General features: G+C 47.2%; 2 protein-coding genes across 7 annotated transcripts; one reads left to right on the forward strand and one right to left on the reverse strand.

Annotated features, from left to right (window-relative positions):
- The first annotated feature begins 9,285 nt into the window (after positions 1-9,285).
- LOC149281958 (myosin-10-like) lies at positions 9,286-45,953 on the forward strand. 5 transcript variants are annotated; one of them, XM_089498868.1, is made up of 42 exons: positions 9,286-9,630; positions 14,392-14,548; positions 24,829-24,856; positions 25,803-25,905; positions 27,089-27,118; positions 29,035-29,127; positions 29,931-29,994; positions 30,875-30,973; positions 32,817-32,960; positions 33,279-33,374; positions 34,757-34,875; positions 35,071-35,223; positions 35,364-35,537; positions 35,975-36,148; positions 36,256-36,370; positions 36,471-36,515; positions 37,018-37,229; positions 37,313-37,434; positions 37,897-37,966; positions 38,054-38,214; positions 38,318-38,426; positions 38,541-38,672; positions 39,036-39,242; positions 39,335-39,472; positions 39,597-39,720; positions 39,950-40,121; positions 40,299-40,511; positions 40,744-40,888; positions 40,976-41,182; positions 41,592-41,696; positions 41,864-42,016; positions 42,105-42,353; positions 42,523-42,735; positions 42,838-43,050; positions 43,208-43,369; positions 43,575-43,703; positions 43,906-43,994; positions 44,153-44,276; positions 44,398-44,606; positions 45,344-45,452; positions 45,540-45,712; positions 45,797-45,953. In XM_089498868.1, exons 1-42 carry the CDS (start codon positions 9,286-9,288, stop codon positions 45,951-45,953), a joined length of 6,036 nt encoding a protein of 2,011 aa, XP_089354994.1. The 5 variants fall into 5 exon arrangements, with proteins under 5 accessions (XP_089354994.1, XP_089354996.1, XP_089354997.1 ...); XM_089498870.1 differs by lacking the exon at positions 36,471-36,515 and having other exon boundaries at positions 37,036-37,229; XM_089498871.1 differs by lacking the exons at positions 27,089-27,118; positions 36,471-36,515 and adding an exon at positions 27,465-27,482 and having other exon boundaries at positions 37,036-37,229.
- A 4,505-nt stretch (positions 45,954-50,458) lies between these two features.
- LOC149281959 (nuclear distribution protein nudE-like 1-A) lies at positions 50,459-55,850 on the reverse strand. 2 transcript variants are annotated; one of them, XM_089498859.1, is made up of 8 exons: positions 55,765-55,850; positions 55,115-55,268; positions 54,876-55,024; positions 53,991-54,127; positions 53,547-53,720; positions 53,062-53,153; positions 52,601-52,755; positions 50,459-50,540 (listed from the first exon to the last, which is right to left on the reverse strand). In XM_089498859.1, exons 1-8 carry the CDS (start codon positions 55,848-55,850, stop codon positions 50,459-50,461), a joined length of 1,029 nt encoding a protein of 342 aa, XP_089354985.1. The 2 variants fall into 2 exon arrangements, with proteins under 2 accessions (XP_089354985.1, XP_089354986.1); XM_089498860.1 differs by lacking the exon at positions 52,601-52,755 and having other exon boundaries at positions 50,523-50,540.
- Between the last annotated feature and the right edge of the window lie 4,711 nt (positions 55,851-60,561).

Raw genomic sequence — 60,561 nt, forward strand, 5'->3', positions numbered from 1 at the left:
TGTCCATGGGGAAAATGATCTTCGTGATGGGATTGAATGGATGACTTTGTTCTAGACGTTCTAGAATGGATCCCATAAAAGAATGTGATGAGCATCAAGTTCACATATAGGGAACCCACTAAGGCAAACGAGCTCTTATGAACATTATTTTGGAGGAAGTCCAATGAAAATATCTGCGGTCCAAAAAAATGTATTGTAGAGGGGCCAGGAAAACGACAATCAACCTGTAGCCCACCCCCAGGTTCTGGAATTCATGTCAACTGGACCAGCGATAAATTAACCAAATAACGAGGGCCCTCGACCGATCCAAATTGATACCCTGAGAGCTGAGGATGGGGCAAACAAAAAAAAAATTAAAAAAAAATCAGTAATAAATTAGCTTCTATGGTTTATATTAGCTACACATGGAGATCCAAGTTTTAGGGTACAAACTAATTATGATGGACCATACCATTGTACGGAATGTTATTGTATAGATATTGTATCTGCAAGCGCACCATATGAGTCTGTATTTCAGTCATGTGTCATGCGATGGGACATCCAGACACATCTCAGGAAGCTATGCGACAAACGCGCCACAATTTCCTCCAGTTGGCCTCAGTGGGAGGCAAAGTCTAAGCTGTCGGTGTAGGTTCCATGGATCCTGTATCCAGGAACAGACAGGGATGGTTTACGGCATTGCTGAAAACAGGGCAGGACATTTAATATCATCCCTCTTTATCGCTGGAATTACTAATCTTAATATCACTACGACGTTAGAAGCCACTTTGTTGGTGGATCCTTAGGATAGAATCGCTTGCCCATGGACCATACCATTAAGAAGAAGACCTATTGTTACAGTACGTGCCATATATAATCTATGATATTTAATAACAAAGAGGATTAGTCCATTGCCTCTCGTCATACGTGTGATTTAGATAAATCGCCGCGGACGGCAGGAGTCATTATTTGGGTGGAAACGCTGCTCTTATCTTTAGCTCGTGTCACACATAGACTTATTGCTTTTGGCAAGATACCAACGAGTGGCGTCTTCCAGAAGCCTAAAACCGCCCTGGATCTGCACTGCTTTATCTAGGAAAGAAGATCGTCTGGAATGACAATGATTCGTGGGGATGAAATCCTCGCCTGGATTCCTATGGGTCTGCCTCCACGTAGGACTAATCCGGAAACGCACGGTTATGGCTGGTTCTAGAACTTTTCTGAAATTATAATGCTTTATTTAGATCTAGAACTGTTTGGGAAACACAAAATCAGGAACTAATCTGGAGTCTTGGTGACCTTTTTATCTAACCCAAAGCCCAATAATCCCGGTATCGATTAGAACGGTTGGGTTTGTAATCATCTGATGTCCATTGTTCCTGGGTGTTCTAAAATCAGTATAGAATACTATTTGTATTGCAGTCGCATCATCTGTTTTGGACATGGCTGGCTATGGGTGATAGGAGTCGTAGTAACCCGGCTAATCCCCCATCCCGTTGAGTTTCCTGTCTGAATACAGGTGGGATCATTCTTTTTGTAGATACGTGGAGGATGCCACCTGTGTGCAGGCATGGCTTACTGAAAAAGTGGGCTTTTTCATGGTGGGTAAATATGACATCAGGGTACTATGTGTAATAAATCACTGTCCCCCTCCCTCTCTAACAAGTACTCTGGACTACTTCAACTCCCATGATGCCGAGCCATAATCTCTGGGAAGCGTCAGCCTTTTGGTCTCCAGCCAAGGTCAATTGTTCTTTGCCTCGCACATAAGCACTTTCTTGGATAATTTGACGGCTGTGAGTTAAATCCCCCTGTCCCCCTATGTACTGCCCCAGCCATGACGGGGTTAACACCCCCCCCCCCCCCAGACGCGGTGTCACAGGCGGACCGGTACCAGCAGCCAGCTTTCTGTAGTGAGTGCGCTTGGCTGGCGGCCAGACTCCTTCTTAAACGTTAGCAGAAGGTCTGGCCACGCTCCAGTGCTAACTCATAGCAGGCCTCGGGCTCCCCCCCACGCGGGGTAAAAGTATACGGAGACCTCCACGTGCCCGGGGGTATAGCGCGCCTCCCGTATATACGCATGCGCCTACGGGAGTAAAAATAATACACACAGCGGAGCCAGAAAATAGACATTTTTCATCATTATTTTTGTCCATTTAGCTTTATTCTCCTCCTGGCCCCAGAGAGCTGGACTCTTCCATGCCTCGCTGGTCCTGGTCTTCACTCTCGTCTATCACACCCTGCTCCAGTTCTTCTCCGTCCCACACCGTCTTCTAGATCCTCCAAGACCTTAACCCACATCGGTCTCTTTTCATCTCTCGATCCTAACTTTGTCTCTTCTCTCTTCTCAATCCTGATTGAAGTCCTTCTCGTATGTTCTTCTCCATCCCACACGGTCCTCTTCTTGATCCCAACACACTGTCTCTTCTCGATCCTTGCTTGTCACTCTCATACATTCTGTTCTTTGTAGTTTGTCTCCTCTCACCTCCACCCCACACCTGGTCTTCTGCAGCTCCTTCATCCTGGTCCTTGAGGTCAACCTGGCGCAGCGTAGAACCTCACGACCTAATGGTCCCCATGTCAGTCTCCGGTGACTACGATGAGGTCTCAGTTCCACATCTTAACGTAGGGGACGGTCGCGAACCCCACTCGCGTGCTAAATATACTCTGCTGAGCAACTACTTGACGTTCGAAAGCACTCCCCCCCCCTCCTCTTCATATCCAACCCCTTCGTAGACTTCTCCGGTATTTGCCACCGTCTCATTATTTATGCCCTAAATCTCCTCGGCTATGACCTCAGATGGCAAAAATATAATGAATTTTAATTCTTATTAAAAAAAAAAAAAAAAAAGAAAGCCGCCTGGGAAAGAAATCAGTGACGGCGTATAAATCAGATCACTTCATCCCAGCGGTGAACGTCCTGAAGGATTAACTTTTATCCCTGTGACGCGAGGACATATTTCAGCTGTTTGGCTAATCACGTCATAAACAAGAGGCCGACTCTGCCAACTGCTGGCCGCTCGTCGGGCGCACCTAACCCCCCCCCATGCACGAATTCAGGCCACAGAAGATCAGGATAGGGGAAGACATAGAACCCGGCCCCCTCCGGCCCCAGTCTAGTCGCCTGTTTCTCCTGCTGTAAAGATTCAAACCTTAATCAGTTGTTGGTCTCGTCTTAGATTCAGGAGCCGTATGTCTATCCCATGCGTGTTTAATACCCTCACTGTATTACCCTCTACCACTTCTGCTGGGAGGCTGTTCCACTTATCTACTACCCTCGCTGTAAAGTAAACCCCCCCCCCATCAATTCTTGAAGCCAAATCGACAAATCAAATTCACTTACAGTTTCTAAGTCTCTGTTTTGTAACCCATTTCCCCCCGGAAATAAATAAAATGTGTCAGCTTAGCAGAATTCCACGAATAACCATAACCAGGCTCTTCCGTAAGCGGGCAAACCGTAGAAAAGGAACGGGGGGGGGGGGCAAATAAAAATGGCTTTAAAAACGTATAGACGGTCAATAAATGTATTTCCTTAAATATTTCCGTTCACCAGTCTATGCGAGACGTTCTACACGTTTGGCCCTCGCAGGCATCCTGAGTGTCCGTGCCGGGGATATTTCACAGTCATCCGCTCCACTCACTCTCCGGTAATCACGCATGCATGCGCGGTGAGGGCAGAACCCCTAATATTGCGTTCGTATCTCCGGTTGACCTTCAGTGACTACAGCGTTATATATATTGGGCTGGCGAGAGCGCCAGCTGCCAGCGAGAGCTTCCCACCGGGCGGTTATATATAACCCCCGGCTCACGGCCCCGAGATACGTAAACACGGTGATCTAACGTTACGGAACGGGACGGGTGACAGCGACGGCCGACTTACTCCGTTCCCCGTACTCACTGAAATAGCGGGCGGCTGACGCACACGCGACGCACACGCCCCGAGGATGTCCGTGTTGAGACGTTCCCGAGAGCCCCGTTCCTGATCGTGGACAGCTAGGACCCGGGTCTGCTGGAGAGAGCGTAGAGAGGGAGTCATCATCATTATCAGGAATACAGGTTACAGGTCGGTCCGAACGCATTCAAAAACAGCCGCTCCAATCTGAACCATGTGTTAGCGTGAGTGTGTATATTAGCGTGAGTGTGTATGTTAGCGTGAATTAGCGTGAGCGTGTATGTAGGTGTTAGCGTGAGTGTGTATGTTAATCTGAGCGTGTGTTAGCGTGTGTTAGTGTCAGTATGTATGTTAGCATGTGTGTGTTAGTGTGAATGTGTGTTACTTTGTGTTAGTGTGTATGTATAAGCGTGTGTTAGTGTGAGCATGTGTATGTTAGTGTGTTATGTGTTAGTGTGCGCATGTAAGTGCTAGTGTGTCTCCGTTAGTGTGAGCAGGTGTGTTAGCGTGAGTGTGTATGATAGTTTGTGTTAGTGTGAGCATGTATGTAAGTGCTAGTGTGGGTGTCTCTGTTAGTGTGAGCATATGTGTGTTAGCGTGTGTAATATGTGCCAGTGCATATGTTAGTTACCAGGGGCAGGAGCAAGGGGCCAATGGGGGCCACTCGGCTTTGCCTGCCCTCTGCACCATAAGGTGCAGCCCTGTAGACTGTAAGCTCTATGGATTCACTTCTATCTGTCTGTATATATATATACTTCCTATTTATACGACTCCATGTGTGCAGAGTATACAGCGAAAGATCGCGTGACCCACCTGAATGCGTAACAACGTACATCAATGTATATCAACGTATCTCAACGTATATATACGTATACCAATGTATATCAACGTATACCAATGTATATCAACGTATATATCAACATAAACCAACGTATACCAATGTATACCAACGTATATATTAACGTATACCAATGTATATCAACGTATATATTAACGTATACCAATGTATATCAACGTATACCAATGTATATCAACGTATATCTCAACGTATATATACGTATACCAATGTATACCAACGTATATATTAACGTATACCAATGTATATCAAAGTATATATTAACGTATACCAATGTATATCAACGTATACCAATGTATATCAACGTATACCAATGTATACCAACGTATATATTAACGTATACCAATGTATATCAACGTATATCTTAACGTATACCAATGTATATCAACGTATACCAATGTATATCAACGTATACCAATGTATATCAACGTATATATTAACGTATACCAACGTATCTATCAACGTATACCAATGTATATCAACGTATATATTAACGTATACCAACGTATCTATCAATGTATACCAATGTATATCAACGTATACCAATGTATAGAAATGTACAGAACTGTGTATACATGCATATAAACAAATATATAAATGTATATAAACATATATAGGCTTATATATATAAATGTATCTAAAAGTGTCTAAATGTATCTAAATATATATATATAAATAAATACACATATGTAGATAACTATATAAATTAAATTATATATATATATTAAGACGTATATATAAATGTAAGTGACTAAATGTGCCTATATATATATATATATTAAGATACATGTATAAAAATGTATAAAATGTTTATCAATATGTATAAATGTATATAAATATATAAATGTTTATAACTGTATTTAAATGTTTATAAATATATATAAATGTATCGGCTACTGACCGGCCTGCAGCAACCAGGACACCCACGTGGGGTACAGCCAGCCATCAATCAATCAACCTTGCGCAGTTCAGTCTGGGAGAACACACCTCCCAGGATGGAATCCATGGAAACCCCTTTCACCAATAGTAGAGCGAAAAGAGTAATTGACAATCCCCTCCAGCCAATTCCCTCCAGGGGCGGGCGGGTGACAGGGGAAAAGAATGATGTAGTCAGAGAAGTAACGGTTTCGTGTGTGATTGACGCACCGAGTGCCTAATCAGATTGTGGGAGGTGGAGGAACCAGAGGAATCCCTACCAATGGACGCAGCGCTGCTGCGCAGGGACCCCCTCCATTTGGCGGGAAGGCGGAGTCAGTGAAGGGACAGGGCCGGTGGTTACCGGGAGCTGCGGACACGGAGACAGGGAACCCAGGAGCCGCCGGTAAGAGGGGCAGGGTGGGCTGGGGGCGGGTAATATCCTAGGGGGAGGGGTAAATACCCCGAGAGGAGATCGGTAAATGGCACCTGCCTCACATAGAATACCTGTGGGGTAACTGTATTGGAGAAAATACCCCCCTGTCTGAAATAAATACTCCCTCATTGATATGGGTAACAGAGAACCACAAGCTGTGTAGGGGAAATACCCCCTGTCTGAGCTAAATACCCCTGGAATGGAGTTTGCATCTGGAAAATACCCCACTTCTGTCGGGGCATTATGTATGTCATCAAATGCCCCTGGGAGGTCATGTATGTCTGGGAAATTCCCCCCAGGGGTATTTGAGATGCCAGCTTCCTCTCCTGTGGTTGACAGAAGGGGCGGATTTTGGGTGTAAATGGGGGGTATTTTTGCCTGCTGTCTGCCTTTTAATGTTTGAAAAGGGTATTAATCCCCCATATACCCCCAGGAATGCCATGTTGCTCTGTGGGTGGGTGTTGCAGATGACCCCAGAAGCCCCTGTCGACTGCCCATACCCCCCCCCCCCCCGCTGGTGCTGAGGGGCAGGGATGGGGCCTCCATGATCTTTTTTGTCTTTGCCAAGAAAAATACCCCCATTTAACACTTTACACTCCAGAATACATGGCTGCATAGGGTAACTATGGCACAGCAAAGGTTAAATACCCCTGGTAATATGGCATCTACCCCTTATTCATTCCAACCCCTACAAATAGCTAACCCCCACCCTCCATACTGCCCTGCCCACGCATGCCTCCACTGACTGCACAAATATTTCACGTGCCCCGCACCTACTACCCCCGCCGTTCCCTTCGAGCTATTAATGCATTCAGTTGCCCCCTAACATTTTCCCGGTGGGGTTACATTGGGGTCCCTCAGTCGAAATGCCCTGTGGGAGGTGATGAATGCCTGGGAAATGCCCCAGGGGTATGTGAAATCCACGACTGTGGTTGAGGGACGGGGCAAAATGAGGGTACTTTTACCAGTATGGTAGGGGTTAATGCCCCTCATACTGCCTGAAACATTAATTTTTTGCATGGAGTAAAGGTGACCTTTTGCTTATCCATGATTCCTTAACCTACACCCCCCGACTCCCACTCCCATCATCCGCAGCTAGTTAAGCCCACAGTAACCCTTCTCTAGCCTCTCTTTTTTTTTTCTTCTAGCCTATATTATTATTGCTGGGGGGGGGGGATAGGGGGATTAACCCTTCATAGTTCTGGAAGCTCTCACTAAGGACCCTCTGGCGCCCAAGGGGTTAATAGACATATTTCCTGCCTGAAAAATCTTGGGGACCGGCTGCGTTCCGGGGAGATTACTTGCCTCGTCCCGTTCCTGCGGTTTGGAAAGGGTTAATATATATCACGATTATACAATGTATTCATTCTTTTTTTTTTTTTGCTACCCTACATATTGTGCAGCGCTGCGGTATATGATGGCGTTATATAGATCAATAAATAATAATGTGGGTATCCAAGGAGCGGAAAGGTTAACTTTTAACCCTTTTCTGGGGGGGGGTGCCCAAGGGCAGCATGTCTCGCCTGTCTGCGGGGGGGGGGGTCTCACGAGCCCCCCCCTTTTGTGCCCAACATATTCTTTTGTGCCCAACATATTCTTTTGTGCCAAACACCGTGCAGCGGATTCCGGCATTCCCTGCCTGCGTTTTAAGGCACAGAATTAATCGGGGGCTCCTCCCTGATCCATGATGGAGAGCAGCACCCAGACTGGCTTCAAGGCCAGACGGCAAGGTCTGTGGCGAGCGTCAGGAAAGGGTTAAGCGGGAGCTGCAAGTGTGGGAGCCGAGAAATGCGGCGGCCGGGCCTGCAGCTCGGATCTCTCGCAGCCCTGCGGCTTAGCGCTGTCCTCTCGGGGAACAAAGAGCTTGTCTGCATCATGGCCAGCACAGCCTCCATGCGCTCATTGAGTGCTCTCGGCTGTCTCTCTCCCCCTCCCCTCCTCCTCCCCTCACACCTCCTCCAGAAACCTTAAATGTGAGCGCAGCCCCGAGCTGCGACCAGGCGGCTCACCAGAATACCCGACGACTCTGCCGTACTGAACTAGCTGGGGTCCCCGCTCCGATCCCCCTTTACCCTCCCCTGTCTCCGCGCGTTCGGTTACCCCCCGGATACAGAAGGCGCTGGGGTTTTGTTTGATGCCCTTCTCACCTGTGTGGCATACGTCGGGGTAAGCAGAATGTTTACAGCCCCCTCCTCCTCGCCAACCTTTGATATAAATATTTGAAGGATGTTGTTGTTCTCTAACTCGTGACTGCGGGAAAACCTCTGATTGCTGCTTCAGTCCCACTCTTGCTGCGGTACGCGGCCAGGATCCGTCTAATCTCTTATTAGTAGAATCCTCCGCTTGTAGACATCACGATTGTTTCTTCTCGCTGAGTGTTGGATTTGGATTGTGTTGGCTGGATCGCGGGTTCCGTACGAGGGTTGCTTACTATGTTTCCGTGATACAGTTCCTGCTACTGTCACCATTGTCTGTATCAGGTTCTAGGCTCCCACATAACGGTTCTAGGCTCCCACATAACGGTTCTAGATCTCACACGCATGTTAAAATAATGTTTAGCGGTCACCGCTTGTGTCATCATAAAAAATGAGTGCAGTTGGCTGGAAACCTGCGAGATGAGGTTATGGATCTGTAGACGTCTGCGTGACGCACGCGCTCGCCGGTGGCTCTGCGGATCCTCCATGTGCCAGGAAAGCTGGTGGCAGCTGACGGCGAGACCCCCCGGCGATCAGTCGCCTCGTGACGCTAGATTAGACTTTCCTGATAATATTTGAGAGAGATCTGAATCCCAACAATCTTGGCGCTCGTGTCCAAAGCAGAGACTACGAGCTGTTACATTGTTACATAGCAGAGAGAAGACTCTCTGTTGAGAATAATGATTGTTTCGTTGCTCTAGAACTCATCATGAAGTTCCTCCTAACCCCTGCCTGCTTCTCCCTATCACTCCATATAACCCCGTTGTGTGTGAGGTGACCTATGATACGTATAACCCTCATTCTAGAACCTGCTCTAGAAGTCCTTATTACCTCTCCCTACAGCTCCATATTCCGTCCGTTCTCTTCAGCTTCTAGTAGGATTCAGTATTGCACTCGTGATGGCCGTTGCAGAGGGTTTGGGGATGTCATGTCTCTAAGTATATGTTCTCACCGATGACTGACTTTGTTCTTCATTCATTTAGGTGATTCCTTGTGACACCTCCACGTCATAATGTCTCAGCGATTGGGGCAAGAAGACCCCGAGCGATACCTTTTTGTGGATCGTGATGTGGTTTACAATCCAGCCACGCAGGCCGACTGGACGGCCAAGAAGCTGGTGTGGGTCCCGTCGGAGAGGCACGGGTTTGAAGCGGCCAGCATAAAGGAGGAGCGAGGGGACGAGGTCGTGGTGGAACTAGCTGAGAACGGCAAGAAAGCCATGGTGAACAAAGATGACATCCAGAAGATGAACCCACCCAAGTTCTCCAAAGTCGAGGACATGGCAGAGCTGACCTGCCTGAACGAGGCCTCTGTGCTCCACAACCTAAAGGACCGATACTACTCGGGGCTCATCTACGTGAGTACTTTGCTTCGTGTTAACAGGGTTCTAGGAAGTGGCCGCCGTTTATTCTTTATGATATTTTTAAACCTTTGGCTGGGGTACCGTGTTACAGAGCTTCATACCGATTTGCCTGACCTTATGTTGGGTACGAGCTTGCAAAGCACGGGCGTTAAGGGTTACGCTTGTGTGTCCTCGGTCACCCGGCTCGGAATGAAACGTCCTTTGGGTACCTTTCAGAAGCCACTCGCTGAGTCACAGAGTAAGTCCCCTCACTAAGCAGAGTCACCATGTTATAAAAGGCTCCGTCGTAGTTCTTTGGTTAGTGCATGCAAACTGCATGTCCTGGTGGGGACTGAATAGATACCATGTATAGATGGTCCATTGACCCCCGCCCAAACCCCCCCCCCCAAACCACTCTCATCTTGGCTACCCAGCCTCGACGCACATGATTGGAGCCAAGTGGCATTGCCCTCTGGCATGGATCTGGATTGTTAAGTTCTGGAATGGCTTCTAGATGCGGGGTTTGTCATGTCCTGTATTAATGGCATTTGTCTGTATTCAAAGCAGTTGGATGAAACTTCAGTTCCTGGGTATTTGGGATATTTTTGCACTTGTCTAGGTTGAGACCCCCACCCCCCCTCTCAGCTGTGCCCCCCCTCTGTATCTATTGTGCGAGGGGCATTGATGTCTCAGGAGTAACTTCCTTCTCCTGGGTCTCCTCGTCTTCTCATTGTGATCCCCGCTTCCTGGCCACCTTTTCTTCTTCTGTCCGGCTTCCTTGTGTGTCTTTCAGGTATTTACAAGAAACATTAGCGGGGAGAACAGAGTTTCCTGTTTTTCGATTCTCCTCCGATCGGCCCCGTCCCTCCAGTTTACATTTCGGATAATCTATCGTTTCTCAGGCTTTGCTGGCGTCCGCCCCAGAACACGCAACTTCCATCGGGTCCTTTATCCTCTTCCCCATCGCAGACTGCTAACCGTGTGCGTAGTCATAAACGCTTCTATTGTCCCCGTGGAATCGTTAACAAAAATGTCGGCCAACGGGAGCGTTCTGCTCCAGAATCCCCGCGAACCTCGGCCAGCCATTATTGGGCTTGCGGGACCATCCAGATCCTTGGGTTTTTTCTTGCGCAAGTAGAATGACAGCAGTTAACCTGCGAGCGAACCGTTTAGGTCGTGGTGGCCTTGGGCATTGGGGTGCACTTGGGCATCTGTGCCTTCTCAGGGCAAAAGGGCAACGACCAAAATAGAAGGTGGTAATTAGAAGCACATTGTTGTTGTTTTAGTGCCGGCTTCTTTATTCGCTTTTTTCCATCCTCGCGTTCAGGGGGCAGAGCCAGGTTATAATTGCAGGGGTCGAAATGCCAGCGCGACCGGCAGCCCAACACTATAGCGATTGCTGGCCTCTATAATCGTCACCGGTAATCTGGGTTTAACCATTTGAGTGCTGGGGGGATTGGGCCTGCTACGCAGGGTTGCCCTACACTAAAGAAGGGATAAATCGGCATAAAAGTGGCAGACGGGGGCATCGTGCGGTCGCTTAGACTTCGTGTTCTGTTCAGCACCGAGAACACTTTTTGTGCTTTCGTCGCTGCATCCGACTTCTCCTTTCTAGGTGTTGCCCTCCGTGGAACAGCCGCACGTCTGGCCTCGTAGTCACTAGCCGTTCCCGGACCGAAACCACTACCCTTTCCTCAGCCGCAGGATTGTCCGGTGAGGTTTGGTCACTTCCTTCCTGCAGAGATTTGTCGAGCGGCGTGTTTTGTGTTAGACACGTTGTCCCCGCTGCATGTATGTTCTGAGCTTTGACACCAAAACGTTGAACCCCAACATGGACGAGGGGTCTTCAGATTGGGGTCCCCTGGACTGGGGGTGCCGGCCATGGGGGGCGTCTGTAGACTGTATGAGCTGTAGAGAGCAGCTAATTGATGCTTTATGGCGTATGAAGAAGCCTTTGGGTTTTCGTGATAGTCATCTCTCTCTGACCCTCTTAAATGCTCTCGTGGGACCCATCATGGGACCGGCAGGCCGGGTGGTGCGTGGCCCCTCTGTTACCGCGACGGTACCTTGAGAGCCGGATGCCCTGGGTTGGGTGTTAACACGTGATAATGTTTCTGAGGACCCCTGAGAATGTGACGGGAAGCCCTCGGTGGAAGGACGGCTCTCCTTGGAGAATGTCCAGAGTTCATCGCATTCCAGCCCCCCCATTCTAATAAACATTCCAGCCCCCCCATTCTAATAAACATGCGCATTCCAGCCAGATTCTCTTACTGTTTTTCTTGTCATTGTTTATGTTATCCTTTTTGGGGCTTTCTGGATCATTTTGAACAGAACGTTCACAAGCCGGGGAAAAAAAATGTGCATAAAACTCAAATCTCAGACCTCTGTAATTTAGGAGAAAAAGGAGGAACCCCCCCATTTGTTGTTAATACCGCATGCGAGGGGTGAGGGGGTCTCATACACATCCACCAGCTTTATCTTAATTCTAAAACAGGTGAATTGGGTGACGGCTTGTGTGCAAGACCACTGGGGGGGGGGGGGCATGTAACCAGCAAGATACCCCGGGGGGCTACAAAGAGCCAAAAATTATCATGTACATTAGTGTCATGCTTCTATACTTTGTAATACGTCCACGGATGAAGAACGTGGCACCCGCACGGTCTCCCTTCTAGTTATTTGGACCTCTGCGCTCGTTCGGTTTGGGGGTCCCGGCGTACGGGCTGCAGGTGGACGCCGTGGGGGTGCCCCGGGTCACTTTCCTCTTCCTCCCGAACAAGTCGTTCCTTTGTAGGTTTCGCTGTAATTGTTCTCAGCTTTCCAAACCCCCCGAGGAGGGAGACGGACGGGCTTTCTGCGCTGGGGTTTATTTTTAAAGGGGATGTTTGTGTTAAACCTGTTTGGATTCCGCATCTGAATTAATTTCCCCTTTATAGTCAAACCTGTCCTGTGACATCATCGCCTCCTGAAATTCCTGTAATGACAAAACAGAACTTTTTCCCTAAAGCGGGATCGCGGTGCGGGAGAGGGAGGCGTCGGTAACCTAAATACGGCTTCAGAAATGATGGAATTTATCGCGCTTTTTATTCTCTGTTTTTAAGAAGAAGAAAAAATGTTTTGGCCATGATTAAAAAAAAAAACAAAAAACAAAACTTTCAAATTGTTTAACGATAAGCAACAAAGTAACAACAATTGCCTGTCGGTGTCCAGCAATAAAGAAGGCACTGTAAAGCCTGCGGCACCGTTTATTTTCCCTGGTGTTCCTACCCTAGTCTGTGTTGAGCCACACCACAAGACCACGTCGCATTTGCGGGCTGCCTGTGATGCAGATTTACACGGATCACAATCCAAATGGAGCACCCGGATCCGGTGTTCCGGTGAAATGGTACCGGGTACCGGGTGACAGGGTTGCTGCCGCCGGTATCCAGCGGGATCTGTCCTGTTCTGCAGCAGAGCCGGCATTTATCATCCGACGTGACGTCGCCGCGGGGGGTGAAGGACACGCTTCAGACCCTGTTACACTTCAACCACCGCATCTGCCCCCAGCATTGTTTGTCTCCTTGGTCACAGGTTTCCAGGCACCGGTCAGACCCCGTCGGCAGATGCCTCGTCCGTGCTGACGGGGGCCGAGCGGCAGAGTTGATATAATACTTTAAGGGGGTCTCGTTCCTGCCCTCCTGAGGCTTTATATTGTTAACCAAGTGAAACCCCACACGAGACGCCACCGGTTAGAGACCGTTACCACACGCCTGTCACAGAACACGGGGTGTCCGTGATATACCGCCTGATGTACCGTATAACAAGCACTGTTTAAACAGCCTAAGCCTCCCGTGAGAAACGAGACAGCTGCACGGTGTCCGTCTCCGGCACTCCCGTCACAGCAGTAGAAATACTCGAGCCGATGAGTAAGCTGCGCACGCACGGCGACAACGCTCGACCCCAGCCTGGGACCGGGCCGGACTTTTCCCACACATCTCCTAGGAATCTTCTAGTATAAACACGAGCCGATTCCCATCTTCATGACTTATCTCCGCCGAGCCGGTTCCTGCTATAAATCATTAGTTACTGCACGTTAACCCACGTCTATCACGAAGACCCCTCGCACCAGAAGACCCCTCGCACCAGAAGACCCCTCGCACCAGAAGGCCGCGTTCCTTCCTTATGCCGTTTTATTCTCATCCCTTTTTCCTCCCCTTACAGTGTATTTCCCTCACGCTGGCCCATGTCGCCTAAGTGCAGATGTACAAAATCATTCCTCCCTATAACCCTACCAGCTATACCCCGTATTAGACGTTTTACCGCCGTGTGTGGCGTCGGCGAAGCGTTGTTTGTACAGCTGGGTTTGAATCTTTTTGATTTAACCAAACGTTTTTTAGAACCGAGACGCAAACCAGACATCCGCATCCAGGCGCGCGCCGTTTAGTATATAAATCTTTCCGCTCCCAGCCTGGCCCCGTCCTTCAGGTACACTAGCATCATTTCTTTAAAAACAAACATTTGGCCCCCGTCTGACGGATGCAAGAAAGCTGAGCTTTACTTTACCCATTAAGCCCGTCGGGGTCCCTGATTGTGTGCTGTGTGGTTCCACCAAATACCCCAATGCCTGGACCGACATATTGAAGCAATTGCTTCTTATCAAGCTGTTCCTTATCTAAGTGCTTTAACGTCTTTTTTTATTGGGGTTGTCGGGAGTAAGGCAGCGGGTAATAGCGGTGGTTGGGCGTGCGGGGAGGTCTATACACTCCTGTAATTACAATTATTTTCCTCCTTGTTGTCTAGACGTACTCTGGGCTGTTCTGCGTTGTCATCAACCCCTACAAGAACCTCCCCATCTATTCGGAGAACATCATCGAGATGTACCGCGGAAAGAAGCGCCACGAAATGCCGCCGCACATCTACGCCATATCGGAATCCGCGTACCGCTGCATGCTGCAAGGTGAGAATATCTAACCCCCCCCCCACACCCCCAATCAAGCGGCGCTTTCCGTTTGTGAATCGCGCCTCTGCTCCGGCTCAAAGGCCGCTGACGAAATCCCATGCGGTAAATGAACGACCGCCTGTGGGCTCATCCACTCCTGGCTGTTGACCTCGTGAAAAAAATGTTTGCCGAGCCGGCAGCAGCTGCTTGAAAAGAATTGTTTCGTAGTCTGAGATCGAGAAACGGTTACATAGTTACCTGGGGAAGCGCTCCCGGGTAGCTTAGCGCTATGAATTTTTAATGATGATGTCATCGTCGCGGTCAGACAGATGGCATTCCTGACCTCGCTGCCTCCCCTGCCCCGTATCCTGTATTGTAAGTCATTGCGGTGTCGGACCTCTATCTACCCCACGCCGGCAGCACCGGCAACCCCCCCCCCTTTCCACTTCCTCCCAGACTCCCCCCATCTTGGGGTTTGTAATGTCTAGCGGCGCTTCGCTAGCAAGGAAGCCATTGTCTAAACTAAACGCCTGAAGCAATGTTTTACCGCCTGCAACTTGGCCTACAGAGCTCCGAAATCACCGTCACAATACTGTATCCCCCATCGCTGTCTGTCTTAAAGCTCATGAGGTTTTAGGATTCACATGAAAAGGACTTTTGTTTTATAATCCGAACGAAATTCCTTCCAGACCTCTTGCTTATCGTTCTTGTGTTCGGTTGAAATTAACGGTTTATGATGTAAATCTATATGCATACAGAACGTGTAATTTGTGCTGCTCTGGTTTTCATAGCTGTATTTAAAAAAACAAAAAAACCCAGTAGTTTAGGTCGGTGTAAAACTACATATTTTTGCTTCGCTGCGGTGTCTTCTCTCTCTTATCTGAGGCTTAATCCGGCCGATAACGCGCATCGTTTGTTTAGGTTCTGTTTGGAGATGTCATCATCCCGTCCGCCCGCCATTTTTGTTCGGTGGGTAACTCCGTGGCGGTGCTTCCGCCGGTAACGATGCTGACTCTGGTGCGCTGTTTGCGCTGCAGCTTCCCGTGAGCCATTGGGTAGGCGCCGTAGCCACATAATCTGGCTGTAACTATTGCACCGCCGTCTGATGTGGCACCACACTAACTTCTTCAACCACCAGTCCTTGCCCCGTCTACGGCTTGAACCCTTCCGGACTTAGGCCGTTCTCTAGATCCCCTCTCTCTCTCCTCGTATCCCCTCTCTCTCTCTCTCTCTCTCTCTCTCTCTCTCTCTCTCTCTCCTCTCGTATCCCCTCTCTCACTCCTCGTATCCTCTCTCTCTCTCATTCTCTCTCATTCTCTCTCATTCTCTCTCATTCTCTCTCATTCTCTCTCATTCTCTCTCTCTCTCATTCTCTCTCTCTCATTCTCTCTCTCTCATTCTCTCTCTCTCATTCTCTCTCTCTCATTCTCTCTCTCTCTCTCCTCCTACATGTACATGTCAAACGTTATCATGAAATACTCCAGTTAATAGCCTCCCCTCCTCCTATCTCGTCTCCTCTTCTGACACCCTTATACCAAATGGCTTCTGCATGGCTCTCTGTCTCTGGAATGTTTTTTCGCCCCAGAAGACTTTCTCATTTCCTTCAGACTGCGGCTGCATTCCTGAATCCCGGAGAGCGCCCTCCGGCCGGCCAAAATCTAAACCTACGACACGTTCATTACTATAGAATTCCGTACTGATAGATATCATGGGAATAAAACGGGGGGGGAAAGGGGCACCGCGGCAGCTTTTTAGGGAAGGGGTTGTGTTTTATAGGTAGGATTTTTATTTTTTTAATCTTTTTAGCGTATTGATTGAGATATTTAAATCAAATTTTCTATTTTTATATTTTCATATACGGTATATAATATTTTATATTTTATCTTGGTATAAAATTTCTTAAAGCTCTAGGTAAAAGTGATTGCGCTGAAGAATAACGAGGTCTGTGGAATGAAAACCAAATGTTACCGTATTATTTGATAGCCGTCCAATAACCTGCGCGAAGCAGCTCTCCAAACACAGGCTTTCGCAACTGCTTTTGAAGTTAATCTCTCCGAAAAAGCGATACCTTTCCAGCGACATACTGGAGCGTTTCTGACTTTTGTCTGATTCCCCTCCCCCACCCCTCCCCATGGAGGCAATTCCATAAGAATTAAAATATAATATATATAATATGTAATCTCTGCGAGCAAGCCGCCCCAGGGGTAAAGTGTGTGGGTGGGGGGCACAATCCGCGCTGTAGAGTTTTATGGCGTTTCGAACGCGCCCTGATGCCCTCTGGGAGAAAGGACATTAATCCCACGGGTCAGCCTCCGGTCCCGGTGCTCGCCCTTTAATTAACCTGGGAGGATATTAAACTCCAGAAACTGCCCCCCCCCCCCGCCTCTTTCACTTCATTGCCCTTTACAGCTTTCTGGGCTGCTTTATCGCTCGCTGCCTCCTTAACCGCCGTGGGAATCGCCGTTTCCGGTGTGACCCACGTACCGAATACACATCCGTGTAGCACCCAGCATCCCGCGTCAACCGTTCAGCGCCGTCTCGGCTCTGTCAGCCCGTGTTTAGCTCTCGGCCCCTCTTTGTGCCTTTCTGTCAGAGCTGTTTATCCGCGTCGGACCGCTTGCCCCCGTCACCGGGCTTCCCAGGGGAGATTTAAGTCACAATGGATCTGTATTAGGCTTTAAACGGGTCCCAGACCCCCGTCGTTCCCGTGTCGTTCCCGTGTCCCCCGGCCAACTATCCCCATCTCCGCTGGGCGGCCCTTCCGTTTTTGTGTGTTAGAAGCCGACGCACACTAAGTATAAACCGTTACTCTGAAATTTGTTCCTATTTCAATTGACAGAAAGTAAGTAAAGGGATTTCCAGAAGCGGTCATGGCGGTGTGTGTGTGTGTAAGTGTAGTGTGTATATATAGTGTGTGTAAGTGTAGTGTGTATACTGTGTGTGTATACTGTGTAGTGTGTGTGTGTATATATAGTGTGTGTGTGTGTGTGTGTGTGTAAGTGTAGTGTGTGTGTATATATAGTGTGTGTGTGTGTATATATAGTGTGTGTGTGTAAGTGTAGTGTGTGTGTGTGTATATATAGTGTGTGTGTAAGTGTAGTGTGTGTGTGTGTATATATAGAGTGTGTGTATATATAGTGTGTGTGTGTGTGCGTGTAAGTGTAGTGTGTGTAAGTGTAGTGCGTGTGTATATATAGTGTAGTGTGTAGTGTGTGTAAGTGTAGTGTGTGTGTGTATATATAGAGTGTGTGTGTGTAAGTGTAGTGTGTATACTGTGTGTGTATACTGTGTGTGTGTATGTAAGTGTAGTGTGTGTGTGTGTGTATATATAGTGTGTGTGTGTGTGTAAGTGTAGTGTGTGTGTATATATAGTGTGTGTGTGTGTAAGTGTAGTGTGTGTGTATATATAGAGTGTGTGTATATATAGTGTGTAAGTGTAGTGTGTGTATTTATAGTGTGTGTAAGTGTAGTGTGTGTATATATAGTGTAGTGTGTGTGTATATATAGTGTAGTGTGTGTAAGTGTAGTGTGTGTGTATATATAGTGTGTGTGCGTGTAAGTGTAGTGTGTGTAAGTGTAGTGCGTGTGTATTTATAGTGTGTGTAAGTGTAGTGTGTGTGTATATATAGTGTAGTGTGTAGTGTGTGTAAGTGTAGTGTGTGTGTATATATAGTGTAGTGTGTGTGTATATATAGAGTGTGTGTATGTGTAGTGCGTGTGTGTATATATAGTGTGTGTGTGTGTGTGCGTGTAAGTGTAGTGTGTGTGTATATATAGTGTGTGTGTAAGTGTAGTGTGCGTGTAAGTGTAGTGCGTGTGTATTTATAGTGTGTGTAAGTGTAGTGTGTGTGTATATATAGTGTAGTGTGTGTAAGTGTAGTGCGTGTGTATTTATAGTGTGTGTGTATATATAGTGTAGTGTGTAGTGTGTGTAAGTGTAGTGTGTGTGTATTTATAGTGTGTGTAAGTGTAGTGTGTGTGTATATATAGTGTAGTGTGTGTAAGTGTAGTGTGTGTGTATATATAGTGTAGTGTGTGTAAGTGTAGTGTGTGTGTATATATAGTGTGTGTGCGTGTAAGTGTAGTGTGTGTAAGTGTAGTGCGTGTGTATTTATAGTGTGTGTAAGTGTAGTGTGTGTGTATATATAGTGTAGTGTGTAGTGTGTGTAAGTGTAGTGTGTGTGTATATATAGTGTAGTGAGTGTGTGTGTGTAGTGCGTGTGTGTATATATAGTGTGTGTGTATATATAGTGTAGTGTGTGTAAGTGTAGTGCGTGTGTATTTATAGTGTGTGTAAGTGTAGTGTGTGTGTATATATAGTGTAGTGTGTAAGTGTAGTGTGTGTGTATATATAGTGTAGTGTATGTGTAGTGCGTGTGTGTATATATAGTGTGTGTGTGTGTGCGTGTAAGTGTAGTGTGTGTGTATATATAGTGTGTGTGTAAGTGTAGTGTGCGTGTAAGTGTAGTGCGTATGTATTTATAGTGTGTGTAAGTGTAGTGTGTGTGTATATATAGTGTAGTGTGTGTAAGTGTAGTGCGTGTGTATTTATAGTGTGTGTGTATGTAGTGTGTAGTGTGTGTAAGTGTAGTGTGTGTGTATTTATAGTGTGTGTAAGTGTAGTGTGTGTGTATATATAGTGTAGTGTGTGTAAGTGTAGTGTGCGTGTAAGTGTAGTGCGTGTGTATTTATAGTGTGTGTAAGTGTAGTGTGTGTGTATATATAGTGTAGTGTGTGTAAGTGTAGTGTGTGTGTATTTATAGTGTGTGTAAGTGTAGTGTGTGTGTATATATAGTTTAGTGTGTGTAAGTGTAGTGTGTGTGTATATATAGTGTAGTGTGTAGTGTGTGTAAGTGTAGTGTGTGTGTATATATAGTGTAGTGTGTGTAAGTGTAGTGCGTGTGTATTTATAGTGTGTGTGTATATATAGTGTAGTGTGTAGTGTGTGTGTATTTATAGTGTGTGTAAGTGTAGTGTGTGTGTATATATAGTGTAGTGTGTGTAAGTGTAGTGCGTGTGTATTTATAGTGTGTGTAAGTGTAGTGTGTGTGTATATATAGTGTAGTGTGTGTAAGTGTAGTGTGTGTGTATATATAGTGTAGTGTGTGTAAGTGTAGTGTGTAGTGTGTGTAAGTGTAGTGTGTGTGTATATAAAGTGTAGTGTGTAGTGTGTGTAAGTGTAGTGTGTGTGTGTGTATATATAGTGTAGTGTGTATATATAGTGTAGTGTGTAGTGTGTGTAAGTGTAGTGTGTGTGTATATATAGTGTGTGTGTGTAAGTGTAGTGCGTGTGTATTTATAGTGTGTGTAAGTGTAGTGTGTGTGTATATATAGTGTGTGTGTGTGTGTGTGTGTGTAAGTGTAGTGTGTGTGTATATATAGTGTAGTGTGTGTGTATATATAGAGTGTGTGTGTGTAGTGCGTGTGTGTATATATAGTGTGTGTGTATATATAGTGTAGTGTGTGTAAGTGTAGTGCGTGTGTATTTATAGTGTGTGTAAGTGTAGTGTGTGTGTATATATAGTGTAGTGTGTAAGTGTAGTGTGTGTGTATATATAGTGTAATGTGTGTGTGTATATATAGTGTGTGTATGTGTAGTGCGTGTGTGTATATATAGTGTGTGTGTGTGTGCGTGTAAGTGTAGTGCGTGTGTATTTATAGTGTGTGTGTATATATAGTGTGTGTGTAAGTGTAGTGTGCGTGTAAGTGTAGTGCGTATGTATTTATAGTGTGTGTAAGTGTAGTGTGTGTGTATATATAGTGTAGTGTGTGTAAGTGTAGTGCGTGTGTATTTATAGTGTGTAGTGTGTGTAAGTTTAGTGTGTGTGTATTTATAGTGTGTGTAAGTGTAGTGTGTGTGTATATATAGTGTAGTGTGTGTAAGTGTAGTGTGCGTGTAAGTGTAGTGTGTGTGTATTTATAGTGTGTGTAAGTGTAGTGTGTGTGTATATATAGTGTAGTGTGTGTAAGTGTAGTGCGTGTGTATTTATAGTGTGTGTGTATATATAGTGTAGTGTGTAGTGTGTGTAAGTGTAGTGTGTGTGTATTTATAGTGTGTGTAAGTGTAGTGTGTGTGTATATATAGTGTAGTGTGTGTAAGTGTAGTGCGTGTGTATTTATAGTGTGTGTAAGTGTAGTGTGTGTGTATATATAGTGTAGTGTGTAGTGTGTGTAAGTGTAGTGTGTGTGTATATATAGTGTAGTGTGTGTAAGTGTAGTGCGTGTGTATTTATAGTGTGTGTAAGTGTAGTGTGTGTGTATATATAGTGTAGTGTGTGTAAGTGTAGTGCGTGTGTATTTATAGTGTGTGTAAGTGTAGTGTGTGTGTATATATAGTGTAGTGTGTAGTGTGTGTAAGTGTAGTGTGTGTGTATATATAGTGTAGTGTGTGTGTGTGTATATATAGTGTAGTGTGTATATATAGTGTAGTGTGTAGTGTGTGTAAGTGTAGTGTGTGTGTATATATAGTGTAGTGTGTAGTGTGTGTAAGTGTAGTGTGTGTGTATATATAGTGTAGTGTGTGTAAGTGTAGTGCGTGTGTATTTATAGTGTGTGTAAGTGTAGTGTGTGTGTATATATAGTGTAGTGTGTAGTGTGTGTAAGTGTAGTGTGTGTGTATATATAGTGTAGTGTGTGTGTGTGTATATATAGTGTAGTGTGTATATATAGTGTAGTGTGTAGTGTGTGTAAGTGTAGTGTGTGTGTATATATAGTGTAGTGTGTAGTGTGTGTAAGTGTAGTGTGTGTGTATATATAGTGTAGTGTGTAGTGTGTGTAAGTGTAGTGTGTGTGTGTATATATAGTGTAGTGTGTGTAAGTGTAGTGTGTGTGTATATATAGTGTGTGTGCGTGTAAGTGTAGTGCGTGTGTATTTATAGTGTGTGTAAGTGTAGTGTGTGTGTATATATAGTGTAGTGTGTAGTGTGTGTAAGTGTAGTGTGTGTGTATATATAGTGTGTGTGTGTAAGTGTAGTGTGTGTGTATATATAGTGTGTGTAAGTGTAGTGTGTGTGTATATATAGTGTAGTGTGTAGTGTGTGTAAGTGTAGTGTGTGTGTATATATAGTGTAGTGTGTGTAAGTGTAGTGCGTGTGTATTTATAGTGTGTGTAAGTGTAGTGTGTGTGTATATATAGTGTAGTGTGTATATATAGTGTAGTGTGTAGTGTGTGTGTGTATATATAGTGTAGTGTGTGTAGGTGTAGTGTGTGTGTAATTTCAGGGCCTGCAGCTTGACTTTGTTTATCATTTGTTTTCTTCCGGTGAGGATTATTATTTAGCAGCCCGGGAACCTGTAAAATCTATGCTCTTAATTCCATATTTATCTTGGAGAAGAACTTCTGCGTGAGAATGTAAAGTACATAAAATACCTTTATATACCCCAGACCCCCCCCCCCCCCCACGACTGGGCTGCCGAAACAATACCCCCCCCCAACCCCCACCATTAATCAGTCTGCAAAAATATACAGCCGGGGAATTCCTCTCTCGGCTGCCTCCGTGTTAACGCTTTCACCGACAAACACCCCGGACAAACACCCCGGCCGGCCGGCCCTCCGCCGTCTGCTTTACAACAAGAAATACGTCAAAAGTGTTCATAATATCCGGAGCGGATCGTTTGGGTTTCGGCTCCTGAACAGTTTTCACGAGGTCCAAACAAAGTAGCTGCTCTCTGTCATGATAACTTTTCTCCCGAAGTGTTACACAAACTTATAAACACGGCGGCCGGCGGAGTGACGCTCGCTCCGGGGGTCCGCGTGACAGAGACCCCGCTTTCTATAACAATCGGGACGTTTTTATAACAATCGCAAAGTTTGGTAAACGAGCAAAGATACACGGGAGCTTTCTAAACCGCTAGAAAGAGCGATTCTGGGATAGCGGAAATGCCTCGGTGAGCGGGGGGCATTCTGTCGGTTGCTATAGCGATAACACTGCTGTTCAAACTTTGTATCAGATTCTTTTTTGAGACATAAACCCGAGTGTGGAGAAAGTGTCTGTTTCCAAAGTCCAAACAAAAGGAGGAGGATGACCCCTTCCCTCGCTTCAATAATGGCATCCGGTTGCTACTTTTTTTCTCTGTGCCCTTATTGACAGTGTGATAGATAAGTGGAACGGCCTCCCAGCAGAGGTGGTAGAGGGTAATACAGTGAGGGGATTAAACATGCGTGGGATAGACATACAGCTCCTGAATCTAAGACGAGACCAACGACTGATTAAGGTTTGCGTCTTTACAGCAGGAGAAACGGGCGACTAGACGGTGTATGTAGCGTGTTGTATGTTAGACTGCGTGTTCCTTGCTGTGACATCACATATGATTTGACTGCAGTGCTAAAATTATTATTTTGTATTTCTATAACACCACCATATACCGCGGAGCTGTACAACGGGGCGCAGATCTCTGAAAAGGGTGAATTTTTAGGCAGATGTCCTCCTCTGTGTCGTTTTTTTTCTTTTTCTTTTTAACCCCGTCAGTGCTGCGGGGCTCGTAGCCGAGGGGGCTGCATGTTTCCTTAGAGAGGCCTTTAAGGTCCAGTCCCTGGAATGACTGATAAGGAGACCCTAACTGCTAAACGGCGCTCGTAGTAGTCGGGTACGGATTCCCGCGTCTTTCCCATGACTCGGCCGCTCCCCCCATGGGACTTTGCGTAAGTCGGTTGTTGGGAGACAGCTGCACGGCGTCCCCCCCCCCCCCCACCCAAAGCGTTCGGAGATAAAACAGCTGTCCCCCTCCTTCCTCCTGCGAGAGGGGCGGCCGATGCCTGCCGCCCATAGATGAAGCGTCGCGTTAATTCGTGGAAAATTCCAGTTGTGAGGTTATTTTTTGCCCCCCCCCCCCCATAACCTACTACCTCGCGGAGCAGCGCACAGCTGCGGGAAATGGCATTCCTACCCAACGCAAGCGCGCCGCGTTTAGTAGACATGGCATGCGGACAGTCTGGGCGATAAATCAATGCCCAACACCACTCGTCCAAAGCTGCATGTGAGCTCACACTCTAAACTACTTAAATGGATGAGAGATTCTGCGTTTAACCCCTTCACGGCTCGCAGCGTATTGCCCTTGATGGGTTTTCAGGCAACCCGGTATCCATAAGGATTTTCTGCTTTAAAAGAAGCTTTTGCGATGGGGTAAAAAGGGCTTCTTCTGACACAGAAACTACGGCGCATGTGTAGGACGCCATCACTGCCCCGTCGGTGCTCGTTTTCGATGAGGGGGATGGATGGAGCCGCCGGTTCTATGATTTAAAACCGAATATCCGAACCCTGATCGTTCTTCGTGGTACGATATTGATGGATTTCGGAAACCGATACAATAACTAATGTCGGTTATCTTTCCGGTAAACTTCCTCGCCGGGGGATCGCCGGATGGATCCGTCTCCGCGTTACGGGGAAAGTCGCCGAGCGTCTCCGCCGCCAACATCTTCCACTTATCTGCTGGAAGTTAAATTAGGGGGGGGGGGCAATAAACTTTTGGAGTCGGATAAACGTCGACGTGTTTATAACCGCTGGCGTTTTGCTTATAATAAAGCTGTCTGCCGAGCCGGCGTCTCTCTCTCTGTCAGCGAGGTATGTGCGGCGGCACCGAGCTGCGCATGGAGATTAATGGGGATATAAACGGACGCGGTGCGGTACATCAGGTGTTTGTTAATAAAGGATAATAACACTTAACTCACTTAAGTAAAGCCAGACCTGGAAAATTGCCATTTCTCATTCTAATTGCCCCGTTAGCCTAATGGATAAAAAAACCCAAAAAACGGAGTCCTCTTTCAGCCTCTTCTCCCTTCCTATTCTTCTTTCTTGTGTGTGCCTAATGGGCTGCATGGTTACCATGGTTACCGGTGCTGTTGCTTTTTAAGGGGTTAATCTCTGCTTACGAATCAACAGATTGAGAAATGTATAAATTATTTATTTATTTTTTAAAATAATAATTTTGACTTGATGTCGGATTGCTGCTTGATTTGGATATTTTTAGGAAATAATAATAATATAATAATAAATAATAAATAATAAAAATGGAAGCCAGTTGTTTGCCTGGCCGGCGCATGTACATTATCCAGAATCCCCCGCCGTGTTTTTTTACGTGATCCTGGTGACGCTCGGCGTGTCGTTTAACTCCGGAGGTCCCTGCGTGTCAGCGTTACGATGTAGACGTTGACCGTGGTTTGTATCTATAATACATTTTTGATCTGTACGAAAACACTGATTCTTCTGCAAAAGGATGGCTTCAGGGACGCCGTTTTGAGGCTCAGAACTCTAAAAGAATGTAAATTAATGTTATTTTTTCCCTTTTTTTTTGTCTTCCAGATCGTGAGGACCAATCCATTCTTTGCACGTGAGTAAAATCCATTCTCTGTTACGTTACTGGGTGCCGCCGGGTGTCGGGACTGAAGTGCGTGCGCTGAACTCGCGTGGGAAGTCGGGGGGCCGTGTGGATTTGGGGGACGTTATTTGGCCTTGTAGGGCTTCTCTAGGGCTGCGTGGGTTCAGCTGTGCCGTAGGTGAGGAAGAAAGAGCAACGTATAGCCCGTCGGCTCCCATTAAGCTCGTATTCTGAGTTACTCTCACCCGAGCCGCCATCTTTTCATTGAGATGGCTCCCCCAACCATAGTTTTGGGTATCACTGCTTGGGGCCAAGACGGTACCCAGGACCTGGGATTCAGGCTGACCGCCATGAGGGGCACATATGGCCGACCCCTGGTTTAGTAGACATGTCTGTGTCAAACCGCGTGTCGGCCCAACGGTCCGGGGGGGCCTTCAGGACTGCGGTCTGTCTGTATGTGGCGCAAACAACTTGTTTGGAGCTCAAGAAGTATTTTTTTCGCTCCTTTTTACTCTAAAAGGGCTGAAACCTTCATGTAACTCGGGATTGTCTGGGCTGTTCCTTTTTGGCAAAGCTGCTAATTTCCCCTTCATTCCTGATCTGTTGAGTGAAGTCTGAATCGCCGACTTTAGCAAAAAAAACCAAAAAACCCATAACCTCTAACTAACTTTCCTATAAAAGGAAGGCTTATCCGCGTCGGCCAGAGAGGGCAAGAAAGGCGCTGTGCCCGTTATCGGAATGACCGCATCGCATGGCAGTCATTCCCGAGCGTCACCCCTCGTGCCAACTTCCTGACGTTCTGTAAGCAACTGCGGGGTATAGAAATCAAACGGAAACGATCTTTATACGGAATAAACACCGCTTGTTTTCCCCGGAGACCCGTTAGCCGACGTTTTCGATGTCTTTGTGTCTGACGCGCCTGCACGTACACGGAATCGTAACGCTTTCATGCTTTCAGAGGTGAATCGGGAGCAGGCAAGACCGAAAACACCAAGAAAGTCATTCAGTATTTAGCTCACGTGGCTTCTTCTCACAAAGGAAAAAAGGACCACACCATTCCTGTAAGTTCTTATTTAAGACCGTTACAGACCCTCTTCTCAAAATACCACCCGGCTGGCTGCTAGTTTACATAAATATACATATATATACACACACACTGCTGTTTAAAAGTTTGGGGTCACTTAGAAATGCCCTTGTTTTGAAAGAAAAGCGAATTTTGTCCATTAAAATAACATGCAACAGATCAGGAATCCAGCCCAGACGGGGTTAATGCTGTAAATGACTTGTGGCTGGAAACGGCTGATTTATTTGTGGAATCTCAGAGGCCCTTTATCAATCCCATCACTCCTGTGTCCCAATGGCCCATTATCACTCCCATCACTCCCGTGTCCCAATGGCCCTTTATCACTCCCATCACTCCTGTGTCCCAATGGCCCATTATCACTCCCATCACTCCCGTGTTCCATTGGCCCTTTATCACTCCCATCACTCCTGTGTCTCAATGACCTGTTATCACTCCCATCACTCCTGTGTTCCAGTGGCCCTTTATCACTCCCATCACTCCCGTGTTCCAATGGCCCTTTATCACTTCCATCACTCCCGTGTTCCAATGGCCCTTTATCACTCCCATCACTCCCGTGTTCCAATGGCCCTTTATCACTTCCATCACTCCCGTGTTCCAATGGCCCTTTATCACTCCCATCACTCCCGTGTTCCAGTGGCCCTTTATCACTCCCATCACTCCCGTGTTCCATTGGCCCTTTATCACTCCCATCACTCCTGTGTTCCAATGGCACGTTGTGTTCGATAATCCAAGTTTAAAACGTCTGTTTGTCAGAAAACCCTTTTGCGTTTATGTTACAGCCAGAAATGTCCTTGTTTTCCATGGAATTAAAAGCCGAGTGACCCCAAACTTTTGATTGGTGTGTAAAATATATGTAATATCCGTCGCTCGTAGTTCAGCCGTTCTGTATCCGTATCACAGTTACAATAAGAACTTGGAACCTTTCCAACACGATATTAAGCATTTTGTAACTTTGTGATAATTGGTGCCAAACGCACAATATCTGCACTTAGAGAGAACCATATGCACCGAATGCATGCATGAGTCCCTTTTTGGCTTGACGGGGAGGACTAATCCCAGCGCCGTTAAAAACCGAAGCTGTTTTGGCGTGTGTTTTGTGAGTAATCGTTTGAGATGAAATGCATCCTACTAACACGTGTTTATTTATTTGCGGCAAACAGACGGAATCTCCTAAGATTGTCAAACATCAGGCAAGTGGATTTCCTAATCCCCCTCCCCTTTCTACGTAAAACAGACTAATGAGGGTATTAACCCCGTAATTCCAGAATGACCCTTAAATAATAAAATGTATTTTCATCTTAATTTCCAGTGAACTGTTTAGCACTGTCTTTGATGAAACCTTCTTCTTTTATTCTTTCCTGAGACGTTAGGGATGCCGTCTTGCCTCCCGTGTAATGAAAGTGTTGAGTTTCTGCCGCCGTGCCGGGGCCCCGTGTATATAATGTTTAACCCCCTTTGTTGAATTTGGGATGGTGTGCTACTTAATAACTATTAACTTATTATTTTTTTTCTCACTCTTATTTTGTGAAACTACAGAGTGGATCCTTGTTGTATGTGAGTAGCATGTAGATTCCCCCCCCCCGCACTCCAAAAACTCACCCTCCATCCAGTTTAATTTCTCATGCTTTACTTTCACTGCTCCGCACCCCCTGCCCCTTACACTGTCTCCCCCCCCTCCACTTTTAACCCCCCCCCCCACTTTTAACCCCCCCCCCCCCATTCCTCTGCATGACTCCCCCGACATCTTTTTTTTTTTTTTTTTCCCTGCTTAACATCATCTGTCGGTTAAGGATTTCTGGATGGCGGGTCCTTATGTGCTAAGTGGTGCTATAACGTTGAACACCTTTCAGTCCGTTCATAGATAGTATAAGGTATCCTGTCCTCCAGCGGCTGGCTGAGATGCCGTGTGTACATATTATTATATGACATCATTATTTATAACACGAGTATGCGCATCCCAATCCATTCTATTACATCAGGTCTTTGCTGGGTGCGTGATGTCATAATCAACTATATCTTCGATTAAAAAAAAAATAAACAAACACCAATATAATAATAATTTTATTATTTTTATTATTATTATAATTTTTTTATTCAGCGCTTCATACAATACAAATATTCAAGGAATAAAAACAAAACAAACTAGAATTAACAAGATGACCCCATACATTAGGTGCATAAGCTTACAATCTAAAGGGAATGGGGGTATCATCATAGCTATCAGAAATATAGAAATTATTCCATAAAGTGTTTTACGTCATAACTCCATTCAGGGCGCATGCTCTCCTCCCCCCCCCCCTCCTCCTCCGATTTATTTTCATCGTCGGCCCGTATTCAATCAAAATGTTGTCCATAATCCCCCCCCCCCCCCCGCGCTCTTGAATTTGGGGTCAACACTATTGACTAATCCTAACAGAGGGTAAGGTGGTGTCCGGAGTCGTGGAATATGAGGTCACGATGGGTAAGCCACACAGTAGGGGCCGTTTAATGTTAATTAAAGCGTAGCCATCGCTAAGGGGGGCATCGAAGAAGTCGCAGCACGTGCCGATGAGTCTAGGATCCCGTCCACGTCCCCGCCGGACAGGAGTTAAGCTCCCGCTCTGGATACTCGTGTTAAATCGGCACAGGAATGCTGGTATTGGGTTCATTAGGAACGTTTGGGGTCCCTGGGCTGTCCCGATCTTCAGAAGCTGTAATTGTCCGATGCTCTGAGGCTCGCAGAATCGGGTATTTGACATGGCAGTGTGTGCTCATTACTAACGGGTCTATTCACTAAGGCCCAAGCTGACCTTATCTCCCCCCCCCCACACTCATGGCACCCGTGAGTTGCCCCGGGTTTAGTGCACACTCAGCAGTTAGTGAATAAGTCAGTAGCCATGCATTGCATTGTAAATCTTTCTCACCAAGCAGGTTAAATAATATGTAACTGCAGATCTCCAGACACGAGCTCCCGATCACGTCCGAACCCACACGCCACCCTACATACAAGCACCGCGGCGGCCGTTCGGGGGAGTCCAGGGATGGCTCCTCTTCAGGATGGACCCCTTTGCTCCCTTTGCCTCAATTTCTTTGTGTTTTTCTTGTTTGTTTTTTGTCTTTTCTTTAGGGAGAGCTGGAAAGACAGCTGCTCCAAGCCAACCCCATCCTGGAGTCTTTTGGAAATGCCAAGACTGTGAAGAACGACAATTCTTCTCGTTTCGTAAGTAGAATGAAGTCTCGTTTTGGCCGGATCCGCGGCTCTGAACCCACATCTCGTTTCAAGGGTAGTTTTAATGTGTGGTTGAGTATTAATACTAATAATAAAAATAAATAATCTTATTATTGTTATATTTATATTACGTATTGTTGCAAAAAAAAAATGAATACATTTAATATAAATAATAAATATAAAGGGGCAGCTGGAGGGAAATAGGGAGCCAAAAAAACCCATAGAGGTTGCATGATACAAATGAAGAAAGGGTTTATTAAATGCCAACGTTTCAGCCTCACACTTCAGACTTGTGAAAGGTTGAATATTAAAGAGACAGACCCGTGTAAAGTGACAGCGTGTAGGCTGAGATCTTCTGGTCAGACGAGATCAGACCTTGATCAGTCGGTGATGACGAGCGCGGCTTGGCCGGCGTCTGACCGGCGGTGGAATAAGGAGCAGATGCTTCTTACCAAGTGTTAACGGGGCATCGTGGGGGCGCCCGGTTCCTTCCGGGTAATCCTCCTCGCTTGTCCTCACAGCACCCGATTAGCTAAAAGTGGCAGAAATAGGGCCCGTGGTTAGAAGCCATGGAAACGGCTCTTAGATCTGGAAACATGGAGCCCCTGGATTTATTCAATCCGCTTTCCCCTCGGTGTCATTGTGCACATATATGGGGATATATATATATAAATATATGGATATATATTCATGTATATAATATACGTATTTAGGACAGGGGCTGCAATAAGCAATTGTATTATCACAAGCTGCTTTCCAAAATGTTAATTTTTTTTCTTTTTGTTTTCTCTCAGGGGAAATTCATCAGAATTAACTTTGACGTAACTGGTTACATAGTAGGAGCCAACATAGAGACCTGTATCCTTGAATATTGATCCGGAGTCCCGCGGGAAATAGCCGTGGGGGTGGGGGCAGACGCGGAATGAATGACCTGAGCTTTAATAGCATCGCTGCCGAATCGGGCTGACGGGATCCGAGGAACGCCGGCCCTTCTGGCTCTGTGAGGTCGAAGGAATCATAATCTATTCTTCAATACCAATACATGAGTCATTCGCGAAACATCCCGGTCCTATTTTACAATCGCTGATATTTTTAGAAATGCTTACATCGAGCAGGAATCTTGCGGTTAGTGATGACTGCACCGAGATACTCGAGGGGAATATTTCCATCCTCTTGCAGACTGGATAAGGTGTGCAGACTCCATTCAGTTACCCAACGCATTCCTTCGCTTACTGCCACCCAGCCTCAGATATATTTTTATTATTTTATTTATTATTTATTTATTATTTATTGAAGCGGTGTTACATGGCCGGCTGCGCCAGGTTGGTTCACTAATGGTTCACGCCAAGCCTTGGCCTTCGTAAATTGAAGGGGTTTTGCCCCAAAGAAACTCAACAAGTGGAACTGTAGATGTTAATGCTTTTCAAATGTCTGAGGACATGGGGAATTTTTTAATTTGATCTGTAAAGACGTTCCTCTTATTCCTGCCAAGTCCCAGACAAAATTCAGATTGGCCTAATTAGAAACACGCTCTGTTGGGGTTTTTTTCTTTTTTTTTGGTGGGTACGACACATATGATTTTTCACTTCCCTTCTCTGAAAGATATTGAATAAATTAGTAGATGTTTGTTAAAAATGTTGACTTCAGCAGAACGAGCCCTAATGTTATCCCGCGCATCTCTGGCTTCCAAGATGTTAAACGATATTGAAACGCGTTGGACCTTAACCGATCTTTCCAGATCTCCTTGAAAAGTCCCGGGCAATCCGACAAGCCAAGGATGAGAGGACCTTTCATATCTTTTACCAGCTGTTAGCTGGAGCAGGGGAACATCTGAAATGTAAGTATCCGGTGGAAAGCGTAACCATGTGCATCCTTATTCACACGCTCATTCAATTCTAAACGTAGATTTTCATTCTTCGCCTTTACAACTGACCTAACGGGAGAAAATCAAAGTAGATTTAGAAATTGTCAGGTTGTCCAGAGCAGGAGAGTGAATGAAAGATTTCTAGAACATTTAAAAATTAGATTTTAAACCTAAATCACACAAAAATCATATTATTTTGTATTCATGGAGTTACAAAGTAAATTAAATAGAACAGCCAGGCCTCTCTCATATGTTTTGGAAGATTTAGCCTTGTCGATAAGCAGAGTTAACCAAAATCCACTTTTTTTTTTTGCAACAATTTACCCTCTCTTCAAAGCTCCGTCACGTATGGTCACAACCCATGGCTTGTTACTATGTAGCCCTCTCCTCTTTCGCTTGAGTTCCGAGCTTGTAGGGCGGCCGGGAATTAAAAATTGAAAGCCAACGCTTTAAGCAAATCCATTTTCAGACGCATGCTTTTTATACGCGGGACGGAAGCAGGAGACTTAACCCCTTCTTATGCTTCAGTTTAAGTCCATGCGCACACCGGCAGCAAATTCACCTAAGCCCCAAATCTATGTAGCGGACGAATGTTACGAACATCCCTCGGGTACCTGCTTTCGTATTCCATCTCTATTAATTCCATCCGGGCCTCGCAACCCTCGTTTAAATAGCGTTTCTTTTCTCTATATCTGTGCTTATGCAAAATGGAATGGTCTCATGATTGTGTCTGTGCCAGGCGCAGAACAAGCCAGTGAACTGGGTGAGTTTGCATTATGCCGTCCGATTCCCTGCATGACTTGCTCATGTCCCCGTGATGCTCCTTCCCGCTCCTAACTTTGCCCGATGAGCAACGAGGAATGGCTGCTAACCGCAGGGCAAAGGATGGGGTTGTCTTGTCTTTGTCTGTACAGTAACCTCCCCGGTCATTATTCATTCGCACAACTTCAATTCCTTTATATAAAAAAAAATGCTTTCCTCCCATGAGAAATCTCAACCAATTCCGAGGCAATTTGTCTGAAAAGCTGCGCTTTACTTGACATGGGTAGATGTTGTGACCGGCCTAAATTGTCTTGTTTTGGTTCTTTTTAAGTATAAATTATATATAACCGTACGCCATTAGTATGTAATCCCTGAGATGGCCCGACCTAGTCCGTAACTGGGAGAAGAGTAAAATGTTAAGCCTTTTAAACAGGTAGGGGTATCTAGCGCGTCAAGGCGGAAGATATAAAGGAGATGAAGGGGTGCAGAGGGTATCGAGTAAGAATCGGAATCTGGAAGCTTCCTTAGCCTTCCTGTTTGGGGGAAAGCCTTGTACAGTTAATGGGGTCGATGTAACAGCCGATAGGGAACATTGAGGCAGAAAACGGATACCGAAATGCGTTTGGGGTTATTCTGAAACTCATGGAGTTGGGGAAGAATCCCGTGAGTATAATGTTTCCAGTTTTTTACATTAATGCTTCTAATAATACTGATATCGTCGAGCCAGTGTGTCCTGCAGCTCCGCCGTGAGCTCCTCGGTGCCGTTCTAATGCGGCGCTGGGTCCTTACGGTTCTCCCGGCACCACTTGATATTGACTTCCAGCCAGCGTTGCCCGCACGAATTACATGTAATAATCTTGTTCCAGATATATGTGATGATTATGTATCCGTCCTGACTCACCTGACCCAATGTCCGCCGTGTCATGTCCCTCACACATGTATCGTGTTGCGTTGTCCTGTGGTCTGTGAGACGGGAAGCCATGTGTTGCATGCACACGCGCCGGTCATAGAGAGTCCCTTCTGTGCTTAATGATTTTGTCTGTGTTGCTAACAGCCGATCTGCTGCTGGAAGGCTTCAGCAACTACAAGTTTATATCCAACGGATATGTCCCCATTCCGGGGCAACAGGACAAGGATAACTTCCAAGAGACCATGGAGGCCATGCATATCATGGGTTTTTCTCACGAGGAGATATTGTGTAAGTACCCAAGAAGCTCCAGAGTAACCGATGGCTTTAATAAATGGGGTACATTCGCCACTGGCCGCAGTCCCCCAGGGTCTGTACCTAGCGGTGGGGATGGGGCAGGGTGATCTTTCTTCACAGGTCTAAGCTGTATTGGGTGATGGCGTTCAGAGCCGTTAGATGTATGGCCTGACCCTTTATAGATCACCACGAATAGCCCCCCGACTTTTGTTCAGAACGATAATATTCAGTCACCCTTAAATTTTGTTGGTGCACATGTTTGCCTCTAGATGCCCTGTCCGTACAATAACCTTTCCCTTTCCGTGTTTACAGCCATGCTCAAGGTGGTATCTTCGGTCCTGCAGTTCGGGAACATTGTTTTCAAAAAAGAGAGGAACACCGACCAAGCGTCTATGCCAGAAAACACAAGTAAGTCCCTGGCGTGAACGTTGGGCAGACACTGCACCGGGGCACCGCTCATGATCCGTGGGCGAGAGATACCCCCAAGCATTATGGGAGATGTAGTCTTCTCACTGCTGGAGAGCAGTTTGAAGACCTCAACAAACGATGTAATGGAAGGAGTCTGTAAGTAGGGCTCCCGTAAGCGTTTATCGATGGTTCTCTGTACTGCAGTCCATTCTCTGCACTTACAGGAACCTCATTAGCCGCAGCGCATACCATTACCAATCCACAAGGACCGGTCCACGTGCTTCTACCCCACACTGCAGATTACTTGCCTCTAATCAGGCTCCAGGAGCGGGGGGGAACGCGGGCGGGCGGGAGAGGAGCATAGAATACATGGCATGTTCCAAGAATGTTTGTTTTCGTTGGGTTCGAAATGCAGAGACCGGAGTCCAAGCCAAGAATCCATAGCCAAATGCACAAAACCCCAAGGGAAGTGTCTGAGCCAGGAGGAAAGGGTGATCTTTATAACCTATTGTTTGCTTATGAGACGGCACATTTCTCGAACTTAACCCTTTCCCCCGTCGGATCCAGGCTTAGAAGGAAGGGTCCCCTTTCCTAAATGACCCTGTATGGATTGCAGTAAATAAATAGAACTCTGATACATGTTTCTAGAATTAAAGCCGAAAGTCCTCTGTTTTAGAGAAGGAACAATTTATGTTTCTATTTCCAGATTTCCACATCGTGCAAACACACGCCTCTCCGACCAAGCTTTTCTCTGCGGCTTCTACTGTTTTTCTTTCTCTTCTTTTTTATTTTTTCCCTCCCCTTTCGTTCTAGCCGTAGGATGCGCAGTTTTTTTGGGGTACTCTGCAGAAAAATCAGTAATTTAATATGGGTTACTTCAGACCTACGCTATGCAGGATCCCTCGGGAGACTGATTTTTCCAAACACATCACAAAGTCCGAAGACATGCAGATGTTGTTAGGACATTAGGCCACTTAGCTCCACTTTCAATGTCTCCTGATTGTTTCCATGCCAGAACTGGCAACTTATCTCTGGAGGTCCATTTGTGGTTGGTCCTCATTCATATTTATATCGCAGTATTGCTTTTCATTAGGACCGTATGAGCAAATTACTTACAAGCACCGTTAAGTAGAGCAAGCCCACTTGAGAAGGTTCATGCTTACAGAGTGATTTTTCCATGAAATAGAAAAAGATAAAAAGATGGGGTATTTTTTTTTATACCAGAGATACCAACAAGAAGTTCCCAAGACGATCGGTTAGTCTTTAGAATTTTAGAACACTTAACAGTCTTGGAATGTTTCATCTTCTCCAATGGAAAATAAAATGGCGCCATAAGAGCCCATGTGTACATTTCTATCCCTCATCGTATAATCTTGTTTCAGCCGCACAGAAGCTCTGCCACCTGCTGGGTCTGAACGTCATGGAGTTTACCCGAGCCATCCTCACCCCACGCATCAAGGTTGGCAGGGATTACGTGCAGAAGGCGCAGACAAAGGAACAGGTGAGCGAGAGCCTCCGGGCGTTGTTTGACCCGTCACGGTGGTGCCTGCGCGCCATGTTCTCCTGCCAGCCGCAATGAATATATGTCCACGGTGGGATGGTTTTCTGTGCTAATAACATGCAGGTCTAAAATATGTTCATGCCAAATAATATGGCCTTCTGTAGTTAACGGCGGCTGTGGATTGATGTTTTTCAGGCAGACTTTGCGGTGGAAGCTCTGGCTAAAGCCACGTATGAAAGACTCTTCCGCTGGCTGGTCCATCGGATTAATAAGGCGCTGGACAGAACGAAACGCCAAGGAGCTTCCTTTATCGGCATCCTGGACATCGCTGGCTTTGAGATTTTTGAGGTGTGTTTGGGTCTTGGTTATATCTATAGCCCCAAAGGTAAATTAAATTAGATCTGGTGCTTTCGGGACGTACGCGTCTTCCGCCTCTTTCTCTTTAGCTCCGTTACAGTCTGAAGACATTGTCCATCTTCTTTTACCAGCTGAACTCATTCGAGCAGCTCTGCATCAACTACACAAACGAGAAGCTCCAGCAGCTCTTCAACCACACCATGTTCATCCTGGAGCAGGAGGAGTACCAGCGGGAAGGAATCGAGTGGAACTTCATAGACTTCGGCTTGGACCTTCAGCCCTGCATCGACCTCATCGAGAGGCCGGTAAGTACAGGAGGGAGATGCGTGCCGGGTGCATCTCACCCTCTGTAAGGGTTACCCGTATGTGTTAGTATTGGGCATAAGGCCTTAAATTCCTTTGATATATGTAGAGTTTAAGTAACGCATTTATGGAGCTTATATCTCTACAACTTGCCTATAAATAGTTAATCTCCGCAGTAACTGTTTCTCCTGCAATTAGTCAAACTCCTGGCAAATTGCCTTCTGGTGTCCAAACATTTTTCAAGTGCTTGTGCATGGGAAGTTTCAAAGGCGGCTGCGCAGGGTTTCCAATACTTCTGCTCCAGCGCCCCCTGTGGGTGTGCTTTATACATACATTAACTCGGAGGGATCTTGCGTGCTTTCCCAAATAATAATAATAATAGTAATTCCCATTTTGGAAGCACACGTCTCATCGTGAACCTCTTGTGTTACCCTCACAGGCCAATCCACCCGGGGTCCTGGCGCTGCTGGATGAAGAGTGCTGGTTTCCCAAAGCCACGGACAAAACTTTTGTGGAAAAACTGGTGCAGGAGCAGGGTACCCACTCCAAATTTCAGAAGCCAAGGCAGCTGAAAGACAAGGCCGATTTCTGCATCATCCATTATGCCGGCAGGGTAAGTGCGGTCGGTGACCCCGTAAACACACTGGTGGCGTGTAAGTTCATAGCGTTCTGGGCCGTGGAGACCCCTACGTTAACCATTGATTCCTATTCCCTCTGCAGGTGGATTACAAAGCTGACGAATGGCTCATGAAGAATATGGATCCTCTGAACGACAACGTTGCCACCCTCCTTCACCAGTCATCCGACAAGTTTGTTGGGGAGCTCTGGAAAGATGGTACGAAATACACCAAACTCTTTGCAAGCCGTCCCTCCGGCCCTTATGCGTAACTAACGTCTCCCTTGTTTTGCGTTCACTTGGTTTCTGCGGCTCTCAGACATACAGACTGTCCAGAGAAACTCGTTCTATGACCGTGTGTGCGGAGGTGAATCGCTCTCGAGCTTGTAGACTTAGAACATGCCGCTGAGAGATAGACAGAGCTTGTAGACTTACCGGCTGCCAAGCTCGGGGCTTCTTAGAGGGGGGGGTTTTGATAATAGCTTTCTTGCAAAAAAATTTATATTTGTGAATAATTCCCCGAAAAGAATGTTGGGATCTTCATTAACAGATCCCCAACGTTCCACGAGATCTCGGGGCCCTGCTGGTGTCTTCTGTTATCCATTGAACTGTCACATTTGCTAAAGGAGAGACCAAATAAAAGACATTGTCTAGTTTATTGTTAACACTTTTTTTATACAGTTAAGCTTTATTTATGCGTTTCTGATGGGTCCCCCCCCACACACACACTTTGCCCTGATAAATGAATAACCATTTGTTGTATTTTATAACCATCCTACTTATTAATTTGGGGTTTATAGCCTTTTTTTGTGCAATCCACAGTGTGTTTTAACGGGGTCAGTGGTTCCCTGCTTGTTCCAACACGTGTCTCTCTCTCCCTTCAGTCGATCGCATTGTGGGTTTGGATCAGGTGGCAGGTATGGCGGAGACGGCTTTTGGTTCTGCATACAAGACCAAGAAGGGCATGTTCCGCACCGTGGGGCAGCTTTACAAAGAGTCTCTCACCAAGCTGATGGCCACTTTGCGCAACACCAACCCGAATTTCGTGCGCTGCATCATCCCGAACCACGAGAAGAGGGTAAGTAGTGGGGGAGATGGATTGCCCTGGTGGTATATATTTGTTTGTGATGTCAGGGTTATATGAGATTATATTCCTCGCAGGCTGGAAAGCTGGACCCTCACTTGGTGTTAGACCAGCTGAGGTGTAACGGCGTCTTGGAAGGTATCCGTATCTGCCGGCAGGGCTTCCCCAACCGCATCGTCTTTCAAGAGTTCCGGCAGAGGTAACCAAACTATTCGCTTTATTCTTAATTTATAATAACTAAATCATTGGTAGCCTGGCGAAACTGAAATAGCAGAGAACATTTACTGGCTGTATTAGCAGTCTCGTCGAGTCAACCACGAGCCTTGTCGTGACATCTCCTTGGCGTAGCTTTGCGAACAGTCTCTTACCATGACTGTGCACGTGGGTGACTTAATTCACCATCCATAACAACTCCCACCACTCCATCTGTCACATATTTGCAGTCTACAGATGGTTCAGCGCTTTACTCGAAGCTTTGACATTTACATAAGTATTTCCCCAAGTAAGATGGCCTTATCTTCTGGCCTGACCACTGAGAAAGTTCACCTCGCTCTATGTGACAGCTGCACAATTTAAGTTTATTTGCTTTTTGTTCTTCCTGACCATTACCTACCAAAATACAGAAGAGTTTTCTAACCCTAATGTTGTTTGTATGTTGTAGGTATGAGATTCTCACCCCCAATGCTATTCCCAAAGGTTTTATGGATGGGAAACAGGCCTGCGAACGCATGGTAAGTTTAAGGGGCAGATACAGATTTAATTGCTGTCTCAGATTTTAGACTTTTAAAACAACAAATAAAACTTTTTTTAACCCACAGATCAGAGCTCTGGAGCTTGATCCTAATTTGTACCGGATCGGCCAGAGTAAGATATTCTTCCGTGCCGGTGTTCTGGCGCATCTGGAGGAAGAGCGGGATCTGAAGATAACCGACGTCATCATCTTCTTCCAAGCCATCTGCAGAGGTTACCTGGCGAGAAAGTGAGTGTCCGGTGTTTTATTATACGGAGATAAAACATGCTAAACAGAATCGCCGAGTTCTAAAAAAGTGCTATTGTGATTGAGACTTTTGTGCCTTCCCCAGGGCTTTTGCAAAGAAACAGCAGCAGCTGAGTGCCCTTAAAGTCCTGCAAAGGAACTGCGCTGCCTACCTAAAGCTGCGCCACTGGCAGTGGTGGCGTCTCTTCACCAAGGTGAGTCCAGTGCAGAGCTCATCCGGCTTGTCAAAGATTCTCCAGAGCCGAGGTACCGCACCGGACGCTGTAGACGAACTCTGAAAGTAACCGAAAGCCGGTTTTGTTTTGCAGGTAAAGCCTCTCCTCCAAGTGACCCGACAGGAAGAAGAACTGCTGGCCAAAGACGAGGAGCTGCTGAAGGTTAAGGAGAAACAGTCCAAGGTGGAGGGAGAACTTGTGGAGATGGAGAGAAAACACCAGCAAGTGAGTGAATCCATGCAAGCTGCTTCTTGGCCTCATCGGTAGCGTTGGGCCAATGGTACACGTGGTGATGCTAAGCTTTACTGAGCTATATTACACCAACTAGGGGGATTCACTTTCACAAATCGCCCCAGAACTGAGATCATTCTGTTACCCTTGGTGGTTTCAGCTGTTGACCGCTCTATACATTTTAAGACCAAGAGCATGCTTTTGGTTTATGCATGAAGCAATGAATACAGAGGGGTATATTTAAGACAAAGGGTTATCTGAGGATGGCAGTTATTCAAGAATATGCCCCATGTCGTAGTATGGATGGGATTTTCTGCTTTCGGCCTGAGGTCCGACTCCTCCTGTGTTGTCCTTCAGCTGGTGGAGGAAAAGAATATTCTTGCCGAGCAGCTGCAAGCGGAGACCGAGCTGTTTGCTGAAGCCGAGGAAATGAGAGCCCGACTAGCTGGTAAAAAGCAAGAGCTGGAGGAGATCCTCAGAGACCTGGAGATACGAATGGAGGAGGAAGAGGAGAGGAACCAAGTCTTGCAGAATGAAAAGAAAAAGATGCAGACCCACATCCAGGTGAGTGGCTCCTCTTCACATGATGCGTGGGGTAAGGGCAGCGTACCGTGGCACGTTGTCCGATCTTGGTCTAAAACCTCTTTCCAACGCAGGATTTGGAGGAACAGCTAGATGAGGAGGAGGCCGCCCGGCAGAAGCTGCAGTTGGAGAAGGTGACAGCAGAAGCTAAAATAAAGAAGATGGAAGAAGACATTCTTCTGCTGGAGGACCAGAACTCAAAGTTCCTTAAGGTAAGAGGCAGATCCACCCCAATGTGGGTGGGACGTCTTTTTTTTAATTAGACCTTTATGGTTTGTTTGTAGAATTTTGTAGATTGTTTGTGATATAAGGTGACTTTTTTTGTAACAAAAATAGGAGAAAAAACTGACGGAGGAACGCATCGCGGAGTGCACTTCCCAGCTGGCCGAGGAGGAGGAGAAAGCTAAGAACCTGGCTAAACTGAAAAACAAGCAGGAGGTGATGATTGCTGATCTGGAAGGTACGTTTCAGCGAGTCTTCTATTACTTGCAACTGACTGGAACAGAACCAGCCATACAACATGGCCAGTGTCCCCAGATCAACCCTTAAATGGAGTCGGGGTACTATAGATACCCTTAATTAGAGAAAGAGGTTGCAAATGTCCCTCTGTCTTTTGGAATTTTTACCTCGTTCGCTTTTTCTACTTGTCTTCTGTTTGTCATGGTTCTCACTCATCATTCATTTAACAGAGAGACTTAAAAAAGAGGAGAAGACTCGTCAGGAGCTGGAGAAGGCCAAGAGGAAGCTGGACGGGGAGACCACAGATCTCAGTGACCAAATAGCAGAGCTGCAGGCGCAGATTGAGGAGCTCAAGCTGCAGCTAGCCAAAAAAGAAGAGGAACTGCAGGCTGCACTAGCCAGGTGAGCTGGAAACCATTGGGTCGAGTGCTCCGGCCAGTTGAAGTGAGAACTACATCGAGGGCCACCCTAGTCTTAAGTCAGAAATGGCACTATTGGACTTCATATGCTACCTAGAGGAGCTGGGTGGTTACAATCAGAATAAAGAAGCTTTTCTAACACTGTCTATTCTGCCCGTAGAGGAGATGACGAGGTCGTACAGAAGAATAATGTTCTAAAGATAGTGCGGGAGTTGCAGGCTCAGATTTCCGAGCTTCAGGAAGACCTGGAGTCCGAAAAGACATCACGGAACAAAGCCGAAAAACAGAAGAGGGACCTCAGCGAGGAACTCGAGGCACTAAAGACTGAGCTGGAGGATACGCTGGACACCACTGCAGCCCAGCAGGAACTGAGGTACCCGGTGCATCCACGTCTATCTGCTGCCATCTTGGAGGGGGCTGTGTGTGCTTAACTTAAGCAGTTTTCTCATTACTAGATGTGTTTTAGTTAGTTTTAGAGGATATAGCAGTGACCATGTGGAAGCTCAGTTGTAAACCTTGATGTCTCTCTTTCCGTGTTCAGTAGATATTTAGGGTAAGCGTGCTGCCATCAAATAACTGCTCCTCTCATCTTCGTTTCATTTTAGGACCAAGAGGGAACAGGAAGTGGCTGAACTGAAGAAAAACATTGAAGAAGAAACCAAGAACCATGAAGCACAAATTCAGGAGATGAGGCAGCGGCAGGCAACAGCCCTAGAGGAGCTGTCCGAGCAGCTGGAGCAAGCCAAGAGGGTATGGTGGATGAGGGCCATGGGATGTGTAATAAATGCATCGCGTGAAATGTAAGGTGTAAACTTTTACCGTGCGCCGTCCTTACAGTTTAAAGTAAACCTGGAAAAGAACAAGCAGAGCTTGGAATCCGACAACAAGGAGCTGTCTGTGGAGGTAAAGGGTCTGCAGCAGCAAAAGGCTGAATCGGAGTACAAGAGGAAGAAGCTGGAGGGACAGGTGCAGGAGCTCCACACCAAAGTGTCCGAGGGGGAACGACTACGAGCAGAAATGCTGGAGAAGAGCAGCAAACTGCAGGTACTAATGCCAGTTTGTGCCAAAGACCATGAATGTGGCTGTACAGTCTATAGGCCAGCGGACGATCCACAGACTTTATCCTCCCGCCTTAATATGAACATGCTTCTGATTCCTCATCCGGAACATTCCAGTCCTAAAGTCCTCCGAGCCATTAACCGTACCCTTTTATTCTGTCACTGTTGCCTCGTAGCAAAAGCATCTTTTCACTCGGCAACTTGTATCAGTGTTTCATAGCTGATCCATCCTGTAATCGATAATCTTGGTATAATTATTTTTTGAACGGCCAAGTAGTTTTTGGATCCTTGGACAAACGTGCCTCCTACTGCTCACAATTCACACAAATTCGCTCAGTAGGTGATAAGATGGTTTGGTTTAATGGCTTAGTGTCATAATGTCCTTCACTTTCTAGAATGAGCTTGACAACGTCTCCGGTCTTCTGGAAGAAGCTGAGAAGAAAGGGATCAAACTGGTCAAAGATGTAGCCAGCTTGGAATCGCAGCTGCAAGACACCCAGGTACGAGGGTATCAAAGACCATAGTTTAGTTAACTCTTCTGTGTCCATGGGAAGCATTTCACCAAGGTTTCCATCAGAGTTTGTGATTGCCTCCTCCTTTACGGTCCACCAAGACAACCAAGTCCTAGATGCCGTTTTATGTCCTTAATCTTTTGGATTCCTTGCAGGAGCTGCTCCAGGAAGAGACACGACAGAAGCTCAACCTGAGCAGTCGAATCCGTCAGCTTGAGGAAGAGAAAAACAACCTACAGGAGCAGCAGGAGGAAGAGGAGGAAGCCAGGAAAGGCCTGGAGAAGCAGATCCTCACCCTCCAGGCACAGGTAGGACCTTTTCTCTTCTTTTATTCTGAGGGCTAATCTCTATATATTTCTGGGACTGCAAAGTGACTCTCCCTCTGTCCTTGCCTAGCTGGCAGAGGCAAAGAAGAAGGTGGACGATGACGTAGGAACCATTGAAAACCTAGAGGAAGTCAAAAAGAAGCTGCTGAAAGACATGGAAGGCATGGCCCAAAGGCTAGAGGAGAAGGGTCTGGCCCACGAGAAGCTGGAGAAGACCAAAAACAGGCTACAGCAGGAGCTGGATGACTTGATAGTAGATCTGGATCATCAGAGGCAGATTGTGTCCAACCTTGAGAAGAAGCAGAAAAAGTTTGATCAAGTCAGTCAATAAACCCTTTCTGTACAGGGTCTTGTTATGTTAAAAGGATTTTTGTTATGCATTGTCACATTTATATTAAAATTACATTTTTAATTGAGTGAATGAATTATCATCCTCTGGTAGATACAGGCTTACATGTATCAACTTCTTCCTTTTTATTCTTCCTCAGCTTTTGGCCGAAGAGAAGAATATTTCTGCTCGTTATGCTGAAGAACGTGACCGAGCTGAAGCGGATGCTCGGGAGAAGGAGACTAAAGCCTTGTCGTTGGCTCGGGCCTTGGATGAAGCTCTTGAATCGAGGGATGAGTTTGAGAGACTGAACAAGCAGCTTCGAACTGAGATGGAGGATCTAATGAGCTCCAAGGATGATGTTGGAAAGAGTGTAAGTGTCCTAGAAAGCTGCCTATACATCTCTAACCGGGACGTAGCACCAGATGTGAGATGTGAGATGCCCCTTACACCTTCTGCCTCTTTCTCCTCCCAGGTGCACGAGCTGGAAAAGTCGAAGCGAGCGCTGGAGCAGCAGGTGGAGGAGATGAGGACACAGCTGGAAGAGCTAGAGGATGAGCTACAAGGCACAGAGGACGCCAAGTTGCGCCTGGAAGTTAATATGCAAGCCATGAAGGCGCAGTTTGACCGCGACCTGCAGGCGCGCGACGAGCAGAATGAAGAGAAGAAACGTCTGCTGGTCAAGCAGGTGCGCGGCTTATGTTGCCTTGGCCGGAAGCCTACAAACTGTGTCCTATGTAGTCTAGTTGAATTTGTTTCTGGAAAGTCTTCAGCCACAGCTTGATCATAACCTCTTTTCCGGTAAGACATCTATTGACCATGTCCATACTGTGTTCGTTTACAAGGTGAGAGAACTAGAAGCCGAGCTAGAGGATGAGCGCAAGCAGCGGGCACTGGCGGTGGCCTCCAAGAAGAAGCTGGAAATGGATTTGAAGGATCTGGAGTCCCAGATTGAGGCTGCAAACAAGGGACGGGAGGATGCTATCAAACAGCTGCGCAAGTTACAGGTAATGGAGAAGATCATGGCGGCGGGTCTTCCCATCACCGTCCCAATGTGTCCTGGCACCCTCCAAACGACATACTGAATACGTTGTTCCATTAAATTCCAACTGAAACCATTATCCTTACTCTATACTAGTGATTTAAAATTCAATGTAACAAAGTCTCCGTTGTGCTTGTATCGATCCTAAAACATCGTGCTACTTTTTCCAGGCCCAAATGAAAGATTATCAGCGGGAGCTTGAGGAGGCCCGGGCATCACGGGATGACATCTTCGCTCAATCCAAGGAGAATGAGAAGAAACTGAAGAGCCTCGAGGCAGAAATACTCCAGCTGCAAGAGGTGAGCAAAGGATGGCGGGATATAGGATTGAAGGGGCAGTAAAGCCTGCGCCCCTCCGTTCTCTAACACGTGGGTAAAAGTGACACCTCCAAGCTGGACCGCAGGAGGTCCTAAAATGAATTGTTGCATTCAACGATTCCAAATCCAAAGAAGGCATAATTTTTTTTTTTAATCATCTATTAACTCACCCTTCGCCTTTCAGGAACTTGCTGCATCTGAACGCGCACGGCGTCATGCGGAACAAGAGAGAGATGAACTTGCTGACGAGATCTCAAACAGTACATCAGGAAAGTGAGTAACTACCCCTCGTTCTCCGTTCGAACGTGTTCATTATGAGCGCGGCGAGGAAGGTTTTCAGCGTGGGGCACGCAGCGGTGGCGGCTGTGGTTGGAATGCGACGTTGCGTTACTTTGTGGTGCGTGACTCGTGACTCATATTCTCATCACCAGGTCTGCCCTCCTGGACGAAAAGAGACGCTTGGAAGCCAGAATTGCCCAACTGGAAGAAGAGCTTGAGGAAGAGCAAAGCAACATGGAACTTCTCAATGACCGATTCCGCAAGACCACCTTGCAGGTGAGGACCATGGCTACCTTTGCGTAACACCAATAGCGGGCTTTTGCAGATGGCTTTAGGAGCTTGGCTTGCTCGGTGGCAGTGGGCTGTTGTGACTTCCCTTTTCTGTTTTGCCCGACAGGTGGATTCATTGAATTCCGAGTTGGCCGCAGAACGTAGTTCTGCCCAAAAGAGTGAGAACGCACGGCAGCAGCTGGAGAGGCAGAACAAGGAGCTGAAAGCCAAACTTCAAGAGCTAGAGGGCTCTGTCAAATCAAAGTTTAAAGCCACTATTGCCACCTTGGAGTCAAAGATCGCTCAGTTGGAGGAGCAGCTGGAGCAAGAAGCCAAGTGAGTGGATGGGGGGGGTGAGATTGCGTTATTGGCATTCCTCATATTTGATCTAGACAGATGCATAGTGTAGCACATGCTCCTTATTGTTAGAGCCAGGACATGGCTCAAGCAGCTAAGGTGATGCTCCACCATCATATGCCCCTTAATATAAAATAAATACACACATTTTATTTATTATATATATATATATATATATATATATATATATATATATATATATATAAAATTCAGAAATATGTCCAATTCTAAAGATAATTAAGAAATCCTAAAAAAATACATGTAAAAAATTATCAATCCCTTAAATATTTGCCAAATATATAATCATTTAATTAAAATCAGTACATTTAACGTATTGATTGAAGTGTTTAGTACGTTATTAAACAACATAAAGGGAGCAACTTGAATGTACCTGGTAGTAGCGGTCACTGCGTGTCACTTCTGCATCCGTCAAATCGATCAAGCGGTCTCCTGCTCCATCTCCCAGGCGGCTCCACCTTGACACCCCAATACCATAAGTTGACACACTTACACCGTATGGTAACACAAACTCATGCTAACACCATGCAGTAACATATACATGCACACTAACACCGTACAGTAAAACACACACGCTATATGATACCACTACACGCTCACATCACATATCCAACATATTATACAGAATATTCACGCTATCCACATTACAAGACCGCGCTGGCCCCTCGCAGCACCCGTTTTACTTTCCACCTTCGCAGGGAACGAGCCGCCTCCAACAAGCTGGTGCGTCGGACGGAGAAGAAGCTGAAGGAGGTTTTCATGCAGGTGGAGGACGAACGCCGACACGCCGACCAGTACAAGGAGCAGGTGAGACTCGCTGACTGTATACATTATATATGTATATAAATATATACGTTACTCGCTCTGAGCTCTGCTCCTGATTACTCTCCACAGATGGAGAAAGCCAACACGAGAATGAAACAGCTCAAAAGGCAGCTGGAAGAAGCAGAAGAGGAAGCCACCCGCGCCAACGCTTCCCGACGCAAGCTGCAGCGCGAGCTCGATGATGCATCCGAAGCCAACGAGGTTCTTGTACGCGAGGTGTCCACGCTGAAGAACAGGCTGAGGTGAGAGAAGTGCATGGGGCAGGAGGGACGGGGCAGCGATAGACTTCTCTTCCCGCGCCTCACGTCTCTTCTCTTTCTGAACAGGAGAGGAGGCCCCATCTCCTTCTCTTCCACCTCCTCCAGCCGCTCCGGCCGCCGGCAGCTGCAGCTAGAAGGGGCTTCTCTGGACCTGTCAGACGACGAGCTGGAGAGTAAACCCACCGAGGTGAATGAGGCTCCCGCACCGGCCCCAGCCGAGTGATCTCACAGCCCCGCATTCCTTTACCCCAGCCAGGAGGCGCCCGTGGACTGGGAAAAAAATGGGGCAGATTACTGCTTACCGGAGCACATTGGCCCCGTCAGCCAACACGCCTGGGGGGGGGGGTCATGTTTCTCCTCGCAGGCTAAAGCGCTCGGAGGTGTTTCTTATCTTAAGGCTAAAATACAAATCCAACAAACCACTCTTCCTGCAGGGACAAGGCTAAGGGCCCCCGACACCCCAAATCACCCTATACCATGTCTCGTAAAGGTGGTTTTAACCCTGTGTGTGCCAGACGAGGGAACGTGCAGAACATTGCTGCTCCTCCTAGAACTCAGAGGGTTAAAATGCCGCTTTGTACCTGTATCACATTTAAGCATAATTCCCCCAATGCTTAATTTTTATAGCATCATGCGAAGAAAACAATCACACCCAACTTGTCTGACCCTGCACCCCGCGGCCGTTGGGTGTAGAAGATACAAAATATACATTTTAGCCCCTTTACACGTAGTAGTCTGTACCGATCCCCACTTTCGGAGGGTACAACGGCGGTCCCTCCATCTCTGCCCGTTCCTTATCATATTTCTTCATGTGCAAAACTAAACTGTGAATCACCTAGAAGAGGACCCCCCCCCCATAAGCCATTGTTGCTGGTGCCATAAGGGTTCAACGCAGCCAGGCTCCATTTTTAATTTGAGAGAAGCACTTTTTTCTAATTGCGGGGGGGAAAAAAAAAACACATTTCATCCTTTTCCAAAGTTAAAAACAACAAGAAAAAAGGTGCCTTAGACACAGAAAAATTTGAAAAATGTAGAAATAAAAATGACATATCTACTCCCTGCGAACCTAATGTGATAATTTCTTTGCGCTTTATATCATGTATGATTCTGGAGACGTCCGGATGTCAGTATTAACCAGAAGACGCTAATGTGCTGGAAATAGCTTTTTTTCTATTATTATTATTTTTCTTAAATGCTTCAAACCTTTCCATCGCTTTGAAGGGGCGTGTCAACCGGCACTCCTCCGGCACTGCAGGGGTTAAATAGTTTATAAAGGGTTCTCTGTGTGCATACGTCTATGTTCATTATTATCATTTTTTGTAATGCGTTACAGCTGCTGTGGGCCCCTCTCTGCCAAGACACCCCCCCGCCCCCCCCTTCTCCGTGTATATCCCATATTTCTAGACAATAAAAAATTTTGTAAGACAATAAACTTATTCATTATAGAATCCTGCCGGGTCCATACGCTTTACTGTATAAGGGGTTAATACCAAGAGCGACAAATCCAGGGGTTCTAGATGGGGCGACACGCCCCCCCCCCTGATTCTAAATGCAAGTAAAACTGTTATTTGACTTAAAAGGAGATCTGTCGTTTTTTCCCGTAATTTTATGGTTGTCACAGATTAAAGTATGCATTATATATATATATATATATATATATATATATATATATATATATATATATATATATATATACTTTAAAAACCCCACCTTATGTGTACGCCGTGCGAGCAGCCATCGTAGCGTCCTGTCCTCAGGCTTTGCATGATTATTCCTCCCCATTGAGTTATCTCTCCTCCGTTGTTGCTGATTGGTTCGGGTAGCCTTTGTAACCAGACTGGAAATTGGTGAGGCGATGCTGGTTCTGCCACAGGCTGCCACCTATCTTCCAAGGAACAGTGTTTTGACGATGTTTAAACAATTAGACAAGAGCGCCTAAAATTATACACTATATAGTTTTATCACTAAAGATTATATTGTCGGTCATGCTGAACGGGGTTTAAACTTAAATCCAATCAGAGCGCAGGCGGTGAACCTTGATTGGACATTTGCGATAAGCCGCCTCCCAGTGTAGAGAGGCAGGGAGCGTAATAAGAACTTGAGAATGGATAAGGTAGTAGGTTAAGAAGAGCCGGAGGGGGTGCCGGGATGTGTTTAAGGGAAAGGTGCTGCTTGATAGTGTTTTGCGCGTGGGGCTGCTGTGAGAGGGTTTATAAACTAGACAGAAATGAGGTGAAAGAGTGGGTGAGAAATAACAAAAAGAGGGAAAGAAAGTGCCCCCCATTTTAACGATCGGTACCTACGGAAATATATATATATATATATATATATATATATATATCTATGTTTGCAAATAAAGTATTCCGGTGTTTATTCAGTATCCATGTGACGCAAGGGGGGGGGGGGGGTGAAGATTACATTTATAGTATAAAGGACTGTAATTGCACTTTTTGGCCAGCAGATGACACAGATTAGCTAAAATAAATTTTTGTACGGAAATTTAGTCTAATTTAACCAAAATCACCAAACAAAATAAAAAAAGCTTTAAAGAGGAACCAATGAAACGCCTCTAAGTATCATCAGAGCAACAACTCACAGCGCCCGCCGCCCATCAACTCGGCATCTATCAACCCCTCTGCTGCCCCAGTCCACATCTTGCTGCCGCAAGCCTTACAGGGGGGCATAAAAATAGCTCTTTAAGACACAAAGACAAGACATGAAGGGCAGAGACCTCCCCGACGGGCAATAAAACGTCCTCAGACGGGAAAAGAAGTCCCAACACAAAGACCGTCTTCCCGACCGAACTCACCTTTTAAGTCCTGATTCCTGACATTTCTTAACTATTTGCTGTAAAGAGGTGGCAGGAGAAGACTTTTTGTCCAAAGCATAGATTGTTTAATAACAGCTGGTAACAAATTATCTTCTACTCATATAGCGCCAACAATTCCCGTGGCGCTTCTTTAAGTCCCTACATTCGAAGGGACAGACCGTTAGAGGGTCCCGCTCTCCCAGCGAGACCCTCTAAGGATCCTTGAGACTGCACAACAGCATTATTGCATCATCACTAAAAAAAGACCCCCGGTACAAACTGAGCCCCCCAGCCAACCCAACCCCAAACCACACAGCCTCGCCATCTATCCTTAGGCTGCTTAAACTAAACGGTGCTTAAAAAAACATAAGATATGAACTTACCTCTGCTGTTAACCTGAAAATAAAACGCAATCCTGTTAACGTCAGTTCAAAAAAGTATCAATAAATCAGAAAAAATCGTCAGAAATCTCGTTTTCTCGTTGAAGGTTTTTATTCTTTCAAAATGTTTCCCGGTTTAGACAGCGAACCGTAATCACGACGCAAAATGTCCGTTTGTAGCGAGCGGGATTATACGCCGGCCTTCCTTAAACATGCCGTATAGAATTCTCAATAAATATAGCTACAGACGCCCGAGGAAATGTACAAATCTCAGGCAAAAAAATATTATGTTTACAAATTCTATATACAATAAAAACAAAAAAAAACCAAAATGTAAACATTCATATCACAAAATTCCACGGTAAGAACCAACAGAAAGGGGGCGAGGAACGAAGGTGTGGATGTTACATTTATATAGATTAAGTGTTAAAATTAAGTGTGCTTTAAAATAATGTGCGGGGAAATTCTAAATTAATGAATTAAAAAAAGAAACCGCAAAGTTTTTAGTGGCCTTAATAAAAAAAAAAAAAAAAAATGGTTCACCCTTTGTGTGCCGGGGGGGGGGTAACTGTTTTTGCCCCGGAACACCCAGGGGTAATGGACAGGCAGAAACCGACAAAGAAACGTTACCGTAGATACCTAGAGAGACGCGGGAACCGTGAACACTGATGAGGACGCTCTATTCGTAGAAGAAACTGATTTTTCTTTTTAAAAAAAAAAAAAAAGGGGGGGGTGTTGGAGGAGGTCGAGGCACGTGAAACGGGGGGGCATCTAGAGAAATGTTCGTACGTAAATAGTCACAAAGTACCAAGCGACCGGCCGCAGAGAAGCCCGTTTGACACGGCGGAAGTGACATCATCAACACCAATTCCAAAAAAAAACAATTGCTGATGAGAACTCGGCTGCCACCCTGTAAATGAGCTCCATGGGGGGTTCCAGGCCCGGTCTATCCTCCGGTGGGGGGGATCCAGGCCCATTCGATCCTCTGTGGGTGGGTTCCGTGCCCGTTCTTTCCTCCGTGGAAGGGGGGTTCCATGCCCGTTCTATCCTCCGTGGAAGGGGGGTGCCGGGCCCATTACATATCCTTGGCAGGCGAGGTACAGGTTCTCCGTGCCCGCTAGCTCACCCGCTGCGTCGAAGCCTTACCCGGCATTGGAGGAGGAGAAGGGCGAGTGTTGCCATGGCCAGTGGAAGGGATCGGTTTTGTTACTCGACAAACGGTTGCGACTTGATTTCCGCCGCCTCTGATTGGGAGCAATAAGCGGGTCGGGAAGCAGGTTTCCGAGGTCGGTGTCGGCGGCAGCAGCAGTTATAACGAGCTCTGTCAGCTCCAGGAGATCCGGAGAGCCCCTCTCGTCTCTGGTCCCTCTTGATAGCAAAGTATTTATGGTGAAGCATGTTTTTGGTTGTTTGGTGGTTTTTTTTTCCTTTTGTTTTTGGGGTTTTTAGGTTTTTGTTTAGGGTTTTTTTGTTTTTCCTCCATTTTTAACAGAACACCCGTGTTGAATAGTTCAAGTCCCTTCGCGAGCTCCTTTATGTTCAAACGCTTAAAGGAAGGAGGCCTGGAGGAGACGGGGGACGGGGACCTAAAACTCCTGGCGGCTCATACCCGTTCACTGCCCTACAGCGGGGGGAAAAAGGAGAAAAAAAACCCCAAAACTTTATTTATAAGAAAATTACGTACACACGAAACATTCAACGCAACCATTTAGGGGCCAGAATTTCAGATACGTTTCACACGCAGACCCTGGAGGGCAGCCGCGCACGACACCGGCTTTTACCGCGCACTATTAATCCTTTTTCGCGCAAAAGGCTATTATTTTCACAAAGGACGAGAATCAGATGCGAAACGCGGCTCCTTGTCGGCCATTTATAAACCTGGAAAATGCCGCTAATGACACTGACAATGGGGCAGGCGACATGCGCAGACGCGTGTCATTAACAGTGTGCAAGCGGAGGGACTGTGCTGTGAAGCACAGGGTGGTAGTGGGGCTTTCACTGCCAACATCACAAACAGCTGGATTAGTGTGTGGGGGTACGGGCAAGAAAAACCACCCCGCTCCCCCCAGCTTTACCCAGGGGCACCCAGATCTGATGCACAGAAATATACGTCTGCCCAGTGTGATTAAAGGGTTACAGGGGAAAAGCTGCGCGGGCTCCTAGCCAATAAGAAGTAGACCGCTGGGCCGCCCCTGGTCTCACCTCAAAATTCTATTAAATGGCCGAGGTGGTAAGGGGATAACGTAGAGGAGATGAGGACCTGCTATACGTTTTATACGATGACATCAGCTATACGTTTCATACGATGACATCATAGGGCTGCCCCTTTTGCTTTAATTACAAACGCAGCATGTTTTGGTCTCTGCTTTTTGAAGGGCGCCCAGATTTGATCTGATTTCCACAAAACATACGGTGCATTTAGAAGACAATATCATAAGACTTACTAGCTATCCCTGCCCTGAAGAGCTTACAATCTACACAGCCCATCCTCTCTTGTCACTTCCTGTCATTGTGGGTTATATCAGGAGGATCCAGGGTTACTCTGGGATTAGTCGGGGGACAAAACGCCCTGCCCGCCAGCCGGCCGTAACACTAATGTAAAGACATACCCTCTCCTAAAACTGAGTGTAAGCTCCTCGGCTTTCTGTCTCGTCTAGAGGACACATTAAAGGACTTGGAAAGAGTCCTAAGGACTGCTTCAGGAACGTCATGGCCTCTTGCCTGTAACAATCCACTATACAGAGATATACATAATATACAGATATAAGAGGCAGCGGGAAACGACACAGAAACCGAAGCCTTAACTGGCAAGCAGAACGGCCCCGGCAGATAGAGCGCCACCCGCAGACAGACCTGCCCCAGGGGGCCAAAATGTCACAGACTTAAAGTAATGCCAATGCGGCCAAGACCAAGCACCATACTGGGGGGGGGGGGGGGGACATTGGCTAGTTCAACGCCTAATGTGGCCAGTGACGGAAAAACAAGCTACAAGACGTCCTCTAAAAAGGTGGACCTGGCAACGACCTCAGCGGCCCTCAAACCGACCTTCACCATGCAGTTAGTCCAGCTGGTAAAAGTGGGGTTAATTTACGGCACCCAAAAGCTTAAAAAACACCAGCATGCAGCCTTATCGCTTAAGTACAATTACCCATAAATAACGTGGGGAAAATGACTTTTTCCTGCCTGGGTGGAGGAAAGAAAAAAAGAACACAGAATTATTTCAGAATTATTATTAAGTATTTGCCGCCGAGGCGCTTTCTGGCTTTTAATATTTTTTATTGGTTTGTCCTCCTCAGCAAGACCAGATACACAGGCAGGATATGACGGCGGGAAGAGTTAAAACAGGGGGCAGGACTGACACAAAATGCTACATATATTATTATTAATATTATTTTATTATTATTAATATACATTTATTATTAGGAAAAGGTATGTTGTGTTAACTTGTTATAAACCGCAATAAGGTTAAGTTTAACAAAGTTTTCGGGGGGGGGAAAGCTTTGCATGCAGAGATTCTGCTAAATGAGTAACATGTTATGGAGACCATGCGCGACCGACACGAGGAGGGTTCTGAAAGCGGATCAAACAAGCGCTGCGTACGTTCCAGCAGACGGGGGGGGCAGCTTGCGGCGGGAGGTACGGAGCCTCGATCCCCCCGCCGCTCCCGGCTTCTGAACCTACCCTTTGTCGAAGAAGGACGTGTGCCCGGGGTGGACGTATTTGGCGGCACCGTTGTTCAGGACGCCGGGGCTGTTTAGGTTCGAGGGCATGTAGGATTTCCGCGAGGCCTGGTCCTTCGCAAAGTTCCTGCAGGCAGCCAGTTTGGATTCCAAGGCCTGAGCAGAAGAGAAGAAATGACCGATTATAAGCTGCCCTGTACATGAAAGAGCCTTACGAGCCCTTAACGGGGCAGTTCCAATGGCAAATCCCCTAACAAGTATATATAATGTATATAACGTAAGGAAGTCAGGCAGTAGATGAGCGGAACAGCCTTCCAGCAGATGAGGCTTTTACTGCGCAGGAATTTAAACATGAATGAGATAAACATAGAGCCATCCTGTATCTACGTCGAGACCGACGACATTCGCTACGAGGAGTGAAAATGGAAGCAGTCTGGGTTAGCGGGTAAGAGAGATACGTACCCCAACTTTTCTCAGCAGGTCCCCCACGATGTTTAGCGCGGATATCCTGGCAGACGGTGTGAGCGGCGAGCTTCCCAGACCGTTGGGGATGCCTAAAAATACAGAATCGTTTAACCTCCCGACAAACTCTAGCAGAACAGGGGGCTGCCGGGGAGGGGGGGCTCCACTTATATCCGGGGCGCCTAAAGTTATCACTTTTTGTCCGGTGACTCTCGCCCACCGTTTTTCATTTCAATTGCGAATGAACTCCACGTGTGATGGGGAAGCGATTATATTGATTATAACTGTACAGCGCTACGGAATCTGCCGGCGCTATATAACTAAACAGAACGTAATAGATTATATTTCCACAAACCACGGCAGGTCCAATTTACAGAAGCCAAAGAGCCCCCACACCGAAGCCCCTCCTATCACATGGACCTTTCAGCCAAGTCCCCGACCTACACCGAGACACGCAAGGTCTGCGACACAAAAGCCACGACTACCTTTGGGGGACGTAAAGCCGTTTTCTGACATTTTGCCCACGGGGGTGGCAGGTAGGGAGAGCGAGGCCTGCACGGCGGAGTCCATTTTCTCGCAGTCCAGAGTGGGGGAGCTGGGGGCAGACTTTCTTGTCCCATCCGTCTGTCTCTCTCGTACAGCCAATTCCTGCCTTAAATCTGCAAAATAAACATTTTCTATTTACTCCCAAACCCCAGGTATTTGTAGGGTATCGGCGCGCGCACGTACAGCACATGCAATGAGGTTCCGGCCTGCTGAGAGTAATGGGAGGTATAATCTAACCACCTGAAGTGCTGCCATTGCGCAATCGCTGAATTCGAAATGACTCGAAAAGGCTAACACTCTAAAGTTGGCGTGTTTGGTATTTGGGGGGGGGACACCCCGAGGGTGCGTGCGGGGAATCTCGGCGGCAGCGATCGCCACCCTACCTCGAGCCTCATCCTTCAGTCTTTGCACGGAGACCAGCAGAGACTCCTTCTCGTCCAGTTCGCTTTCGAGGAAGGCGTTCCTTTCGATCGCCTGATTCAACCGCTGCTCGAAATCCTCCAGAGACACGATCGTCGCCCTGGATACAAAAACAACAACGTTTCAGCCGACAATTTACATTTTTAGAAATGAAGAACGCGTGGAAAGATGTTTGCGAGATGAGGGGCCGGTCAGCGCCCTGAACCGAGAATGAAATAAAATCCTACGGCAAACGTATTTAATGAGATAGCCTAAAACATAGAGAATGCTGAAAAATGACTTCATGTAAAAAAATATATATTATCATAAAGCGATTATTAATAAAATGTCGGCTTCACTTCATGGCTTCGGCTCAGGTGGATTTCAGTCTTTACTGATACATTTTCCTTCCAGGTTCTAAAAACGTTTACGGGAATTTAAATAGTTTATGATTTGGGTGAAAAACAGTTAAGTTGCCCAAATAAAATCAAGAATGACATTTAAACAAATTTTAAAAAAAAGGAGCCATTGCCCCCCCTTTGGTGCCGTTTCTCCGGCGAGGACATAGTTAAAGAACATTGCTATGTATTCAGGTGTCTGGGTACGTCTGAGCGAATCCTGTCTATAGGCGAACGCCAAAAGTACATAAACAACGGAAAAAAGCTCCTTTCCAGCTACAGCCGGCGCACAGGATACCCGGGCGCTCAACGGAAAGGACCTAGAAAGCAGGGCAGAGTATCGGCAGCGCGGGGAATGTTTAAGGCGTTGCGGAAGGCGCGCTGCTTAGTAGAAATGTGAACGTGTGCAGCGGAAGCGATCGGCAGACGGCAGACTCCGCAGCCCTCCGGCGACCGCGCGTCGGCACTCACCGCTTGGCTCGCTCCAGGTCGTCGTTGGCCTGTTCGAGCTCCCGCACGTACTTGTGCAGCTGGTCCTTAATGCTCCGGGCCCGGGCCAGCTCGTCCTCCAGGAGCGACACCTGCTTGTAGCTCTGTGAATACTGGTGCTCAAGCTTCTCCTAAGACAGGGAGAAAGGATAAGGGGCGTCACGTAAAGGCACCCGGTGGGGAATTTACCGGGTCGGCGATCCGCTGAGAGCGCTCGGTACCTTTAAGGTCTCCACGTCATATTTAAGTCTTTGGTTGTCGGCTACCAGGTCTCGGTTCCTCTGCTCAGCCTGGACCAGTTGGGTTTCCAGCTCGGCTTCCAGCTCTCGGCTTCCCTCTTGAAATTCCTCCAGCTCCTCGCGAGCTTCTTGGCAACTAAGGGATAGAGACGGAGAACTTACTCAACGACCCAACGAGGCGGGGGGATACTTACATGGGGCGGAATAATTACAATTCTGCTGTAAGTGGCAACGCTCTTTACGGTGCTGACCATGGCAGATACAAACATGGCCGCCATATCGTGCCTCCAAGAGAGCCTAAAATGCTCCGTGCCCGGCCACCTGGGGTAATTAATGTGACCACCAGAGAAAACAGGGGGAATATAACCTTTTATTTCAGCATTTTTATCCCCAGCCAAAAGCGGCCCCTGTCACAGATCTGAGGGACGACAGGTCGGCTTTAACCCTTTCAGACACAGAAAGAAGGACAATACACCTCTCTGGCACGGAAAAGGTTAAAGGAAGTTGCTAATAATTACATTTTGAATAAGTTCTTGGGGTATTTTGTGCTCATCTTTCCCTGTCCCAGCAAAATCCATCGGAAATAAAAACTCCAACAAAATAAAACAAACAAAAAACCCGAACGAACGAACCTTTGTTTTAATTTCTGACAGAGCTCCTTCCAGTAAGCGATTTCTTCTTTAGGGCTCAGAAATTCCGGAACGTCTTCATTGTCCATGTCGGAAAAGATCTGCGGAGAACAGAGAAGAAAACGTTCACATCCAGCGGCAGCCCAAAACACGCCAATTCCAGGATTTCATTAATTATAACGAATATTATATCCAACATATATATATATATCTATATATATATATATATATTATATCCATGTCGTGGGCCGTAAAGAAAGTTAGGAGCCAGATCTCAAAATCTAGGAGGAGCCCTGGGGGGGTTCATAGAAATTCTATAAAGAAACAAAAGGCAAAAATGATAAATTTTATGAAATTTCAGGCAAATTTCAGCAAATCTCGTTGCTCAAAACGTAAAGCGATCTGGCAACTGAGAAATGTTTTCCGGCTTCAGAGGGCGGACGCGAGGGCTTCGACGAGTGTTTTATTGGGTCAAGAACACTTCGGAAACGTCCGTGGATCCCGTACGTCACGCGGAAAACTTTCCCCGGCGATAGGGCTCCGCTGACTCAACGAGGCGCTGGAAGGACTCGGAATGACATCAGCCAAATGGCATTCCGGAAAGAAAGTAAACCCGGAGTGACTTCATCCGAGGGCTCGCTGAGAACAGCAGCACGACAGTCACAAAGTTCGCTTACCCTAGCAATAGAAACTGCCTCTAACTCCCATCACTCGCAGCCAGATGCGCTCGCGCACGAGAGCACCAGAATTTAGTTGTTTCTCCCTAAAATGACACCAGCCCCGATTGTTTGCCCGGCGAGGTTCAGGGTTAGCGTGAAATACCATCGTCTGTTTTGTCTTAAAGGGCCGAGGAATTCTCAGGCGGGGGGGGGGGCTGGTGGGAATTGCTCACATTGTGAAATGAGATACAGATAGGGAGCCGGCCCCCCGAGAGCCACAAGAAGTGCGGGGAGAGATCCGCGCTTAGAGAGCCTAAAAAAAGCTTAAATGAATAAAAACACGGTCAACTCCAAGAAACGAAGCCCTAATAAAAAGGGGGGGCGATACACGCTAACAGAACACGGAGAAAAACACGGAGCAGCGGGCTTTCCAACGACATTCAGAAGACCCCCCGGTCCATGCCCGCCTCGCGGCCCCCCCGGGCAGTTCTCTGTCCCCACGCGGGGTTAACCCCAAACTGGAAAACAAAGGCCTCCTTTCCCATGGCATTTTAGCATCAATGACCCCCTTTGTGGAAGTGCTTAGCGGAGGAGGGCCGTCGCGCAGGGCCGGGGGAAGTGGCATTTGTGGGCTATTTTGCATGTTAGACGGGACGACGACGATGTTTGAGAGACCCTCGAGCCCTGAGGGGACCACCAGAGTCTGCGTCTGTAACACGGGGAGGAATAACGAGTAGGTGGCTAACAAGTGAAACAGTGACTGATCACTTACAGCCAGGTGGTTATCGGTGATCGCTGAGCGCTCCCTCCTGCTGATCTCTCGTTAGCGGCCCAATAAACCCAAAAAGGAGCTAAAAAAGGGACGAAGCCACAGAAGTCTCCTCCGGGAAGCAGCCGCCTCGCAGCCGGGACTCCCTGACTGACAGCGAAAGCATTAGAAAGTTATTCATAAAAGGGGCCGATATCATAAGATGTCGGGGGCCGACGGCAAACGTCCAGAAAGCTATAAATACAAAATCTTGTGATTCCGATAAAAGTTTCCAGATATCATGAGATATAACGGCCCCCGAGGGGCCTTTATGAATGGGGGGATTATTAAGGGGTATAGGCATGGGGGGGGCTCTCAGCGTGACGACCTCCACCACCAGGGCGGTGACTCCGAAAATCAGCCGATCATCCTGCGGACGCGAACGTTACAGGAGACAAGGATGATGCTCTCTGCCCTCCCGACACCCTAAAAATTTCCCGCCTGGGGGTAATCGACCCCCCCTTCCCCCCCGCATACTCGAGCCGCTAACTCGGAAAACGGCACTCAAGCTTATTAACACTTTCATCACCAACCGGTCTAAGAACGCAAACAGCAGCCTGTGCCGTACGGTGGCCTGCGAGGATTCACACCGTTTATGCTTTTGCCTTTTTTATTTGCAACCCCCCCCCCCTCGCCAACTGCCCGAAACCCGCCTCTGGCTACAACCGTCCGCTTGTAATTGGATACCGCAGCAAACGCACCACCCGACAGCCCCGGGACTCGGAGCAAGTCTCGGGACTCCCAGGGTCTGTTGCGTTTTGATTTTGGTTGAAACGTTTACAAATAAATAAAAGAAACGTTACGTTTTATTTCTAGGAATACAAATAAAGTGCGCCGGGCGCGGGGAGGAAGAAGCCTCAAACGTCCTCCGGTCAGACTGCCAAGGGAAAGATGATTTAAAGGAGCCGTCTGTGTAAACAGCATTTGCCGCGGCTCGGCTTCCTCTGGGTAACGGCAGTCGCTGTGAGATCACCGCCACCCCCCCCCCCCCACGGCCCTGCAGCAACGGGGAGACCTGTGTCATGGAATGAAACATCGGGTGCCGTCCGGGGGGACCGAGGTGGGGCCGGAACCAGAAAAAATTTTCACGACGTTGCAAACACACTTTAACCCTTTGTGCAGGGAGTTGTGAACTCCCGGGTTATATCCCGTTACATAACAGCATCCCCCCCCCCCCCCCCCCCCCGGAGCCCAGTAACCGTTCATTTAACCCGTTCCCGGCTACCAACTTATTAACCCCTGCGAGTCCGCACCCCGCCGCAATCGAAGAACTAAACCTTTAATCATTCGAGGAATTCCGCGTCCGGAGACGTCCAGCCCGAGCCCCGCAGAGAAGCCGGACGGCTGAGGGACGCTTTACGGCACGACTGGAAAACCGGCTCCTAACGACAAAGCGGAGACGCGAGAGGCATCCCAGGAAAGAGAGCGTCTCGCAGCGGACGAACACAACTCATCCAATCCTCATACATGTTACAGCATGTAACAACGCAAACGAGACAGCGACACGCGAGACGGTCCCAGGGACAGCCAGCAAAGAGACAGCAAATAGCGAGACAGTCCCAGGGATAGCCAGGAAAGAGATGGCATCACGCGAGACGGCAGGGAAGCCAGCAAAGAGACAGCAATAACACAAGACAGCGGGGAAGCCAGCAAAGAGACAGCAACACATGAGATGGTCCCGGGGACGGCGGGGAAACAGCAAAGAGACAGCGACACGCGAGACGGTCCCAGGGACAGCCAGCAAAGAGACAGCAACACAGCGAAAAGAAGAAGAACCAGGCAAAAAGCGAAGCCCCTACTGCAGGTTCCAGGGTGGGCCGGAATCCCCCCCGTCGGTTTGGGGCAGATCTCGGCACCCACCTACCACGGTATGCCGGCTCACGAGAAACGCTCCTCCCCGGCGCCTGCGAGGAAGGGACTATCCGACGTGTCAGCTTACAGCCAAGGCCACAGACACAACACAGGCCTTGAGTGATGTGGGGAACGGCCAATCAGAGAAGAGGCTTGAATCCCCCTATCCACAGCCAGCCAATAGCATGTGGCAGAGGGTGGCAGGTAGGTGACAGTTGTCCCTCATTTCCTGACAATTCCTAAACACAGAAAGCTGATGGGGGGGGCAATAGGGGGGGGCAATAGGGCAGGTGACCCGGGTAGTTCTAGAATACCAGGAGAGCTTTAACCCTTTCACTGCAAGTGGGGGGCCCGGATTCTCAGGCTGCTCGCAAAGCAAACAAGGACCCCAACCAGCAGACCCCGATGTCTCGGAGGACGTGGCATCAATGCCAACGGAATGGCGGCCAACAAGCAGTGGGGCTCCTGGCGGAATTCTGACCCGATCACCCTCAGCCAGCAGTCATGAGGCGTTTGAGGTTAAAGTTCAACCACAATAATCACCTTTCCGGGTATCGGCTCAGATTCGGGGTCACGTTGGAGGACGCTGTCAGAGACGATTGTGATATCACAAGCAATCCTGGCGAAAAGTTCGAGAGGGGGTCTTATCACCATAGCAACTGATTGAATGGCACAGACAGCAGGACAATGCTTTTGGTTGCTATAGTGATATAATAAGACCACCTTTGACATTTTGGATCAGAGGTTCTATGTTAACGCCTCAGCAAAACTAGCCATGGAACACGGCTCTCTCTCATAAGAAGTGCATACATGACGCCCGTCACCAGGCAGTAGTGTAAATCACCATAGCAACCAGTGGACTATCATCCAAGTGCTAACACTTTGCCCCTGCGCTGGTCATTATACTGTACAATATATAAACATGCGCCGCCCAACTGCACAACCACACAAGTCTCCAAAATCTCAGGACACCCCGATCTCTCAGATACCCCAAAACCTTATTTCCCAATACCCCGGCCCCCGCATGCTGTATGACAGCCCCACACAGTGCGCCTCTCCACCTATGGAAGCTGTACCAGTGCTCATCGCACCGTCTGAAAGACTTCCCGGTGCCCTTCTCTCCCGGTGACAGCTACCCACCGGTGCCCTTCTCTCCCGGTGACAGCTACCCACCGGTGCCCTTCTCTCCCGGTGACAGCTACCCACCGGTGTCCTTCTCTCCCGGTGACAGCTACCCACCGGTGTCCTTCTCTCCTGGTTACAGCTACCCACCGGTGCCCTTCTCTCCTTGTGACAGCTACCCACCGGTGCCCTTCCCTCCCGGTGACAGCTACCCACCGGTGCCCTTCTCTCACGGTGACAGCTACCCACCGGTGTCCTTCTCTCCCAGTGACAGCTACCCACCGGTGCCCTTCTCTCCTCGTGACCGCTACCCACCAGTGCCCTTCCCTCCCAGTGACACCTAGCCCTGGTGCCCTTCTC

This window comes from Sceloporus occidentalis, unplaced genomic scaffold (assembly GCF_023333645.1).
Source record: "Sceloporus occidentalis isolate IW3139 unplaced genomic scaffold, rSceOcc1.0.p SCAF_126, whole genome shotgun sequence".
NCBI lineage: Eukaryota > Metazoa > Chordata > Lepidosauria > Squamata > Phrynosomatidae > Sceloporus > Sceloporus occidentalis.

Coding starts and splice junctions, on each gene's coding strand:
- LOC149281958 (XM_089498868.1), top strand. CDS start 9,286: ATGTCTCAGCGATTGGGGCAAGAAGACCCCGAGCGATACCTTTTTGTG. Junction 41,183..41,591: donor AGAAGAGCAGCAAACTGCAG/GTACTAATGCCA, acceptor TTCACTTTCTAG/AATGAGCTTGACAACGTCTC. Junction 43,704..43,905: donor AAATACTCCAGCTGCAAGAG/GTGAGCAAAGGA, acceptor TTCGCCTTTCAG/GAACTTGCTGCATCTGAACG.
- LOC149281959 (XM_089498859.1), bottom strand. CDS start 55,850: ATGGACAATGAAGACGTTCCGGAATTTCTGAGCCCTAAAGAAGAAATC. Junction 54,128..54,875: donor GACCTGGAGCGAGCCAAGCG/GTGAGTGCCGAC, acceptor TTTTGTATCCAG/GGCGACGATCGTGTCTCTGG. Junction 52,756..53,061: donor ACCTGCTGAGAAAAGTTGGG/GTACGTATCTCT, acceptor TCTTCTGCTCAG/GCCTTGGAATCCAAACTGGC.